General features: G+C 36.8%; 2 protein-coding genes and 1 pseudogene across 4 annotated transcripts; 2 read left to right on the forward strand and 1 right to left on the reverse strand.

Moving 5' to 3' along the window:
- The first annotated feature begins 11,244 nt into the window (after nt 1-11,244).
- On the forward strand, nt 11,245-13,459 carry LOC109049693 (glutathione S-transferase theta-1-like). The gene is made up of 5 exons (XM_042752749.1): nt 11,245-11,380; nt 11,604-11,691; nt 11,778-11,928; nt 12,063-12,236; nt 12,404-13,459. Exons 1-5 carry the CDS (start codon nt 11,257-11,259, stop codon nt 12,575-12,577), a joined length of 711 nt encoding a protein of 236 aa, XP_042608683.1. The 5' UTR covers nt 11,245-11,256; the 3' UTR covers nt 12,578-13,459.
- A 4,164-nt stretch (nt 13,460-17,623) lies between these two features.
- Nucleotides 17,624-28,412, reverse strand: LOC109050186 (serine/threonine-protein kinase Chk2-like). Of its 3 annotated transcripts, none has more exons than XM_042752761.1 (15): nt 28,277-28,412; nt 26,751-27,028; nt 25,543-25,667; nt 25,229-25,361; nt 24,964-25,054; nt 24,637-24,733; nt 23,697-23,750; nt 23,547-23,611; nt 23,143-23,242; nt 21,821-21,907; nt 21,457-21,620; nt 19,909-20,024; nt 19,446-19,531; nt 18,065-18,118; nt 17,624-17,847 (listed from the first exon to the last, which is right to left on the reverse strand). In XM_042752761.1, the coding sequence occupies exons 2-15, from the start codon at nt 27,001-27,003 to the stop codon at nt 17,776-17,778; spliced, it is 1,497 nt and encodes a 498-aa protein (XP_042608695.1). In that variant the 5' UTR covers nt 27,004-27,028; nt 28,277-28,412; the 3' UTR covers nt 17,624-17,775. The 3 variants fall into 3 exon arrangements, with proteins under 3 accessions (XP_042608695.1, XP_042608703.1, XP_042608708.1); XM_042752769.1 differs by having other exon boundaries at nt 26,751-27,015; nt 28,277-28,411; XM_042752774.1 differs by having other exon boundaries at nt 26,751-27,021; nt 28,277-28,389.
- A 721-nt stretch (nt 28,413-29,133) lies between these two features.
- LOC109049691 lies at nt 29,134-37,287 on the forward strand (annotated as a pseudogene).
- The last annotated feature ends 34,802 nt before the right edge of the window (nt 37,288-72,089 follow it).

The raw sequence follows: 72,089 nt of genomic DNA on the forward strand, positions 1-72,089 counted from the left end.
CGTGGGAGCAATCGGTTCCACAAGTATTTCACTGCGTTCACCCCTCATCACGCCACAGCTGTTTCCCCCAGAGAAAAATGAAGCACATATAAACATACTGTATAAAACGATGTTGCCATTTTCATTTGAATATATATATATATATATATATATATATATATACACATATATATATATATATATATATATATATATATATATATATGTATATACCCTCATTGGGGGCTGAGCCCCCCTAAAATGAAAAACCTGGAATCGCCCCTGCTCTTGACCATATGTAGACAGGTTTACAACCCATATTTTTTAGGCAGTAAACCATAAAAATAAAACTGTATTTAAAAAAAATAGAGCATAGTACAGCTTAATGTCCAGCAACTTTAAATGTAATAACCTTGAACATATTTAGAAGTAAACTGCAACATACACAGAAGTGCAGCAGTATTATTAATGTAAAACCATCCTGACAAATTCTTTTTTTAAAGACAATACTGCACATACCTTTAATTTTACTCTCAATACCTTAAGTATGCAAGATAATACTTTTACTTAAAGGATAGTTCAGCCAAAAATGAAAATCCTGTAATCATTTACTCACCCTTCAGTTGCTCCAGGTTTGTAATTTATATTTTTGGGTAAACTATCCCTTCAGCTAAGGTTTTAAATATTATGAGTAGTAGTTTTTCCCCAGTCTGGTATTAGTAGTTACTAAAAGTAGTTTACTAAAGTATGTCAATATTTCTTGTACTAATTACGTTGTCATAGCTCTAAACAATTTCTCTTTTCCTTCTTTCCCTAAATCAGACCAGACCCCTGTACTGCAGGATAAAGCTGAATGTGGCAGCGCTGGACAGGTGTTTAATGGTTTTTAATGGTTTTGGCCCTGACAGTGCTGCTGGATCTACTGGGAAGTGAACGGCAACAGTGATGGTGTGCCACGATCAAGACCCTGGTGTTTCTCTTCTGTCTGCCAGCGGTACATCATACAGAAGGTCTCCAGAGTGTTTGACATGTTCCTCGTTCCACTGTCACCACATTGTCCTCCGAGTCGGAGGTGCTGGCCATTCACCAAGAGATTGACCTCCCGAAGACCCCAGAACACACGGAGGCAGGGCCGGGCTCAAACTGATGTTGTTTTCTTTTTTTTTTTACCCCAATTTTTATTATACAGACAAAATGAAAAACAAACAATCATAAGAGAGAAAACATTGTCTGCACTTTTTTCCTTTTTACACAATTCTTTCCCACATATAACTAAATGAGGAAAGAGACAAGGAGAATAATAAAAATAAATAAATAGACATAGCCACCCCCCACCCTAAGAACCCCCTGTCACTCATTGTATACATTGTATTTGTATACAATTATACTTATAAGATGCGTATAATAAAAAAGAGGGAGAAAAAAGAAAAGGAAAAACAAGTATAATCAACTATACCAATAGTATATATGGATGGTAAAGTATTAATTGGAAATAGTATAAAGAAGCATACAAACATACACATATGCATCCAAAACAATACACACATATACCGGTTCAAAAATCGGTTCAATGTTTGCACACCCATGATTTATATAATATTAGTCGGAATCTAGAGAGGACATGGAGTCGTAAAGATTTAGAATCGGGTTTCCAAGTTTTATAAAATTTATCAGTTGAGCCCCGAGTAGCATATTTCAATTTTTCAAGTGAAAGGAATGACATCAGATCCTTTAACCAAGAGGTAGTTGGGGGAGGGGTTGGACACTTCCAATGCAACAAGATGCACCTTCTAGCTATAAGAGAAGCAAAGGCAATAACCTCTGCTTTCTGCCTTGTGATAGAAGACAGGAGAGACACACCGAAGATGGCAACTATAGGACATGGAGATAAAGAAACATGCAGAGCCCTAGACATGAAGTCAAAAAAAGAAGCCCAAAATGAGGCCAATTTTGGGCAGCTAAAGAACATATGAGTATGATCAGCGGGAGAGAAGGAGCATCTGGTACAGGAGTCTTCTGTTTGTGGGAACAATTTATGAAGTCTAGCTTTAGTCAAATGAATTCGATGCAAAACTTTTAGCTGAATGAGACTTAGCCGAGCACATACAGTGGTAGAGTTAACTCTAGCAAGGGCCTCAGACCATAGCTCTTGCGATAACTTGATTTGCAACTCATTCTCCCAGGTTATCTTCAAGCAGTTAAGAGAAGATGTACTAGATGAAAGTAACATGGCATGGATAGAGGATATACGACTACCACCTGTAGAAGCTGACAATAATTTCTCAAGCAGAGATTTTTTCTGGTAATAGAGGGAAAACTGGGGAAATTGGTTTTGGCAAAATTACGGAGTTGAAAAATACCTAAACAAACCTGTAGAGTGTAAGTTAAATTTGGAAATAAGATTGGTAAATGTAGCAAAAGAATTATCAATAAAAAGATCTGAAAAACAAACAATGCCCTTATCTCGCCATCTTTTAAAGGTGTGATCAATACCTGGTGGCAAAAACAAGTGATTATTGCAAATAGGACTTGAGACGGATAGTGACTCCAAACGAAAATGTTGTCTAAATTGTTTCCAAATTTTTAATGTCGATAACACAATGGGATTTTTAGTATAACTAGAGGGACGCAGAGACAAAGGAGCAAAGACTAGTGCTGGGAGGGAAGAAGAAAGGCAAGAAGTAGCTTCTAGAGTGCACCAGTTGACCTCCGGTGCATTACACCATAAGAAAATCTTAGAAATATTAGCGGACCAGTAATAAAAAATAAAATTTGGCAGGGCCAGACCTCCGTCACATTTGTTTCGTTGAAGGATAGATCTATTAACCTTAGGAATCTTACCTGCCCAAATGAATGAAGAAAGGATTTTATCTAAGCATTTGAAAAAAGATTTAGGTAGAAAAAGAGGGAGAGACTGAAAGAGAAATAAAAGTCGTGGCAAAACATTCATTTTAATGGTCTCCACACTTCCTACAAGAGAAAGGGGCAGGCTGTCCCACCGTTTTAAATCAAGCTTAATTTGATCAACCAAATTTGTGAAGTTATTCTTAAACAGAGAACTGAAAGGGTATGAAATGTTTACGCCTAAATATCGAAACCCTGCAGGGGAGAAATGAAAGGGTAGGGCGCTTTTAGAAATTTTCTTAGCCATATCATTTATAGGGAAACATTCGCTTTTTGTAAAGTTTAATTTGTAACCTGAAAAAGAGCCGAAGGTGTCAAGCAAGTGCATAATCTCATTCACACAGCCAACTGGATCTTGAACATACAACAACAAGTCATCAGCATACAGAGAAACCCGATGTTCCGTGCTACCCCTATGAATGTTTTTAAGGCGATAGAAAGAGGCTCGATGGCTAAAGCAAAGAGCAGAGGAGACAGAGGGCAACCCTGCCGTGTCCCACGGAAGAGGGGAAAGAATGATGAACTATCAGCATTAGTTTTAACACTTGCAGAGGGAGCAGTGTATAAGAGGCGAATCCATGAAATAATATTGTTCCCAAAGCCAAATTTTTTTAATGCAGTGAATAAATAATTCCATTCGACACGATCAAATGCTTTTTCAGCATCAAGGGAAATGATCATTTCAGACTTAGTAGAAAGAGATGGACTAAAAAGAATGTTTAGCAAACGCCGGATATTAGATGACATCTGACGTCCCCTAATAAACCCAGTCTGATCCTCAGATATAATATTAGGAAGACACACATCTATGCGCTTTGCCAGCACCTTTGCTAGAATTTTTACGTCAGCATTCAATAAAACTGATAGGTCTATAGCTACTGCATAAAGTTGGGTCTTTATTTTTTTTTTAATAGAAGGGAGATAGATGCTTGATTCAATGAGGTTGGGAGAAAAACCGTGCTCAAACGACTCCTTGTACATATCAAACAATAAGGGGGCTAACTGCACTGAGAATTTCTTATAAAAATCTAAGGGGAAGCCATCAGGCCCTGGAGCCTTGTTACACTGCATGAGACCAATGCAAGTGGTGATTTCATCTAATCTAAGAGGTTCATCCAATGTCTCCTGTATTGATGTATTAATAGTAGGTATATTTAAATTATGTAGGAAAGACTCCATTAAGGAAACATCAGAAGGAGGTTGAGAAGTATAGAGACTGGAATAAAAGGAGGAAAAGACAGAATTAATTTTTTGAGGATCAGTAACAAGCTTATTAGAATGGTTATCATAAATCTGTGTAATAAAGCGGGATGCGGACTGGTGTTTAAGCTGGGAGGCAAGAAGACGGCCTGCTCTGTCCCCATGTTCATAATAGGTGGCTTTAGTTCTTTTAAGTAAATATTCTGCTTTATTTGTTGAAAGCAAATCAAATTCAGTTTGCAACTTCAAACGTTTCACCTTAAGATCGGGTTTGGGATCGCGGGGGAATACTTGCTATCCACCTCTAAAATTGAATGGATAAGCTCTTGCTGACGAGATTTCCTGATCTTAGCTAAGTGAGCACTAAAAGAAAATTATTCTGCCACGAATAAACGCTTTAAATGTCTCCCATAAAAGAGAAGCAGATACTGATTCAGTTTTGTTAGTCTCAATGAAAAAGTCAATATTTTTGGATAAAAATTCACAGAAATCAGTTCTGGCAAGAAGTCTTACATCGAATTTCCACTGAGGTCGGCTCTTAAAAGGAGGTAAAAAATAAATATCTAACATATGTGGGGCATGATCGGAAATAACAATGGCTGAGTAATCTGAAGAAATAACTGAAGAAAGTAGGGCTTTGTCAAAGAAAGAAGTAATCGATCCGTGAGTAACATGGTGCACGCTAGAGAAAAATGAAAATACTTTTATCAGAAGGATGGAAAAAAAGCGCCAGGGGTCTACACAGCCTATTTGGTTTGTCAGTGAAATTAAAGACCTGGACATAGTGGAAGATGATGTAGATTTAGTCACAGATTTATCCAGATTATTATCGATAACACAGTTGAGGTCCCCTCCAAAAATAAGGTGATGGGTATCAAGATTTGGGATTTTCGAGAAAAGCATGGACATAAAAGTAGGGTTGTCCCAATTAGGGGCATATACATTTACTAAAACTACAGGGGTATTGGAAAAGAACACCACTGACAATTACAAAGCGTCCTTCAGGATCTGAGATTACTTGCTTTGCTAGGAACATGACTCTTTTATGTATCAAAATTGCAGTACCTCTGGGATTTGCTATTAAAACTAGAGTGATACACTTGACCAATCCATTGTTTACGCAACCTGATGTGATCACCCATCCGCAAATGCGTCTCCTGGAGAAACATAATATCAGAGGACAGTGTTTTTAGATGTGAAAAAAACTCTGGAACGTTTAATTTGGCCACCTAACCCACGTACATTCCATGTAATGATTCTAATATTGTGCCCAACCCCTCCCCCCTTTGAGTTAACAGGGGGCTTATTCATAAAACTGCAAAGGAGAACATAATGAACTAAATTGGCGGAAAAATAAAAAAAACAATGTTATTTTAACATCAAGCCGGTTAACATGTGTGAAAAACAAAATTAAAAACCAAATAAGACACAAGAATCCTCCATCAAACACAACCCCAGAACATGCCCAGAACATAGAGAACAAAAAACACAAATATTTTCAAAAAACAACAAAAGAAAGACCCTTCTGATACTCGTCCACTTAGACATGGCGAGTCGCCAGAAAAAAACTTTATCTCAACCGATTAAGTAGTGGAGTTGACTCCGACAAACTTAAAGAATTTAACACCAATAAGACAAGCTCTCCTGATAAAGAATAGACAGGATGCAGTTCAGCAAATGTGCAAAACGAGTACACAAGTTGAAGCAAGTAACTATAAGTCTGGCAAGAAAGAGGTGAGTCGAGCAAAAACCTGAACACTAAATTAGTCTGAGTGAATATTGAAAGACTATATGACTTTCAAGCACACACACACACACAAAAAAAAAAATAATTAATACTTAAAACAAATTACACACACAAAAAAAAAAAAAAAAAAATATTACACACAAAAAAAAAAAAAAAAAAAAAAAAAACATTGAAATTGAAATATATAAAAAAATTAAATTAGATATATATTAATCAATAAAAGGGAGAGAAAAAAATTAAGTGTTATACATTAACGAAAATTAAATGTGTATATATTAATCAGTAGAACGAAAGAGGAAAAAAAAAAAAAATTAAATGTACATCTGTACATTAAGTGTTCAGAGCATAAAGCATTTACTCACGGGTATATATAAAAGAAAAGAAAAAAAGAGGCAGGAGACTCTCCTTATCTTCAGCGCTGCCCATAAAGTTACTCAGTAAAGTTTTGATGGTAGAATTTTTCTGCAGCATCAGGAGAGTCGAAGTAGAAACTCCGAGCCGTTGTATGACACGCGAAGTCTAGCTGGGTAGAGCATGCCAAAACGAACACCGCGTTTGTACAACAGGCCCTTGACATTGTTGAACGAAGCTCTCCTATTAGCCACCGAAGCACAGAAGTCCTCGTAAAATTTTATCCTATGACCCTTGAATGTAATTTCTTTGGAGGATTTCGCCCATTTGAGCACGGCCCCCTCCTTCTCAATGTAACGGTGAAAATCTCACTATATCGGACGGGAATTTTGACCTTGGCGGGGTTTGGGTCTCAGGCTCCGATGGGCTCTGTCAAGCTCCGGAGGTGCGGGAAGGGCATCGCCGACAACCTCGGTGAATAAATCTGTCATAAACTGCCTGACATCCTTTCCCTCGATATCCTCCGGAAGACCAACCACCCGAATATTTTGCCGTTTGGACCGCGAGACGAGATCTTCCACGTTAGCTCTTAAAGCGACGTTCTCCTCCGTTGCCAACACCAACTTCGACTGAAGTGTAGAGACCTCCTGCTCGAGATGAGTAATCCTGTCGCTGTGATCGGATAAACTCAATGGCGCGGGAAGGGGGGTGCTGCGGGGGCTGCAGCCCCCCCCCCCGTCATAGCATCAGCCCCCCCTAGTGGGGGGCTGTGGACTAACCTAATATTGTACTTAAAAACTTGAAAAAAAAAAAAATAAAAAAAAATAAAAAACAGACATAACAATGTGTTTAATGTGGGATTAAGATATAGTGTATAAGATATAAACTAATGATTAATTATTTTAATATTCTGTGTCGCTGCAAAGACGATGCGGACTCGCCATGAACGCCAGATATGGATTAGGCCGACATATTCAGAGAGTAGCCTATTTCTTTTCGTTTTGAATATTTTCGTTTAAAAGTAGACATTTTTAAGCTTTCTATAATAGATAGCCTATATTTCTAAAACTGTCTGTTAGGCACAAGCTGAGTTTCTGCTCCCTCCAGTTCACGTGCAATACAAGTGATGTGCTGGCACCTTATTACATTGTCTGCTAATATATTTGCTTGTTTATTAAATACAGGCAATGGGTTGATAAAATATTGATCAAAATTAAAATACAATTAAAAGACAAACAGAGTCTTTCTACAAAACAAAACTCAATAAAGTGGTTAAAATCATGTCTTACCCACTCCATGTCTCATAGGCTATTGCGCATGATGTATCATATCTTTCTCATGCTGCATGCTCACTTTCATAATAAACATTGATTAAATAAATAAAAAAATTACATTAGCCTATAATATTTAAACAAATATGAAACCAAATATGTTTTCTTTAATGGCTACAACACGTAGCCTAAACAGTATTTTTTTTTTTTTTTTATTAAACATCAAAGTACAAGTACATCAAGTACAATTTTTGTGTATAAAACAGTAACAATCACGCCAGGGGAGAAGACTAGTAGAGAAATTTCATGTCGTCAGTCACAACATAATGACGTCACATATTTTCCAACCCAGCCTCAGCCCCCCCCGCATGAAACAGCTTCCAGCGCACCTGGATAAACTAGTTTCCATATCAGTGATGGTAGTCGCCTGAGTCGCCAAGGTAGACCCAATAGAGGCAATGGACGAGTGAATGGACTCAAGCGACGAATTCAGCAGCGCGGTAAGTTCGCCAGTCATGTTTCTCCTCAGTTTGTCAAGTTCGCTCACCAGCGTGTCAGTTGTTAGCGGGTTTGTAGCGTCGTCCGACATCTTGCCGCTTTCTTGCCCAGGATGAGGCACTTTGCTTTGAGGGTTGTTTTTACCGCCAGCTCGTGTACCTTTACTCATTAGGAACAAGTAACCAAGACCAAAAATAGCGCGAAGAAAACGAACCAGCCCCCAATATAGTGTTATGAAAAATAATTGTGAATTTTAAGTCGGAGCTCTTACACTACGCGTCTCTCCACTACATGGCAAAACCGGAAGTCTCCTGATGTTGTTTTCTGATGTTAAACCTAAGCTATGTTGTAAATGGTTGTAAAAAGTACTTTCTATTATGTATAGAACAATTTGTTTTAATGTGTAAAAAAGTATTTACAGGACAAACAAATAAACATATAAAAGAATGTTTTGCCTGTTAACAACAAAAACACATGCTCACTTTCTCCAGAATAGTATTAAAACAAAAGAAAATGAAAACATTTATGAAAAAAGACAGGTTTGCAATCTTAACATTAGAAAATATGACACAGCAGTACATGCATACAAAATACTGAAGTGCTAAAGTTTGGTTAAAACATTTGTAGACATATCTTGAATGACAGCACTTCAAAAACACAACAAAGGGAAAGACCATTGCCTTATATAATGGCTGTCTTATTGTTTGTGGGCTTTATGTTTAAAAAACCTGGCTTTAAACACTTTCGCTAGGTATTTGAGTAAATGAAAACACAATACTTACATTTTAATGTGAAGTCCTCCACAGAACTCTCACCTGCCTCTGAATATAAACACCTTCGTCCTATGCACGCAAGTGATTCTGGGATATGGTAGGGTGCGAAGTGTCCATAAGATGTACACTCCATTTCCATGGGAAATGAAGGGCGCATTTGAAGTCGCTTTCGAAATTCGTTAGCCTTTCGTCGCGCCGCGGTGATGCATTCGCACTTCAAATGCGGTCTTCGAAGTGCGCATTCTGACTTTGGGACAGCTTACGTCGTGACGCTGTGACGCAATCACACTTCACATCCGCACTTTGGAGTCCACACACTTAAGTTTGGGACACTCTTCGTCGCGCCACTGTGACGCATTCGCACTTCAAATGCGCACTTCGGAGTCCACGCACTTAAGTTTGGGACACAGCTTTAGAGCTTCAAAACCGCTATTGAGGAGTCTATGGGTGACGCAACGAACAACACTTCAAAAATCACCCTACAATAAAAGACCAAAAACACAATGGATTGTGGGAAACATTAGCCATTAAAGTGTGCACGGATCCACACTTCAAAAATCACCCTGAAATAGCAGACCATACGGGGACTTTTGGCATACCTACTCTTTTCAACATACTATGCTTTGAGGCACACTAATTTTAATCTCACATACTATTTAGGATGGACAGTATGAACAATGGGTCTTATGGTAGATCACCGATTTTGGCACAAAATTGATCTGGGCCACACTCCTCCCACCAACAATCAGCCCTCATATTGTTTGCCGTAATCCACACTGTGCCATCATTGCCTCACAGGGCCCAGCTCTGGCTGAAAGAATACATGCCATTGCCGACAGGACGGCAGCAGTGCCAGCTTGAGGCCGCAATTCAAGCCAAGATCGTTTGCTATGTAAGCAGTTTAAAACAGTTTTGGAAGAAGAATAGTCACTGCTTAAAAAGTCATGTCAACTAGCCACATGTCAAACCCTACCTTATGCAAGAAGACGGAGGAAATGTGTGCGTGTGTGTGTGTGTTGGTGTGATTCCAGGCTGTGTACTCATCAACTCGGGTTCTCTTCTCTGGCAGTTTGGGGTACCAGTGATCAGGGACATTATAGGCTGTCGCCAGATACTTTAATATGGCATCACTGTGACACAACATCAGAGCTTAGAAGAATATCACACTCCAAAATAATGTTTGATTTGTTTTTTTCTACAGATTTGGATTCAAATCATTCTGGACTTTACAAATGAATTCAAAACAGCTCTCTTACAGATTTGGATTCAAATCCACTGAACAAATGAATTCAAAACAGCTCACTCCAAACAACACACTCACAAAAGACAATGTTGCTTACCTTTTCGTATGACAATGTTTTAAACCTTATTTGGTATTTTGTTGTCTTTGAGGAATATTAGTACAGCCCTGTAGAATATTAGCATAACACACTGCCAGAATGTTAGCTAAAGTTGTGATAATGCTCCTGTTCCTTGTCATCATTATGCAACTTTAGATGCAAAAGATCTTGTTTCATTTAATTGTGGAACTGGAACAGGTTCTGTAGGGTATTGAGTGGTTAAAAGACTCTTCATTACCCTAAAAACATAATATATCTCCCTCTTTACCCCTGAAGATTAGGGAAGAGTGCAATCACATAAAAGCGACGATGGGAGTGGAAAGTTATGCGGTTGATCTACTGACAGTGTGCACATTAATGAGCACAGATGCAGCCAGATCATTTCCATAATGACCAACACAATCTACCAAGAGCAGTGCAAATACCAGTTAACTGACTACTGCATACCTTAGTAAACCATGGTGTGTGATTCCTTTAAATACTCTCCTCTCATAAATTTTGCGTATGAAAGTGAATATCCTTCAAATGTATATGCAATAAGGTCAGATGCAAAAATGACTGTCTAAACCTTTTCAGCACTAATTTTTCATAGCGCGTGAGTAAATCCTGACAGTATTTTTTTAATGCCAAAAGAGGGTTTGCACTGGCAAGCTGATAGTAAATCTGGCCCATAGCCTCACATTCATTTCTTTCTCTCACACACATGGCATGCATGCCAACCGTCCTGTACTAGTTGGGACATCATGTAATTTGTTGGAATTTTAGACATGCATGAAACACTGTGGTCCTGTATCAAACCCTAAGTCTCCCCCACAACTTAAATCATTTCACACAGTAAACATACATTTTTCCATGTCGATGTTTCTGTTATCGGATCTGTCTGCACGGTGGATCAGTGGGTCACTCTATCTTGAGCCAGGAGGTTTTTCCTGTGAGTTTGTTAATTTTCCATGACGTTCTCATGGGTTTCTTCCAGGTATTCCATGATTTGGAGACATCTAGGTCATCCTGTAATTGGGTCAAATTTAGCATGTGCCAAATAGGACACCCTGATCTTCTATCAAACAAGTCACGTTGCAACCACACATCCACTTCCCCCCTGGCCCATCCCCTATTAAAGGGGTGAATTGACTGAGGGGTCCCAAGCTGAAATACTTCTCGTATCTACAGAAGGACTCACACTTCAGTTGACTATGGCTGGCAGACAGGCTGTGAAAGCATACTTAGATCTCGTGTCTCAGGCCTGCAGGGCTATACTAATATTCCTTAAACACAACAAAATACCACATACAGTGGAAAACATTGCCATACGAAAAGGTGAGCAACATTGTTGTGAGTGTGTTGTTCAGTGGAGACTGTGAGAGCTGTTTTGAATGCATTTGTAAAGTCCAGATGATTTGAAACCAAACCTCTACAAAAGTTATACTGAATATAATGTGTTAATATTTATTGTCAGAACTCTTTATGAATTCAAACTTAATATCATTTGTTGAAAAAAATCCTTTTTTTGTTTTTAATGCTCTTGAACTTGACTCTCTAGGGCAGCACAAAACACCTGCGTTCACCAAACTCAACCCTATGCAAAAACTGCCCGTGTTGGAGGACAATGGATTTGTTCTCACTGAGAGGTAAAAGGAGAGCATGTACACAGAAAAACAGATCAAACCTTATTTTGGAGTGTGATATTCTTCTAAGCTCTGATGTTGTGTCACAGTGATGCCATATTAAAGTATCTGGCGACAGCCTATAATGTCCCTGATCACTGGTACCCAAAACTGCCAGAGAAGAGAGCCCGAGTGGATGAGTACACGGCCTGGAATCACACCAACACACATATAAACACTTCCTCCATCTTTTTGCATGAGGTAGGGCTTGACATGTGGCTAGTTGACATGACATTTCAAGCAGCGACTTTATTCTTCTTCCAAAACTGTTTTAAACTGTGTTTACCGGTTTCATTTTGGCAGATTTCAGTTTTTTTTTTTTTATCCCTGTACAGGTTTTACTGCCATGCATGGGACAGCCTACAAATCCAGAGAACTTTGAAAAGGTGCTAGCAGACCTGGATGGCACACTAGACAAGCTGGAAAACATGTTTCTGAAGAACCAGCCCTTCCTGTGTGGTGACGACATCTCATTGGCTGACCTGTTAGCAGTTTGTGAGCTCATGCAGGTAAGAACTCAGAGCCGCTAAACATACTGTGAATGTTTACACAGACCAGTTACAAAGAAGAAAATATAAAGTCCTACCTGTCTTAGTTCACACGGTCTTGAGATGTTTGGCGACGTCTAAGCTACAGAGCTAAAGAGCTTTAAAATACTTTATCTTGTCTCTTTCAGCCCCTGTGTAGTGGGAGGGACATTCTGAAGGACAGACCCAAACTGCTGAGCTGGAGGAGTCGAGTCCAGTCAGCTCTCTCGGACTCTTTTGATGAAGCTCACTCTGTTGTCTATCAAATAAGGGAGAAGTTCACAGCTAAACTGCCTCCATGTTCAAAACAAGCCACTCTGTAAAAATATGTTCACAGCTGTTCACAATTAACTTGGCAAAGTGTTTCTGCAGTTTACCTTTTGGGATCAATGATGTATCTGTCTGACATATGCAGTTTGCTCAGTTTACTCAAAATATTGTATTACCATGTCGATTTACAACCAAATGTGTGTGCAACACAAACTTTTTTGCCTTTTGAAACATGTACATAATGAGCTACTGCTCACCCCACCCTTCTCTTCCGTGGGGCGAGACAAGACACGTGAATTGCATTGGACTGAGTATATGGCTTGGAGGTGGTCTTATTTAAATAGCTAAATAAGTAGAAGTGGCTGCAAATTAAAACCGCTTACTGGATGACAGTTTCAGACTCAGACAGCCCATAACAAACTGGCTGTGTGTATTCTTTATAGCTTTTCTGAGCTTTCAGACATGCCAGAAACCCAATTAAATGCAAAAAAAAACCCTTTAAGACTGATAATAAAAGACCACATTCTGTATAAACCTTATTAATAAAACATAGTACCAACAGGCAAACAGATGACCCCAGAATATGAACACTATGCGAATGTTAAGCGTTTCTCCCATAGAAAACCATTATGAAGAAAACACTTAACGTAGTGTAACGCATTAAGACAGTGATGTCTCGCGCAGACCCCTAGTTTGTGTTTTGAAATCTGCATAACACATTCTTAAAATCAAATGTGTATAAACCATAAAAACATTAATTATTTTTGACGCAAGAAATGGTAGAAATACATATTTACCAGAGCAGTACAGTGTTAGACCTTCAGGATGAATTGGTCACAAGAAAAAGCTTTTAAATGGACACCACGAAACAAATAAAAATCTGCGAAAGTCAAGGCCCAGGTTTCCTCTTGGATGGTGGTTCACCCTCTCCCTTTTGTGCCTTACATTTCTGTGATGAAAATGAAAACCATATTTAATTTTTGATGACAAATGTATTAGTATGCATCTAGTCAATGCTGTAATACATTTTGAAAGAAAATATATGAATTCATAGACTTTAGCTCTGTAATAGAAAACAATTACAATTTCCAATTTTCTTCTGTTTACATTTTAAATAATAAAGATCCATACAGATTAAAGTTTGTGCTTTTTGTTGTTGTATCTCGGATGTTTCATGATGCATCAATTGGTTCGCAGTGTTACACACTGCATATGTCAGACAGATACATCACTGATCCCAAAAGGTAAACTGCAGAAACACTTTGCCAAATTAATTGTGAATAGTTGTGAAACATATCTTTACAGAATGGCTCTTTTTTTAACAGGGAGACAGTTTAGCTGTGAACTTCTCCCTTATTTGATAGACAACAGAGTGAGCTTCATCAAAAGGTTTGGGTCTGTCCTTCAGAATGTCCCTCCCACCACACAGGGGCTGAAAGAGACAAAGGAAATTATTTTAAAACACTTCAGCCCTGTAGCTTAGACGTTGCCAAACATCTCAAGACCATGTGAACTAAGACAGGTAGGACTTTACTTATAGTTTCTGATATATAACTGGTCTGTTTAAACATTCACAGTATGTTTAGCGACTCTGAGTTATTACCTGCATGAGCTCACAAACTACTAACAGGTCAGCCAATGAGATGTCCTCACTGCACAGGAAGGGCTAGTTCCAAAACACATTTTCCAGCTTGTCTAGTGTGCCATCCAGGTCTGCCAGCACCTTTTCAAGCTTCTCTGGATTTGTCGGCTGTCCCGTGCATGGAAGAAAAACCAGTACAGCAGTGGTTGGCAACAGGTGGCCCGCAGGCCAAAATTGGCCCGCCAGCAAAAATATATGTCCCGCGCTCGCAGCCAGATTATTTTTATAGCGGCTGGTTCTGAAATAGGTCTGTCTTGACAGCAACAGTTACTCACAATCAGAGTATGTGAGCGGAGGGGTGTGATTATGACTGGAACGAGGAGTGGATGTTTTAAAGGTCCGAGCGTTGTGGGTTTCACTCGCTCCAAGAGCACTCCACCACAAGTACAATTCATGCCAACAGCCCGTAATATAACTCCATATTTAGCAAGAATTCACATGTTAAACATATTTAGCTAGCTTGATAGAGAAGGATCACTAAAATCAGAAATAATTTAAAGGCTATGATGACAGCAATGGACATAAGCAGGAAGTCATAGTTCTCAAGGAATTTGTTTCTTCCTTCTAGATGTAACAGGTATAGAAAGTATTATCTTCATACATAGAACTACACAAAAAGTGTTCAAATGTGTACCTGATATGCCTGTCTGTGTGTGTGCACCTTCGCCTTTAAATTTCTGACTGCAATGTTGACCCTAATTTCCTGTCTTTGGACCTCCTCTTCCCTTTCTGCACTGTCTCTGCATGTGAGAGGTGTGTTTCTAATGAGCTCCGATTAATCCAATTACATCTTTTTCTTTTAAATTATTTTTGTTCTTAAATTTGTCATTTATATCATATGTGAGATTATTTTTCTTGTATAATTATCCCTGCTCTAGAAGCTTGCGTTCTGCAAGTGAACGTCGCTTGATTGTGCCATCCCAAAGAAGCACAAAGTCACTTTTAAAGACTTTTAAATTAAATGTTCCTTCCTGGTGGAATGACCTGCCCAACTCAATCCTAGCAGCTGAGGCCTTAGCCATCTTCAAGAATCGGCTTAAAACACATCTCTTCCATCTTTATTTGACCCTCTAACTTTAGCACTCACTATTCTAATTCCATTCTTAAAAAAAAAAAAAATCTAACTAGCTGTCTAATCTTTTTGTATTCTATCTGTTGTCTTTTCATTTATTATACAATTAACAAAAGCAAAAAAAGACCTCTAACACTAGCTTGCTCTATTAATAATAATAATAAAAAAAAACTTTCTAATTTATTATATTATATTATTTAAAAGCCCTTGCTACGTGTACTGCGTTTAAGCTAACTGAGACTTGTTATAGCACTTGTATATCATTGCTCTTTTGTTGATTTTGATTGCTTCCATTATCCTCATTTGTAAGTCGCTTTGGATAAAAGCGTCTGCTAAATGACTAAATGTAAATGTAATGTAATGTAAATGTATAATTGTATTTTTTCTTGTATAATTATTTTCAAGTTTGATCACTTTTCTGTCTGATGTAAACTCTAAGCACGTGCTAATTGCATTGCACTCTACATTCACCTTGCAGAATTTAAAAAGGGCGAATTGACAGTCTATAAACACTTTTTATGTCTTATCAGGTATGCTGATTTCAATTTCATTTCACGGTTTTCAATTTCATTTCATTGTTTGAATGTTTTCTTTCTCTCTGCCCTGTCTATGCATGGGAGAGAAACGAAAAAGGGTGAATTGACAGTCTATAAATGCTGTTTATGTCTTATCAGATTAAAGAAGAGTCGAACCGTCATCTGATGTCCAACTGATTATTGTATTAAAAAAAACAACGCAGACTACACCGTCTACATAGATACTGAATATTTTCAGCTGAAAGCATGATTTAAACAAGTAGTCTACTACAACACTAATTCACACCCAATCGCTCTCTCTCTCCAAAAAAAAAAAAAAAAAAAAAAAAACACCAAATATTGGGATAAATGGTTGGAACCCCTCTTGTTCGCTGTGCGTGAGGTCCCGCAAGCCTCCATGAGGTTTTCCCCCTTTGAGCCTCTTTATGGACGTCAGCCCAGAGGGGTTTTAGTCATCCTGAGAGAAACTTGGCAGGACAGATCTTCTCAGAGTAAAAATGAAATTCATTATGTAATGGACCTGAAAACAAAACTCCACACTTTGGGTGGCTATCTATGTAAATTTGTTAAAGGCTCAGGACAAACAAAGCCAGTTGTACAACAGGGGAACCAGCTTATGAAAATTTGCACCGGGAGATAAAGTTCCATATTGAGACTGAGCCAGGTGTAGTAGTCTCATGTATCATATCGTTTACCTGAACACAAGAAAAAAGTGGTTCAGACTGAATTAGAAGCAATGCTTGAAATGGGGGTAATAGAAGAATCCAGCAGATTGGATGAGCCCGATAGTTTTAGTTCCTTAAACGGTCTGCTCTGTTCGATTCTGTGTGGATTACAGCAAAGTAAATGCTGTGTCGAAATTCAATGCGTATCAAATGCCGAGAGTTGATGAATTGCTTGATCAGCTGGGCAAAGCTAGTTTTTATTCAACACTGGATTTAACATTTGTTTGGGGCACCGGCCACTTTTCAGTGACTCATGGACCGTATTTTCCGGCACCATGCTGCATATGTCACTGCCTATCTAGATGACATCATAATCTTTAGCAATGACTGGCAACATCATATGGAGCATTTGAAGGCTGTACTGAGAGTGGCCGGACTCAAGGACAACCCGAAGAAGTGTCCGGTTGGGCGTGTGAAGCTTAGGTATCTGGACTTCCACTTGGTTCACAGACAAGTGCGTCCACAAATTAATTAGACAGCAGCAGTTGCAACTTGTCCGAGACCTAAGACCAAAAATCACACAAAAAATCACCCACACACACCCACATACAAACACACACTCACACATACACACACGGACCTTATCCAGCCCTCTGACTGATCTCATTAAAAAGGAAGCACCAGATCCGGTCCAGTGGACGAAGCTGTGTCAGCAGGCTTTTACCCAAGTAAAGGCTACTCTGTGTGGCGGACCGCTATTACATACTCTTGACTTTTCTCTCCCCTTCATGTTGCAGATCGACGCATCAGACAGAGGGCTGGGTGCAGTCCTGTCCCAGGAGATAGAGGGAGAGGAGCTCTCGTAGAGAGAGAGACGAAGTACAGCACCATAGAGAAAGTGTGTTTGGCCATCAGGTGGGCTGTCACTCTCTGTTCGGACCACACCTCTCTGCAGTGGCTCCACTGCATGAAGGATACCAACGCACAAATCACTCGTTGGTATCTGGCTTGGCAGCCTTTTAAATTCCAGGTGGTTCACTGACCGGGTGTTGCTTCCATTGTCCTCATTTGTAAGTGGCTTTGGATAAAAGTGTCTGCTAAACGTAAATGTAAGACAATGATGTCTCACGCAGACCTCTAGTTTGTGTTTTGAAATCTGCATAAAACATTCTTAAAATCAGATGTGTAGAAACTGTTAAAACATTTTATTTTTGACACAGGAAATGGTAGAAATACATATTTACAAGAGCAGTACAGTGTTAGACGTTCAGGATGAATTGATCACAAGAAAAAGCATTTAAATGGACACCAGGAAACAAATAAAAGTCTGCGAAAGTCAAGGCCCAGGTTTCCTCTTGGATGGCGGTTCACCCTCACCCTCTCCCTCTCCCTCTCGTGCCTTACGTTTCTGTAATGAAAATTAAAACCATATTTAGTTTTTAATGACAAATGAATTAATATTCATCTAGTCAATGTTGAAATCCATTTTGAAAGCAAATATATGAATTTATAGACTTGAGCTCTGTAATAGAAAAAATTACGACTTCCAAATGTTTTTTTTTTTTAACATTTTATCCAGAATAAAAATCCACACAGATTCAAGCTGTGTTTTTTTGTTGTTGTACCTTGGATGTTTCACGATGCATCAATTGATTTGCAGTGTTTCTCATCTCATCATCCTGTTACACAGACATAAGAACGATATATTAAATTTGCGAAATGCTGTTTTTTATTTTAATTAAATTGGTCATATGGTGCGATGTCAAGTTTTCCTTTGTCTTTGGAGTGTTACAAGCTGTTCGTGAATAGATAAGATCCCTAAAGTTGCAAAGACTAAAGTCTTTTATTAAAGTTTAGACTCGTCCATGCCCTCCTAAAACGGCTTGTTTAAACATGCCCCCACATGTCTACTTCATGATGTGGGAAGATTTGCATAACGCCGCCCAAATGTTCACGCAAAGAAAGAAGGCATAACTTTGATTCTCGCTGTTGCCAACAGTGCCATGTTGTGGAGACGCTGTTTCGTTGTGAAAACGAAAATACTTTGTTTGGCATTCTAACAGAGGACACAACTAGAAATCAGTGGTTAAGTTGTATTTACAACACTGTTCCAGAACAGTTTAACCAAAACATACAGACCTTTTTAAACCATACTGACCATGTGAAAACATTTTACAGTATAGTTAAACTGTTTAGTTAATTTTTGCTATTTAGGTTTTCTTAATGCTATTTAAAGAGAAAAAACGAAAAGAAAGAAAGAAAAAAAAAACCTCCAGTACACTTCTATATAAGGCTGGGCGATATGAGCAAAAATTCTTATCTCTGTTTTTTTTGGCTGATTTGCAGTGTATGGTAGCCTATATATCTCGGTATTTTGTATTTGGTTTAAACAAAGTGAATGTAAGCATGTAGGCATATATTATGTGCAAAAAATTGTTAAAATCACATTACATTCTAACGGTGTAACATTGCAATCTAAAAACAAAATAAATCCTTTTAAAGTAGAAGTTACTAAACGAAAAATTAAAATAATAAAAAGGACACACCAATTGAGTAAAAAGGCTATTTTGATTATGTGCACGGTGACGCTCGTTCTAAAAGTCTGTGGAGTCTAGCGGAGAATTGCAAAGCAAAAGCTCATGCACTTCTGACAGCAAAATGGAAATATTTCCATGGCTTTTTTTTTTTTTTTTTTTTTACATTTACAGATGGAGAATATACCTGTGAAATGCAAGTCATGCATGAAGGAAAACAGCACATCTCAAACACATTAAACAGCGCGTCTCTGTCAGCCTCACACACAGACTTTCTGTCAGAGCATCTGATCTGGCGAGTGCGAGCCGCTTTGAACTGAAACTATAAACTACTGATAGTCTTTTTAGCAACATCATATGACCCCTTTAAAGCAATCACATTTCAAATGCTATTTAAAGGTTGATAACTTTAAATACTAGTTTAATAATGCTGAACAACATTCGTCTATTTAGTGGGTTTTTCAGCACTTACATTCAACCACGAATGTGCTAGCGCCTCTTCAACACTCAGACGCTTTTCAGGATCCACAACCAGAAGCTTCTTGATCAAATCTTTGGCTGAAAGACAAAGTGAATGTATAACTTACACTGTATGCTTTTAAGTTCAAATACTTCTGACAATATAAACTGATCTAATGTACATGCTATTTAAGGGGGCCACTGGATGCCTGATTTTCCACAAGTTGGTATGATTCTTTAGGGTCTTCATGAAATGGGGCCTGAAGAGTATGATGTCATACTTCTCAGAAAATCAAAACAGCTTGTTAATTGAGACTGTTTAGGTTTTTAGGGGATTAAAAAAAAAAGCATGAATGGATTTTTATCATTGTAGGGTGGTTGTGTTCACACACATAGACAAATACCAGGTAAAAGAGAATTTTGCATCCAATGTCCCCTTTAACTATCCAATTGTAATTGGAGAGCAAAGACATTACCTTCATTTGAAACCTTCTTCCACTGAGATGGGATGAAGCGGTAGTGGCCGTTAATGATCTGCTCACGCACCGACATGGTAGAGCACTCGGGGTTGAATGGAGGATAACCACCCAAACTACGACAATACATATAAACACAGCTTTCATATATTCACACAAGCTCAGTCTGCATGAGTTTAGATTTTGGGCATACAATATACACATTATCTTTCAGAGTTCTGACCAATGAACTGACTTTTCTTTTGAACTTTTTTTGAAAAAATTTAACATTAGCTCTTGACACATTCATGTAAGGATCATTCTTTTGAGTCAGATTTTTACAGTAAATCAGTTGATCCATTACACAAAACTGATCGGAATGGTTTGTTCAAGTCAGACTGATCTGGTTCTCAATAACTCATCACTGGAGATGAAGATTATTAGTGAAGAGCAAAATTTCAGTCTATTCCTTTTACAAAAACAGAATAATGACACTATTGCCTTCTGTAGAGCTGCTGAATTAAGCTTGTTTCATAATTTACCAAACTTGGCATTATTATTGAACTAAACCAACTTGAGATGAATAATGACAACACTGAATGAAATTGCATTTGTTTAAAAATTGTAGAACTTTGCGACATAACACTGTTATTTTCTGGTTAAAGAGATAGTTCACCCAAAAATGAAAATTCTGTCATTAATTACTCACCCTCATGTCGCTCCAAACCCACAAGACCTTTGTTCATCTTCGGAACACAATTTAAAATATTTTTGTTGAAATCTGAGAGCTTTCAGACCCTCCCATAGACAACAAGGGTCCTTATGTGATCAAGACACAGAAAAGTAGTCCATGTGATATCAGTGGTGCACATTTGCGGCGAAGCCGTGAACACGCGTCCACAAGAGTAGAGACGAAAATGTGGAATAAACCCTTGTAAACCCCACCTCTGCAAAAAATATAACCTGCAACTGTTACTTTAAAGAGCCATTTCTACCTGATTAACCCATATAAAGGTAGTTTTGGTGATATAAATGAATGTATTTTGGTTGATTTAGTGATATTAAATATATTTTTTGACTTGAATAAAACTAATGTTCAGTGTGAAATTGCTTTAAAACAATCTGTATATAAATAAATCTCAATGTGACAAAAGTTCTGGAATGTAGTGTAGCAGTCATAATGGAAACATTTATGATACTTTGCATCTTTTTTGAAGCTTGACAGCACCAGTCCTCATTCACTTTCATTATATTCAATAGAGTGGGCAGAATATCCTTTACATATACTATAATTCACTATTAGTGTTGAAGAACAAAGTCAAATGGGATTGTTAACACATTTCCAAACCTTTTTCACTGTGTAAATGTTCCAAAATCACAGGTTTCACATGTGTTCTACATATTTCTCATGTGATTTTAACATTTGATAGCATGTGAGAAGTTCATGTGGATTTTCTGTAAGGGAAGACTTCATATCATTTTTAGGTGAACTACTCCTTTAAGAACCTTTAATCTAATGCTGGATCCAACTGCTTCAAATATACTCATTCAACATTAATCTCCACTAACCAGATGAACAGCAGGACCCCCAGGCTCCAATAATCGACTGCTTTTGTATATCCTACAGTTGCAGCGTGTGTGAACACCTCCGGGGCGAGATATGTGGGCGTCCCGCAGAGCGTCTTCATCAGGGAGGATTCTTCCAAAATCTTGGACTGATTAAAATCTGTAATCTACAAAGCACTGAGAATTCGCATGTGTTTGGAAAGCAGGTTTTCTCAGGTTCAGAATTATTTCTGTGCATCCTGTTTTAACTACAAAGACAAAGGCTTGGTTGGATCTCTGAACATTGGAACTGCTATAATTAAAGGAGAACAATGTCAGGAACTGTGGCAAAAGTAACTCCAGTTTCTAAGCTCTCAGGTAAACACACCTTAATCAAACAGATGTCGTCATGTGAAGTCAGCAGCACATTCTCGGGCTTGAGATCTCGATGTATGATCCCGTTATTGTGGAGATACTGGAGAGAATATAACAGAACATTTCTGAAAAATTATTTTGTATTTCACCTCTGCTATTGCTTGTCTCCTAGTCTAGCTTTCTAATAAACCTGGCATTACACGACGTATGAATATTGTTAGCTCTGTGACAAATAGCTTTTGCACCTCAATTGTAAGTAGTTTTTGATGGAAGCATCTGCTAAATGAATTCTATCTCAAAGAGCGAGATCCTGCACATTAATAATGTGCTAATTTTGTTTTTTGAAAAAAGTACATCAACCTTCTTTAATATATTTTTGAAATGAGATGTTTTTTGTAGTAGATTTGAAAATTATTAATCGTTATCATATTGTGACATTCCCTTATAGCACATAACTACATGTTTAGTTTTTAAGTGTTTCTTTTTTATGTATAGAATAGTTATAATATAGTATAGAAAATAGTATAGTTTTATAATAATGACATGTATAGGTTATCAGCCACAACATAAAAAAAAAAAAAAAATGTGTGTATATATATAAACCAGAAAACCTAATTTCTAGTAACCTTTTGGGGTCAGTAAGATTTATTTACTTTTTAAAATAAATGAATATATATATATATATATATATATATTATTCAGATATATATATATATATATATCAGCAATAGGATGTATTAAATTGATCAGAAGTCACAGTAAATGTATTTATTAAATCAAAATAGTTTTTATTTTAAATAAACACCTTTCTTTTAAAGTTTCTATTCATCAAAGAATCCTGAAATAAAATGCTTCACAGGTTCCACAAAAATATGAAGCAGCACAACACTTTTTTCAACTCTGATAATAATAAGAACCATTTCCTGAGCAGCAAATCAGCATATTAGAATGATTTCTGAAAGATCATGTGACACTGAAGACTGGAGGAATGATGCTGAAAATTCAGCTTTGATCACAGGAATAAATTACATTTTAAAATATATTCAAACAGAAAACTGTTTTTTTTTTTATAATATTTGACAATATTATAATTTTTATTGTATTTATTCAAATAAATGCAGAATACTAGACTTCTTTTAAAAACAACATTTTTGAACTTAAATTTTGAAAGGTATTGTAGCTGCCAGTTGAACATGGTACTACAAAGTTGTCTTTCCCCATTCTAAATGGTCAGTTGACTATCTATGGGTAAGCAGTGCAGGCTCATGCTTGTGTATATTTAAAAAACACTTCTAGAGGAAGATGCTGTTTGAAGCATCTCCCATAAAGACGTACCTCCACAGCCCTGAGCATCTGATAGAAGTAGAGTTTGGCGATTTCTTCTTCCAGCTGTTTCTTGGCCTTGATTCTGCCAAACAGCTCTCCTCCTTCAACACTATTCACAGCACAGTGACAATGATTCATTCATTAAAAAGCATGTTCAAAAAAATGTGTTAAAAAAAGATTGAAAATCTGCTATGTTTGAGAATATAACACTCAATAGATCATGAGAAAACAGAAAGAGGAAACAAATGCTTCTGTAATTGAGCTAAATGTTTTGGCTAAAGGTCCTTTTTTAATAGGTAAGAATATGCAGTGCTTTGAAAAAATATACAGGTAGAATTGATTTGTACTGAAGTAAATTCTGCCTGCAAGTTCATGTTTCTAACTATTCCCATTAAAACACCACAGGGACTTACTACTCCAAAACAATGTAGTAGGAATCTTCCGTCTGGTAGAAATCTTCTGTCTTGATCAGGCACGGCTGCAGGGCAGAGAAAAACAATGAGATGTGAATGAGATATTTTATCTATAGCTCTGTGGCGTGTAAAGATTCATTAATGACTTACATGATCAATTTTCTTCAAAATTTCAATTTCCCGCTCAGCATTGCGTGTGGCCGTCTGTTGGAACGCAAATAGAACATTTTAATATTAATCAGGTATGAGTAATTTTAAACGTTAGTGTGTGCGAACAAAATCCTAAACCATCACACGTCTTTCTTAATGGATACACATCATCTAATAGTAGTTCTCACTGAAATAGGTTTCTCACAACAAAATTAAATTGATGACAGTACAAACTACTATGGACAGTATAAAGCAACACTATACTAAAAAAAAATTATCTCAAATATAAATGTATAAAATGTTCTTTTTTTTTAAAAGAAATTTGCAAAAAAAAAAAAAAAAAAAAAAAAAAAAAAAAAAAGTGTTTCCACAAAAGTATTCAGCAGAAAAAAAACATATGTTTTCAACATTACTTGAGCAGCATATTAGAATGATTTCTGAAGGATCATGTGACACTTAAGACTGGAGTAATGACTGATGAAAATTCAAAAATAAATAAAACAAATTGTAATAATATTTCACAATTTTACTGTTTATACTATACTTTTGATCAAATAAATTCAGGCTTGGTGAGTTCCACTGTTTCATCTACTTTTAGATATTTTATGATCCAATAAATTCAAAGGCTTGGTGAGTCCGTTAGATAGAGACTTAAAAAACAAACACTTAAAATTCCGCTTTTGACATTTATAAAATATCACCAAAGTTTTGCGCAACTCTGTAAAATCACAATACTTTTTTTTTATCGACATTTATAAAATATCACCAAAGTTTTGCGCAAATCTGTAATGGAAATGCGCTTGTTGTTAATAACTTATTGCACTGCTCAATGTGGACTATAAGGCATTAAAGTAATATAAATATTTACAGTATGAAAATGTGCATTGTGATAAGCACTGTACATATTATATAATAATACGTACATACACCCAGTTCTTACCCCTATTGATGGGAAGTCGTGTTTGTTTATAGTTTTCAGAGCAACTTTTTTACAGGTTTCCTTTTCAATGGCGAGCTTGACTTCACCGCAGACACCGCTGTCAGAAAACACAATCAAAGGTTTTCGGGCTAAATACAATAAACTGCAAAAACAAATGTAATACAATTATCAAATAAAACAGTATTGTGATGGTAGTTAACATCCTTGTAAAGAAACCACCTTCTATAACAAACTACACAATGCTAGGCCCATCTAAACAATCTAATAAAGCACATAACAACACAGAAAATGATATTTTGAAGGTTTCTGAAAATCAAGATTACTTACGTTCCAATCTTTCGTGCTATGTGATATTTTTTGCTGAACTCTAAAGGAAGGTTTGGTTGATCGTCCCCCATCTTATCTATGAACATAAAAACTGTGGAAATAAAGAACCAATAAGAGCTCAGAGCCAGAGCTGTCCTTTTCAGACCTTGAAAGCCACTGGATACTATACTGTTTGTATAAAATATAGCCTCAATATGATCATTTTCAGGTGATTTATTGTATGAGCTTAAGTTTATATTTCATAAAACTCACCTAAATGACTAACCTTGATGTTTTTGTTCTGCCAGGGCAATTACAGAGTTATTGCTAAGAAGACTTTGCTTCCCGTTTCCTATTTTCTCATCGTCCACCCACGTGCCGTTACCGCTGAGGTCCTTGACGTAGACGAGATTCTCATCCTGAAACAGACGTAAAAATAAAACAGGCCATATTATTTTAAACGGGGCTCCTGATGAGTGAGACCTGATGCCATTGTAGAAATGCGCTTTTCACAGTCAGACATATTTTTTTTAAATGATAAAATGAAGTTTTATTTGAAGAAAATAAATTTACTAAATAGCTTCTCAATGTTGGTCTTACCCTAAAAATCTTAAAGTGCTTCTTGCTGTATGTCCTGAAATGTGTCGACTGTCTTACAATGGCGTTGTTAAAAGTGTAATCACATGCTTTATCCCTTCCAAAGATATACTGGTTTTCTGTGCAATCTGGAAAATATAAAAAAGAAGCCATATTGAGTATTGTTATTGTTAAATAAAACTGTTAAAAATCATTTTTGTTAGCTGAAAAGAAAAAAAAAAGTTAGATGAAAACCTAAACTTACAAAACATAAATAAAACTGAGAAATGTTGAAATAAAGTAAGTTTAAACTGAAGAACTTTATTCATGCTAAATAAATATGAAATACACAAGCACATAATAATATTATTATTAAGACTTTAACTAAAATTAAAATGGAAATGAAAATGCAAAAATAAAAGCTTATTCAAATTATTAATAAATACTCTAATAGTAAATAATACTATTAAACAAACTGGCCCTATTCCTGTTATACCATAATATCTCAACAATCTCAGAAATGTTAAAGGAATGATCTATATTTTATGCAAGCTCTATTGACAGCATTTGTGGCATTGTCAATTGCCACAGTAAATTATTTCAACTTGTTCCTAAATAAAAACAAACAAACAAACAAAAAAAAAAAAACTAAAATTTAACAACAAACAAATAAATAAACAAAATGACCATTAGAGTAATGCATATACATTGTGACCAGTGTAAAGGTGTTTATAATCAGAAATGGGAGGCTACTAAAGGTTATTTTAAAGCACTTAAGCACTTTTAATGGTGGGAATGCTTTGCTAAAAGGATAAACTTCTGGTTTTGAATTACTGATAGTGTAGTTTGCACCAGGTAAAGAGTATTTTATGAAAAGTTATGCCATAGCCTTATTGGGAGTCCTTGCACATACTGTGTCAGTTACTAGTTTTACGTGTTCAAAACACTGAAACTATCTTGGTATGAAAATTACATTATAAATGTTGTCAACAGCACTTAACTTTAGCTGAACCCAGAACAGTCCATTAATAATATCTATTTGACTCTTACTATACATAGTGGTCAGAAGAGGTCTTAAATGCAATCTATTTGGTCTGTTATTGATACCACTCCTGTTCAAAAACCCTTGGGAAACTAAATATAACACTTCATATGCAGGAATGGCAGGCAGAAGTCAACTAAAATTCTCACATTACTCATTTTCTTCAATCAAGGTAGACGACACACTTAACTGAGCACACTCAATCCATGCACCAAGGGGATGACCCGGCCCCACACCTGAGGCTGGACTTCCTCCTCGTCTTCAGGAATAGACTGTAGTTCCTGGACCGGTACTGTATCTACAGAACTCAGAGTGCCTGAGCCTGAGGACGAGCCCTGGCTTGATGATGTTGGGGCGGATGAGGAGCTGGATCCAGGCTGTGATTGTGTTTGGGACTGGGTCTGGGATTGTGGCTGACCACTGGGTCCAGGTTCCTCAGACATGATGTTTTTACTCTGGAAGTACACACTGAAAAATTAACAAAATGTCAACAACCTCCATAACTCTTATGAAGAGCATGATCAAAGTCCAAACTTTTTTGAAATGGAATACCAGCTTAAAACTCACATAATTCTGCATAGTATACACTATAATGATAAAGGTAATGGTAAAAGTAGTATGCATGTTACATTGTTGCCTTCAACATGTTCCATGAGATTTCTAGTCAGTTATTTGTATAATTTCTGCCAATGCAATATTTTATTTTTAAACCTGCTCACTACAGAAACGTTCATGATTTTTCAGGCCTAGAACTACCCTTTTAAAATACTCCTGATATTTCCAGGTTTTCCATGACAGATAAGCGCACGGCACACAGTACAGTCACGGCCAAAAGTTTTGGCAGTGATTTAAATTTTGTGTTTAGGATCTGCTTATGGGATCTCCATCTCATAGAGAACATGTGGTCAGTCCTCAAAAGGCAAGTGGACAAGCAGAAGGCAAGAATGGATCGCCATCAGCCCAGAAGCTAATATCCAGCATGCCAGAGCGAATTGCAGAAGTTATGAAGAATAAGGGTCAACACTGTAAATACTGACTCATTACATATTGCCAATAAAAGCCTTTAAAACTTATGATATGCTTATCAATGTTTTTCAGTATACCATAGAAACATGTGGAAAAATAATCTACAAATACTGAAGCAACATACTTTGCAAAAACACAAAATTTATGTCACTACCAAAACTTCTGGCCATGACTGTACATACTATCACTACTATGTATGCCATTTCAAACACTATTCCAGATCATTTTGCAGTACTTCATGGCTAAAAAATGTTTTATTGTTTCATATTTGGATTTTATCAAGGTGAAACGACACGTTATTAACGTGCATAAATCATGTTATTTGGAAGAAAATTAATTGCTTTTACATCCAGTGACCTTTTCAAGTTCAGTTTCTGAGGGCATGTAGGTCGGACTTATTTCATTCACCAACGACACAAATGCAATCAAATGAAACTTTAAGAAAACAATCTGAAGAACCAAGTATGTTAAATAAGGCTAGTCTATTTTCTGCAGATTGGTCATATTTGGTTACTTCAGCTGGTTCGAACGTGCGTTACTTTGTGAGAGCGCGTGCACACAGCTGCACTTTTAGCGACCGAGGAGGAAACGGGCTGTTGCTTATTTTATCAGAAATATGCATTGATAGAAAATCCACATGTCCGCTAAAATCATCTAAAGGTTTTTTCAATCTCCTATCCTAATGCATACCTTAATCAAGTCCTGTTTTTAAAAGCAGCAAACTTGGAGAAGCGGGTTATCAGGCCGCGTGAACCGCCAACAAATCTGCCGGGAAAAGCCACTCATTTCTATCCATGAACTTCCCATAACATCATTCAGCCAATCAGAAGCCAGAATAGAGGCTCACGGGAAATGTAGTTTATAAAACAGTCCGCGTTAATTTATTACAATTATTTTATACATCGTTTTTTTTTTTTTTTTTTTTGTATTGTATTATTATTATTATTATCATTATTATGTAACTTAATACATAATACATAATTCTCAATATGTCTAGCACAGTGTCCCAAAATATAAAATAATGAGCACATACAAGTGTGGTAAATAGGAAAAAAAAAAGGTAAATGAAATAAAATATAACAAATAAATAAGCACAATGACTTCCGTTGTTAAACAAACATAAAAGGGGTTAAAAAGGTATGAAAATGATTACCAATTTCTCAAAAAAAAAATAAAAAAAATGTCAGTGCAAATTATGTATTTTATTTTGACTTACTACACAGTGTGGAATGGAATTAAATGAACTATGTAGGAAAACTGTAGCTTTGATATAATATTGTTTTACTTATTTAAAACACACACACACACACACACACACACACACACACACACACACACACACACACACACACACACACACACACACACACACACACACACACGTTAATAAATCAATAACAGACCGTGTTCTTTTCTAGTAATTACAGTCAATACTCACGGATAACCACAAACCAATAATACAATAAATTCAAACAAGTACGTTGAAGTGTTTTAAAAATGCTTTTTTAAAAAAACTTTTATTTTGACAAAATTGCATTGACCGGAAGTAGTGCGCTAACATACCATAAAGTCGCTTTCGTTCTGTGAGTAACCATGATAACGCTATACAGACTCCGGTTTTTGTTAACATCTCACGGATTTAAATATGCGTCCAAATTTATATCAAATGGACAACTTCTTAACCTCGTCTTACTTCCGTGTTTCGCTTCAGGAAAAGCTGTCAGCTCTTAGGAAGGACATTCATGGAGTTTCTCACCGTAAAGCAGTTAAAGTGCACTTGACTCTGAACTCTTTCAGCACTGTCACAGTCAACAGACTCTGCTGGAAATGTGGATCTTCAGCGGAATTATTTTTCTGTCCGTCCTGTAATATGATCCAGCCTCCTGATGACAAGACGAATTATTTTGACATCTTGAAGTGGTGAGTTAACTGGTGGTGTCGTTGTAGTAATGAATGCATTCACGGGTGTTATTATGTGCTTCCTTGGTGCTGAGCTTAGAAAAAGTTGCTTACTTTACTTACTTTTATTTCTCGAAAGCTATAATATTATTGTCATGTATAATGTATATGATATAGCCTAGAATATGCTGTTACATGATCTAAGATAACCACACAGATAAAGGTTCACAACTATACATATCTTGGTTTCAGAAAGAATTTATTTTAGAACTCATGTTTTCAGTAGATTTCAAATGTCATTGTATTTCAGCTTAAATGGGTCATATGATGCTACATGCACTTTTACAAGCTGTTTAAACTGAAATGTGTGTTGGCAGTGTGTGTACACCACCACCCTATAATGATAAAAATCCACCCAGTGTTTTTTTTTAACCTCGTTAAATTATTTTCCCTTTCTCAAATGAGTCGATTTCAGATGCCTGTCTTTGTGACGTCACACAGACAGGCCCCTCCCACGATAGTTTGATTGACAGTAGCGTTTCAGCACAGACTTGACTGGTGTCTTACCTTAGACCCTCCCTGAGTGAGCTGTCATCAGTCCGTCATTGTTTCACTGCTGGAGCAGATGTAGACAGGAATGTCTCCTAAGTGACTGAGGTGTTCTGTTGTTGGATGTAATAATGAACATAGCAGTCGTCATTTACTCCCGACATCTGAGCCGCTGAAGACGCAGTGGATTACATTTGTTTTTGAAGGGAATGCCCCCGATCTACATAAATGTAGGGCCCTATGATTTCTGTGCTGTGGAAAACGCGGACGGAATCGCGGAATCCAGTCATAAAAACGGAATTTACTGTTTAACGCGGAATGTCACTGAATTTGTCAAATTTTGAATGAATTAATCAAAAGTTGGTCATTACACTTAAATCACGAAATCGGACTAATATCTCTAAATACTAAGCCGGAAAAGTTGATTTAAATATGAATCCTGCATGTTCTGCGTGTCTCTGTTAATGAATGGCACAGAAGCACGGCTTAATTTATTACAAACATATGGAAGCGCGCGTGACGCTCGCAGTGATTTCAGCGTCTGCTGTCTCACTAAATGAGGACATAAACACATGAACAACATCTCCAGAACTGCTCTGAGAGTCACTTCATGAGCATTTGACCGTTTGATTTGAGTAAAACTAGCCTCATATCTCGAGCGGCAACCTCCCGCTCTCTCTCGTGAAGCCAATAAGGAAGTGACTAAAACTGCAATTCATCGACTGGCCGCTTGAGGCTGGCTGCAAAAGGGAGTCAGTCCCATAGACTCCCCATGTTAAAATGCCCAACTTTACAGCAGAAAAAAACATGTTTACAGCCTGGTGCAAAAAATGATTTTGGTCTATATAGCTAATTTTGCCCTTCATGACAACTGTGAGGGGGGTGAATTTTTTTTACAACACATCCGTTTAAATTATATTAAGCCTTAAAGTTCTGCATAATTAAGGGCGTGGCCACGTGAGTGACAGGTGGATTGCCGCTGCTGACAATGCCGTCGCACTAAGTGGGCGTGGCTTCAGCAACCAGCTCCCGCCTTTTTGCCCATTTTCGATTATGCCTTCATTTGATAACCAGAAAAATGTAAATACACAACGGAATGTCTGAGGGGGAAAAAATAAAACGTTTCAGGCTATTTTAAGAAGAAAATTAATAAATTAAGTTGTTTTTATGCATTTAAATAATTAGACATGCTAAAACATATGGTGAAGAAAAAATAAAAACATTTCATAGGGCCCTAAACATGTAATTTTTGTTAAACTTTAATTAATTAGACATGCTTTTTTATTAATACAATTTAATTTAACCATTAAAAAGGGGACGAGAAAAATTTAAAATGAAAAAAACGGAATTTGGAAAAAAATAAAACGGAATTTGGGAAAAAATAAAACGGATTTCATAGGGCCCTATAAATGCGTCTATGTTCGCACAAATGATTTGTGATCCAGCTTCACCAACAGAAGAAGTGAGTGTAAGTTTTTTTGGCTTTCCTAATAGTGTGCTAATAAGCATGTTTCACGATGAATGTGGCTAAAGTAAACAGTCCCTCAGAGAGCAGCTCAGAAGAGAGGGGCGGGGTCAGCATAGCTAATTTGCTTTTAAAGGAAAATGCTACAAAACTGCGTGCTCTGAAAAGAGCTGTTTTTGACAGGGTAAAAAGGGTATTGTTTTACACTACCATTGAGAAATTTGAACCAAACTATGTTACAGACTTTTCATTAAGACCCTAAAGAATCATATCAACTTGTGAAAAATGGGCATCCGATGACCCCTTTAAAGCCAACTGAATATGTTTGTCTTTCCTCAGTGAACAGACATTTTCTTTGGACACCCAGGAACTTCAGAAAAGATATGTGGAGCTGCAAAGAGCTGTCCATCCTGATAACTTCAGCCAGAAGTCACTGGTAACGGACTATATTAAACAAAATTTGTTATATTCCATACAGCCGTACCGCACTGCACTATGAATATTAAAAGTGAATATGAGCATTTATTGCTTAGAGAATTGCTTAGGGATATATATATATATATAACTATATATTTATATATATTTTAAATAAGAGAGAGAGAGCGGGGAGAGAGAGAGAGACAGAGAGAGAGAGGAGAGAGGAGAGAAGATATGTATAACAAAGCAGGTAACGTTTCCGGAAAAAAGAGACATACAGAGCGAGAGTTTTAAGCTCTGGCCAATGTTATATTGATGATGCTGCATGCACACAGGTAGGTGTCAGTACCAAAATCAGTTGTTGTGACATGACTTTGTGTTTCATATTCTTGGCTCTCGTTATGACCCAAAACTTTGTCGATTTTAAGGGAATGTAACATTTATAAAGAATCCTTTAACCAAATTAGCATTATAGCCTAGTGCAAGTTAGACGATGGGCAAATAGAGTAGAGCAGAACACCAAGTTCAAACAGAGAAGACATTTATTTGCTTTTACTACCAACACGCCCTACCTTGACTACAATAACTAAACAAACTAGGCCTGCACGATTAATCGAAATTAAATTGCAAAGTCGATAAATCGTGATTAGGCAGAAGCTGCGTATCTTTCAGTGAAGCACGGTTCTGTAATCAGCAGTAAATCTCCATCCGAAGGCCAGAGGGCGCTCTCGCACTGAAACCCAGGAAATCGTGGTTACTGAATAAACAAAAGATTTAACTGCTTTCCTTAATTCATTGTTACTAATAAACACACAACTACGACAATATATGGTTTATCTGAGTCCTTATTATTATTATTATAATTTTTATTATAATTATTGATGTAACGATTCACTCAACTCATGATTCGATTTGATTCACCATTTTTTTTTACAAAATGAGATTTAAGACAAATAATAAATTAAAATGTGTCCTTTTATTATGGCTTGGACAAAATGCTGCACGTTTCTTTGTGAAATTGAAATATAACACTATAATAATATACTAACATAGCAATTGCATATTATTGCTCTTTTGTTGGTTTTAAAGGGGTCATATGATGCAATTTAAATTTTTCCTTTCTCTTTGGAGTGTTACAAGCTCTTGGTGCATAAAGAAGATCTGTGAAGTTGCAAAGACTAAAGTCTCAAATCCAAAGAGATATTCTTTATAAAAGTTAAGGGTCAACCACACCCCCCTAAAACGGCTCATTCTAACACGCCCCCACATCTCTACGTCACTATGTTGGAAGATTTGCACAACACTGCCCAAAAGTTCACTCAAAGAAAGAAGGCGTAACTTTTATTCTCTCTGTTGATGCAGCTGCCATGTTGTGGAGTCGCTGTGTGTTTCATTGAAGTGAAACTTTGTTTGGCATTCCAAAACTGGACATGACTAGAAATCAGTGGTTAAGTTGTATTTTAACACTGTTCCAGAACAGTTCAACCCAAATATTCAGATGTGTGCTGTGCATTTTATGGAGAATGAGGACTGTTTTCTGAACCAGTAGCCTGCAATGCATCTGTGGCACAACGGCTGTTTCTATAAAGTTGGGCAGTTCAAACTTTGCAAGCACAGTCTGGCATTTCTGACTCACATATGTCCCCACTGGATGCAACAAATGCCTCGTTTGTAATGGGTTTTATTTGTTTTGTCTCATCTAGCGATGTCCGGGTCATAAACTAATCTTTCTATTTAACCGGACCACATCATCTCACAGGAGGATTTATTTCAAACTCTCGACTGACTTTTTGAAGCGAGTTTGGAGTAAAAACATGTTATTAAATGTGGTATTTTCACTTGCTTTCAGATGGAGCAGCATTTACTAACAGAGCCGTAGTTCACTGACAAGCTACGCAAACAGCTTTTATAATCGCAGAACGATTTCTTCGATTTCATAATCGAGCAGTTAAATCGTCTGCGATTATGAATGCGATTTTGCGTAGCTTGTCAGTGAACTATGACTCTATGTAGAAAATGCTGCTCCATCTGAAAGCACATGCTGGAGATTTACTACTAATCACAGAACCGGCCTTACTGACAAGATGCGCATGACAATCACGTTCGATTAATCGTGCAGCCCCTAAAACAAATTAAAACTTACATTTGGTGGCAACACTACTAAACTGGTGAACTAATACATAAAAAAAAAAACAACTATGTGGAGTGTGATGTATGTCACGTGATATCTAAACTCTCTCTTATCAGAACTAAGTCTTACCAGAACAGTTGAATAAAGAGCACGGACACATACACCACGCTCAACTCAGATCACCAAAACTAAACATGAGGGGCAAGGTTACGATTAAAGGCGGCTAACAGCATAAGTTACTGATGAAACAATCCATAATATTGTAACGAAATCTCAAGAGGAACATACAAACACACAACACACTTATACAAATGACGCCTTTTATACTTCGGCGGGGAGGCATCAACGGAGACAGCAACGGATCCTCGAAGAGTGATGGAGAGAATAGAGAGAAAAGAATCTGGTGGAATATAACAACAATAAATATCCAAACATACCAGATTGTAACACTGTGTTTTGAAAGTCACCTTCTAACCCTTTTGCTTTGCATTATATGTTAAACTTTGGACAAGCACACTCTCAGTATCCCTTGTCCATATCTATTTAGATGCTCAGGTAAAAGGTATGCAGCACATCATCATTCCTATAAGGCAGCAGACAGTTCTTTGGTGATTGGTTCATGCTTTGCGAGTCCAATTGGGTTTCTAGTCAGCAACACCAAGCCGGATGTTGATTCTGTAGGCTTTGGCAACTCTGACAGCTGAAAATGTTTCTCCTCTGCAAGTCATTTCTTTGGTTTCTCACCTCTTATTCCACCTGACGCCTCCCATCACAGCTCAGACCCTCTGCGTCCACCCACACAGCCAGATCCTTCAGGGAAAAAAACCCTGCACAATTATCAGCATTGCTGGGGTTTCGTTTTTTGACAGTTCCCCTCATTCCCAGGAGGAAATCCTAACCACAAACAAAGGACATGTCATGATATCTTAAAATAAATGTGGCGACAGTACATAATTATATAACGCTTGGAAAAGTTAGAAAACTTGGGCAGAGTATGACTCTTTTTGTATAATACTTCCTTTGTTACTTCATAAAAATCACAATCACAGTATTCTTCAGGTTGCTTTATACTTTGGAGCTTTGTGTATTTGTGCCTTTAGGGGCTGTTGAAATTGTTTTTGAAGCCCGTTAGAAGAATGACTTTAATTTGGAATGAATTTATGGTCTGATCCTATTTACAGAAAGAGCAGGAATATTCAGAAGAACAATCAGCATTGGTGAACAAAGCCTACAGAACGCTGCAGAAACCTCTGAGTCGGGCCGTCTACATGGTAATTATTTGTTTAGTAAATATTTGTTGTGTATATAGCAGATGTAGGTTATGTACAGTGACCCCAAAAAACTTTTGGATGCATAAGCCAAACTAAAATTGATTGCGGAGTATGTGCATTATATATAAAACAGAATATCAAATGAAGTACCGTGTAAAGAAAGCATTCAAGCAAGAGATTTTACAAAAAGATGTGTCCGGAAAAAAAAAAAAAAAAAACAACAGTAAAACATTTTTTTTTTTTTACAGAAAAACAAAACATAAAAATAAGTAAAAAGCTTAACTTGCCTTAGACAGTCAAAATTTGTTAAAAGCTTAACATACTGTAAATTGTGTAATACTGTGAAATAGTCAAATTTATGGATTTAGCAAGTAAAATCTGATAATCACCATATACTCTACAGTAAAAAACACTAAAAAGACATTCCCCAAAGTAGTACATTTCTTTGAAATAGAAATGTTTAGTAACATTATAAATGTGTTTAGTGTCACTTTTGATCAATTTAATACAAACATCTCCTAAAAAAAACACAAACACCTATTTATTTATTTATTTATTTTTTTAAATCTTACTTACACTGCCATTCAAAAGTTTGGGATATCACGGTTTCCACAAAAACATTCAACCTCGATAATAATAGGAAATGATAAAAATAAGGACCAAATCAGCATACAGTATAAGAATGATTTCTGAAGGATCACGTGAAACTGAAATCTGGCGTAATGATGCTGAAAATTTGAGCACTCTGATGTAAATATGCCCAACATTCATGGACAGCAGAGCGGAACGAGTAAAGTATAAGCTTTATCCCCTATTCTAGTCAACCAATCAACGTTCTGCAGTGGGTTTAGCTCCACCCCTTTGGTACCCTTTGCTGTGCTAAGTACCCCAACGGAAGGGAACGGTACGGTTCGTTATTTTGGTACCATTCACAACTTCTGACAATGGAAACGGACAGAATTGCGTACCGTAGTGTACTGAACCCTACCACTCGGTGGAAATGAGCCATTATTATATCAACTGTTTAAATTTTCTGCATTTTTACACTTTGACATTTTCTATACATTTCTTACAGAAAAATAGGTTTAGTTTATCTGTGGGTGCTAACTGAAAAACAGGCACTTTATCTGATTTATGACTACTGAATGTTGTCTGTTATAACAGCTGCCAAAAGGCCATAGTTCTGTTTCAGTAGCACTTTACCCTGCGTAACCTGCATGTTCTGTTGTAGCTGAAGCTGCGAGGGGTTTTGCTGGAGGAAGGTACGGACGCCACCGCAGACCCTGCGTTTCTCCTAGAGATCATGGAGATCAACGAAAGCCTTGCAGAGACGTGCAGCCAAGACGAGGTCAGCGCTATTGGGCGGTCTGTGCGAGGTGTGTAGGCCAGAAAGTAAAGCTCCAAACGGAAGTGATTGTTGAAATATTGCTCTGCGCCCACTCATGTCACTCGCAGCTTATTTATGTGACCGTTTGTGGCCCTAGATCCATTCCATCAGAAAGTTCAGGGTCCTGTGGTTTTATATTTTCACTGCTAAGTAACTCTGGTGCTGTTTATATACTGTATTTTACTTCCTTTCAACAGAGAAACTAAAAGACTTGACTGAACGGATGAATTCATCCCTGAACAAAGGTATTTTTCTCTCTTTCCCCTCCTCACGACCTCCCAAATTTGACAGAAATTCAGCACCAAGGCCAGTTGCATGCACATTTCCATGGCTTGCGAGTGGAAAATAGCTGTTTTTGTGTTTGCCTCACGAGTCTCTTTTCACAGGGGATCTGCTGACCGCCAAAGAGCTCCTGGCCCAAATGAAGTACTTCACAAATATAGAGGAGAAGGTAAAAGACAGAATTGCTGAGGAGAAATTGTAAACAAGTTGCAATTGTAATCCAGCTCAGCAAAAGATTTCACGCTTGTGCTCACAAGTTTTTATAATAGTATTTATCTAAATAAAGTACATTTATTTTAATCTTTTGTCAAAAGCAATGCTTTTTTTTTTACTAGTGCATCTTGCCTGTGCAAACTCACCTCTGTGATGCTACAGTTTTGTCATCGCAACCCATGGCATTGCTAGGGTGTTTTGGGTTGTTTCTTACTAATTCAAAAGAGCCCACAGTAATATGATGTTTTAACATGTTGAAGGCAAAAAGTGAGCTCTTAGATGAAAAGCAGTGCACCTTCTCACCAAGATGCATGATTTACGGTATCATTTATGTCTGTAGCAGTGCTACTTTAGTAGTATTTAAACAGTATACTAAAGGGATAGTTCACCCAAAAATGAAAATTTGATGTTTATCTGCTTACCCCGAAGGCATCCAAGATGTAGGTGACTTTGTTTCTTCAGTAGAACACAAACTGAGACTTTTAACTCAAACCATTGCAGTCTGTCAGTCCTAAAATATCAGCGGATGGGAATCACGGTTTTGAGAGTCATAAAACATGCACAAACAAAACCAAATTAAATCCTGCGGCTCATTATGATACACTGATGTGTAAAGACACAACACGATCGGTCTGTGCAAGAAACCGAACAGTGTTTATATCGTTTTTTTACCTCTGATCTTCACCGCAATGCCTGAACTGTCCTGAGTGTGTTCACATCTTCTTCGGCCTCGTTTACACTGCAGGTCTTGATGCCCAATTCTGATTTCCGATTTTTTTTTTTGGCTGTCCGTTTACATGTTCTTTCAATTGTGACCCATATCCGATTCATGCATTTACACTTGCCATTCTATCTGAAACATCGCGCATGGGTTGTTGTCATTTACTGCCTCCACATGTGCTACCTCATGAGAATAAAATGACACATATTTACAAAAAAAGAGTCACAATGAGCAATTAAAAAAAAAAATGGGGGAATAATGAAATTCTCCATTAAACAACCTTCAAAATGATTTATGATTTGTTGGAATCGGACAAAAAATGACTGAGTCACACCCATTTGAAGTCGATTTCTTATTATTAATTACTATATTAATAATCACAATACAGCAGTTTTTTTTATTTTATCTTTGCTATTTTAAATAAGTACAGATGCAAAAAAAAAACAAACAAAACAAAACAAAAAACAAATAGCCTAGAAAGAAACAAATAATGTATTACCTTTATCATTTTATATCTAAACTAAAGCATTAATGTACGAAAGACAATCAAATGTATAAAAATAACTTGTGTGTTCATTACAAATAAATTGATTATTAAAACTACAAAAGCAGTTCAATGAAGTGCAGCGAGTGATGCCCTCTTTTCTTTTATTGTTAGATTAACATTATGATAATGATACAGACGTACTATAATGTAAATGCATGGATCTAATATAATGTTACACATGCATGCATGCGTTTTTTTCCCGTTTGCACTGTCATAGAACAGATCCGATCTGTGTCACATATGAGCAAAAAAATCGGAATTGGGTCACATTTAACTGGCAGTGTAAACGAGGCCTTCTTCAGCCTGCATGGGAGGCATCTTCTTCTTCTTCTTGCTTCACGGCGGATCACAGACTTATAAGTGCATCTCTCAAATGGACCATTGAAACTCTATCTACAATCTCATTTGGGAGTGTCAATATTTAAATTTTTTATTTACTTATTTTCTTTTTTTTTTCAGTTTTAGTTTATTTATTTCCAGTTAGTAATTTTGATGATTCAACTTAAACTTATTTCAGTTGCAGCAAGTTGCACTTTTTAAACAATTTTATTTAATTGTTTTACTAGAACATTGATATTTTATTCCAGCTTTATTTCAATTAACAAAACTCTGTAAAGTTAAAATACTGTGAAATTCTGTTTTGTGCAATTTTGTCATGTATTATTTATATTTCATTATTTAATTACTGTATGCATTTAATTTATTTTTATTCCAGTTTTAGTTTTTTTCAGTCTTAATTTATTTCCAGTTAGTAATTTTAATTATGCAACTTACATCAAACTTATTTCAGTTACTAAGTTAAAACTAGTACAGTTGTTAAGTTCTGTTTTGTTAATTTTTTATTGTATAATATTGATATTTTATTTCATTTCAGCCTTATTTCAATTAACAAAATGTTTTAATACTGTAAAGTTTTGTTTAGGTTAACTATTTGCATCTAATAGGTTTTATTTTATTTCAGTTATCTTTTTTAAATATATTTTTTGGTTAATGATAAACCTAGGCTGTTGCACAAATGGTGCTATTATGCACTAAATTGTAATACTTTAATTTGAATAGTTAATAAATTATTGGGTTAGAAGTTAGTTCAAATCACAACCCTATTTTGAGCAATAATAATTGTGGGATGCTTGCATTAATGCTGCTAATAACACATGCATCTCTGGCCTATTGAGAGAACAGAGAAAACAGGAAACCCACAAAATGATGAAACTCTTATAAAACAAAACTGTCCAAGACAACAAGATTCATTTATCCTGATCCCCATTTGAATCTTTAATGCTACTGCTCGACTCACAATCTCTGTGGTGCGCTTTGTGATAAATGCGTCTTATTTCAATCTAATGTGGGCTGATTCATTAAATTGTAATTGGAACTGGATTTGTTCTAGATGACGGCATTACTCTGGACACACCGTTTGACATCAGTCTCTTATTAGATAATGCTTTGAACAAATTTCTTTATTGCGTACAGTTGCTTATGGTGTGGTATGAATTAAATTACATCATAACACACTTATCAATCCCGGGTTTGTGTGTAAGGCAAAGTCAGGGTGGGAGAATCAAGGTGTGTGCATGCAGGAGCTAAAAATGCATTCGTTGAGCTGTAGGGGGAAGCATGTCACCTCACTATGGAGGCTGTAGCTGGGCAGAAAACCCCTCAATGGCTGTAAGTCATGTTTATGAAATGCTTGTTCTCAAGTATGCATATTCCTTTTGCAATGAAGAACATCATTTGAGTATATTTTTAAATTACTGTGTTATGACACTTTGATTTAAATCTGCATAGAAATGCATGCTTTTTAGTTCTCTTATAATGGTAAATCAGTTACAGATCTTCAATTTTGTGCTTTTTCTTTCACTTCACAATCAGTGATTGCACACAGATCATTAGTTTTGTTCACCAGGGCATGTATCACTGTTGTTCACTCTTACGATTTTGTGGTATGTACATGACTGATACCTCAAATTGTTGAGGCTTGTTAAGAAGTAATTTTCTAATTGATTGTACTGTTTAACTTCACTTGCCAGATAACAAAATGGGTGAAAAATAAATCCCACAGATGTAAAGTTAAGATGGGCCCAACCCTAAAAAAATAATTGTAATTTTTATATAAAAATACTGTAAAGGTGCAAATAAATCTCCTTGTCATACTGTATACAGTAAAAACTGTAAATGGTTTAACATTGCATTACATGTAATTTTATGGTAAAATACTGTTGAATTAGTTTATTTTTCTTTCTAATAATTTACGGTATAAAAACAGTAAAAGGACATTCACAGAAGTCCTATATGAATCAGCAGATATTATTATATTTCACATACGAAAAAGATTATAAAAATGCAAAGTTACCCTACCATATAGTGAAAAACTGTAAATAGTTTAAAATCATATTATATGAAATTTTACAGTAAAATGTCAATTGTTTTGCAAGTAAAAACTATGAATTACTATAATTCCATATAATACCATATCATTTCCATATGTCCCATGTGACATTTTTTTATTTCAATTAACATTTTTTTTTTTTTTGATACTATACAGCTTTGTTAGGCTTAATTCTGTCATCTAATATTTATATTTTATTTTCATATTTATCTCAATTAACAAAAATGTTTTTAATAGTTTTAGTTTAATTAACAAAAATAAATATGCATGAGCTGTTGCACAAATGGTACTATTGTGCTCAAAATTTTAATAGTTTCAAATTTAAATAATATAAGTCAAGTTAATAAAGTCAAGAGTTCAAATTTCAAAATAAACAGGTTTCCATCCTGTAATGCTGGATCCATTGTCACCAGGTTTAATTTTTATATATTTATTACAATGAATTTCTGCTTTATACTGTATGCTTTATACTGTAAATGTAACAGTGTAACAGTCATCAGGGAGTAGCTTTTAATATGCGGGGCATTGGAGTTTCTTTTGAATGCGCAATTGCTTTTTATAAGATTAGATGTTTGTCAGTGGTGCTCAGGATCTGTAAATCATTTGCCATCATCCTGTCAGTCATCTGTCCTTACTATTTTATGTAATGTAACAGGCTACTGAAGCGGCTAACCATGTCTCTTTAGTGGCTCCGTAGAATGCGTTATTTGTTTTCTATGCCCTTCCGAATATGGATTCACTATTCGGGCACATCTCTTAAACAGGTCATATGACGTTGCTAAAAAATAACATTATTTTGTGTATTTGGTTTAATGCAGTGTGTTTATGCAGTTTAAGGTTAAAAAAACACATTATTTTCCACATACTGTACATTATTGTTTCTCCTCTATGCCCCGCCTTTCTGAAACACGTCGATTTTTACAAAGCTCATCATTCTGAAAAGCGAGGTGTGCTCTGATTGGCCAGCTCAATGATTGGCCGGATACCTCAAGCGTGTCCTCAGCGTCTTGATGACATGGCGGCGGCAGCAACAATACTACAGTAAGAATCAAAGTTACGCCTTCTTTCTTTGTGTAAACATTTGGGCGGTGTTATGCAAATCGTCCCACACAGTGACTTAGACATATGGGGGCATGTTTAAATGATGTGTTTTAGGAGGGCGTGGACAAGTCTTAACTATTAAAGTTCACATATTTTACACCTTTCTGGAGTTTCATTTTAGGTTTTGATGTCCTTAAGAATATATATTTGCAGTACCAAGTACCAAAAACCATCTCAATATATTTTTACAGCTCCTCTCTCAGGAGCTCTGCTAAGAATAGGTAGATTTGGGCCTGTCTAATTAATATTCATGAGCCTCTCTTCTGATTGGCCTGTTGTTTTCTGAGTGACGCACGGCCAGGCCAACCACAGGTAACTAGGGTCATGTATGCTGTAGCCTGCTGTGGGTTGGTGATACTCACAAGTAAGGTAAATAGAAACAATGATGGTCACTGCTGAGGGAAATGTTGTCCGGCTTTACATGTTTGAGCCGAACTCAAAAAATCGGCGACGACAGGAGACAACCAACCACCTCCTCAAATGCGCTTACAACAAGATGTTTCAGAATGGTAATTAAAGTTTTTTTTTTTTTTTTTTAAAAAAAACACCGAATGCACTAAGCTACGTAACTATTACTTTCCTACTCAAACAGTAAGTTGACGTTAGCACCACATTTTTACAGAAGTCACTAAGGCTCGTGAAAGGCACAGCTACTTTATGCAGGCTGTGTGCATTTGACTGTGGATTGACTGTTTTGAAACTTATATGGTAGTTACATAGCCCCTAGACCTCAGTTATCATGAAAAATCTAGGAAATTTCAGTTTTGACAATATGGGACCTTTAAATAGAATATCTCTTTGTTTAGTCTTTGCAACTTTAGGGATCTTACTATTCACGAACAGCTTGTAACACTCCAAAGAGAAAGGCAAACTTGAAATTGCATCATATGACCCCTTTAAAGTGAAGCTTCAGCTGCATCATCTTAATGCAAAGGCAAAGAAACAAAGACAGAAAATTCATTGGAGGTTAGAAAAACAGCTTAGACATGCCAGTTTGCATTTAATCTGCAGTTTAAATCCATGTAACACCACTGGAGAATTGCTCTGTGGACGTCCCGCTGAAAATAGGACCTCACTTGATTGTTTATTAAGTCAAATAGGACAGCGTCACATTTCTAAATCTTCCTCGCAGGAGATGCTATTTCCTTAATACATGTGAATTAAACCACAGACGAGAGACAGAGAGTGAGGGAGGGGAAATCTGATTATTAATCATCCTGTAAACAGAAGGGATCTCCAGCACTGCCAAATTAATGGGAAAACATGATCGACCAGTTCTGAAGCCACTGCTGTCTCCACATATACTCTTTGAAATTGAGTTTGGAAAAAAAAAGTGTGAAAAATAGAGGGTGGTCTGGAAAGAGGAAAATAAGATAAACCTTCAGTGGTGTGGGGAAATTAGGTTTGATAAGGAAAACAGGTAAGAGTTCAAAAGGTTTAAAGGTGAAGTGTTTTTGCTCAACTACATTTTTTAAAACAAAGGTTTCAGAAGGGGGATTTCATATACTCTCAGAAATAAAGGTACAAAAGCTGTCACTGGGGCGGTACCTTTTCAAAAGGTACACTTTTGTTTCTATTAGGTTCTTATATGTACACTTTAAGTACTAATATGTACTTTTAAGGTACCAAATGGACCCTTTAGGAACAAGCATATACCTTTTGAAAAGGTACCACCCCAGTGACAGCTTTTGTACCTTTATTTCCGAGTGATCTTCAAGTGAACAGTTCTTTAAAGAACCAATTTTTGTGAAGTGTGAAGAACATTTCAATAACCTAAAGAACCTTTTTTTCATTATAAAAAATCTTTTGCACAATGGAAAGTTTCCATGGATGTCAAAGGTTCTTAAAAAGTATAAAGTATTCACAGATGCATTCATGTTTCTGATCTGAGAGTACTACTCTTAGGAGCGTTTAACACATTTTACCACATCTAAATCCATTCCCCAGGTTTTCTGCCTCGATCAGTGCAGAAAATGTGGAATATTGTGTGGATTCCCTCTGGACCTGCTCATATATCAATGTTAACCTGCAGTGTCACTTTTGATCAAGTTCTTTTTTTATGATTGAGCTGCATGTGGCTCCATCGTCACTGTCACTAAAGTGCATAACCCAAATATACCAGTATTCAGACAAACAGATATGAGTTTAGATCATAACGCATGATCAGCATGGATTGTTTGTGTGCAGTATTCAAATAGAGTATATCACTGCTGCATGATTACTCGTCTATGAAGGATCCTCATTGTGTAACCTTACAAATGCTAATGAGATATTAACCATCTGCAGTGTTTATATCATACTGTTTGATGCTCTTCATTAAGTCATTAATACTGCATGCAGATCTGCTATTTTAATCCTTCTCAGAACTGTTTGACTCAAGATGGCTGTATAAAAAACAACAACATTCTGCTTTGCATATTAGGGTAAATCCTACAAAACCTGTTGAAAACATGTCCAGGTCACACTGTGCTCCTGAAATTACACTTTGTCTTAAGAAATTAAGCCTACTTTTAATAAAACATTTACCGTTTTAATGCATATCAATTATGCATATTTTGTGGAATATGCATTGAAATGTGAAAAAAAGGTAAAGTGGTTATATTTGTTGTATTGCCTTTGTTGATTTAAAGTGAGAAATAAAAATAAAAAATGTAAAAATAAAACAGTTTTACATTATAAAATACTGTATTATAGTAAAATGAGAATCTAATGACAATCCCAATTTAAAAAATATGAAAATTGCAAATAAATATAATTAATATGAAATAAAAAAATGAAAATGTTTCACATCAAGAATACTGTGAAACACACAAATTGATGGGGGCGAGCCGGGCGCTGTTGATGTTTGGCAGTGTAAATTACCTAAATAAATAGATTATATATATTATTTCTGTTTTTTTTATTTATTAAATATAAAATAAAATAAATAAAAATTTGATCACAAAATAATAATAATAATAATAATACTGTGAAACAGTAATGAGGATCTAATGACAATCCCTATCTCTTAAGACCCTAGAAAAAAAGTTTTAGGAATTTTTTTTTGTTTAGAGCATTAAAAATAATGTAAAAAAAAAAAAAGTATTTTTTTTTTTTTTTAAGATATGTCATCGTTTTACAATGGTGTTCGGTAGAGGACATCGGGAAACATAATGAACAATAAAAAAAAAAAAGTTTTAGTTTTCAAGATTTTTTCTTTTTTTTTTTTTTTTTACCAAACTTTGTATAAAGATGATTCTCAACTATGTTATAACAGAATGATTCAATATTCCATTTTTCTTTCTGCAAAATGTGTGTAAAATGACCATAAACGGGTTTTCTTATATACATATACAGTTATATACAATGTATCTATAAACTAAATCTAATTTGCATATTAATGTGTTTTTGGGGCAACATGTAATAAAAATAAGAGGTGTAATAATGGGAGTAATAATTGATAAGATTTTCATAATAATATATAATATTTCATAGAATATTGAAATATAATTACTTTCCCTATTCATTTTTTATATCACCAAAAATGCGTAATAAACATGCTTTTAGTCCCGGTGTCCTCATATGAGCTTATGTATGAAATCAACGTCCTGTTTCATAACAGAAAGTCATATATTGATTTGAAACCCCATAACATATTCCCCTGAGATGCTGATTTATGACATACAATTTAAAAATTAGACATTTAAATTATAATTATAAAATATTATCATATTTCCATACGAGTGTCACTAAATGAATTTCAGACGTTTTTGATGAGCAAGGAGAGGGAGTGGTCATGGTGAAACATCCAATCATATCTCATAAAAGAAAAGAATTTAATCTGCACAGTACATCAAAACCAGACATGTACATTCACAGTATAAGAGAAATTCACAAAAAAATTATGTCCTCATACCACACCGCATTAACATAATAAAATAAAAAAATTACAAAAGAACAATAATAAAAAAAAAGTAAAAAAAAAATACTGTATTACATTAGTGAGAATTTAATCCAATCCCTTAATCCAATCCCTGAAAAATAAAAAAATGTTTTAAAATTTAAAAAACATTTAAAAATCAAAATGGTTTTCCCTACTGAAAAAAATATGAACCACATACAAAAAAGAATTACATTGACAAAAAACTCTGTGACAACAATCTCTAATGAAAAAAAAAAAAAAAAAAAAATATGGATATTGCAAAAAAAAAAAAAAAGGGAAAAAAAATCAAAATAAATTTGTTTTACTTTAAAAATACTATCTTATGAGAATCCTATGGATATTTAAAAATATAGGGAAAATGCATTGAATTTATTTTAATTTATTGAATAACTAATCAATTTTCTTTAATTACAAGGTGATTTTTTCTTTACAATTTTGGGATGAAATGTGCTTTTGTGAAATTTTTTGTGAGATTTACACAAAAACTTGAGTTGAAACATGAAGTCAGGGATTTAAAGGTCAAAGGTTAGAATATGACAATTAGACCATGTATGTTTGGTCTAATTATGTATGTTAATAAAATAGAGTAGAATAGAATATAATAGAATACTAATGCAGTTTTAAATAACCTGAATACTGTTGCACTCATTAACTTCAAAAGACTGTAACCCCATGTTTAGAGTCATCTCCTGAGAAGAGATTTCTTTCTTTCTTTTTTTTTTTGTCTTTAAAATTGAAATATGATCACACCCAGAATTGCTCAAGCTGAGAACTAGGAAGCTCGGAGCTGCTCAATCTTTGTGAATAATATTCCTTCTGCTCCCTCACGTCACTGCGGCATATCTCTGAGCTTTTGATATGAGAATCGCAGGGAGGATTTCAGGGGAAATGTGGCTTAACCAACGTCTGTTGAGGGTTAGAGAGCTGGTGGGTGGGTAGGTTAGTTCTTATAGACGGTGTGACTCAAGAAGCATCTTTTCCTATTTGACATTCCAGTTCAGTTCTCCAACAGTCTGTAATCTCTTCAAGAACATGCGTCATTAAGAAGTCTGCAATTACCTAGACGCAACATGTCTCATTTGTAAACACTTAATCATAGCGGATTACTGCTTGCTTATGGAGCGCCACCAGGAATTAGAAAAACAATAAACGCAAGACTTGCTTACTTATGACTGAGCCCATCTACCAGATTTCATGCTTCACAATCTCCACAATAAAAAGATATATAGATCCTTTCATTTTACAGAGGCGTCTTATTGGCTGCGCTGACATAGTGAGGGTTTGGGATTGACAGCAGTATCAGCGTCTTCATTTACTCACTCTCATGTCGTTCCAAAACTGCATGATCAAAGAATTAGACATTTTAATGTTATATTATAAAGGCATTCCCATATTGTGACAAATTATGACCGCAATTATGATCATGATTTAAGGCATTCATTTTTGTTATATGGTTCTGACTCTCTTTCTGAATGCTGTATGAACAGAAACTTATTTACTGAAGTTCTTCAAACAGGACTGACATTTATCTTTCGCTGCTGTGTGAATGTAAAGTGATAGGAAAAAGTTGTCAAGTTACCAGTAATGAAATGAAATCACCAGTAATTTAATTAATCCAACATTGTTTATGAAAATATTGGCAATCACAATATATATAGCCTATGTATGCAATACATATAATATGTGTGTGTCAGGGTTCTGACGCTTTGGTCTGGTTTATTTTTGGTTATGTGACAGAGCCCTGACACTCGTGTTTCTTATAGTCTTTGTGTGAGCGTGCGGTTCGAGTTCACTCAGGCTGTTTGCTCTTTTGTATGTGCTGTCAGTGTTGTGAACTCATGTGTTGAGTGTTCATTTTCTCACCATGCGTTCTTGTCTCGTATCTTCATTGCTTCTTGTGTTGTAGTGTTTGGTGAAGCACATGGCTTGTGAGTTTTCATTGGCTGTGTGCTGTTTGTTATGTGTGAACACACGGATCATGTGTTCTCTTTGGCTGAATGTCTTGTTTTGTTTTGTGTGAGCACATGGCTTTTTTTTGTTTGTTGCTATGTGCCATGTGCTCCCATGTCACTTGTCTAACCCCGCCCATCTTGTTACCTGATTATTGCTCCTCCTGTCCAACCCATAGCTCCTCCCTTGTTACCCTCTTTGTTTGCTTCCCTATTTATTAGCCCAGTGTTATCTGTCCTGTGCTAGTTCGTTGTCATATGTTCCCTTGCGTTTGCCCTGCAGTTAAGTTTTCCCCAATGGGTTTGTTTTGTTTGTTTTTGTTTTCATTTATTATTTAATAAAACCTTTGAGTCCTTGCCTCATCCTTACCTCCAAACATGACATATATGCGCTTAATGCATCGTGTTGCCTTCTTGAGCATCAGTAAATGTTTTTTTTTTTTTCAGGAAAGTACTAAATAATAATAATAAAAAACTATTTTCATAATCCATCTTATTTTGTTAAAATTAACATTTAGCATATTCTGCAAGGGGTATGTAAACTTATGAGCACAACTGTGAGTGTGTGTATACCGTAAAGATATGCCCATTTGTATGCCAAGTTTATTTCTAAAATCCTATATATATATATATATATATATATATATATAGGATTTTAGAAATAAACTTGGCATAAAAATGGGCATCCTTTCCAACACACGGTCATGTGTACTCATGTGGTGTTTTACTAGTGACTAAGCAATGGCTTTTCAATAAGTTTTTAACTTTACAAATGCCATCATACTCATTTTTATTTTATATAATAGCCATTAAAATACAAAATTGGTAGTAATATAAGATGGGTTAAGTGGAATGTGTATGTTTAAAAATATTTATCTACTAATTTTAGTAAGTATTTTTCTTAAAATATGTTTTAATCTGCTTTAAAAAAACAAACAAACAAACAAACAAAAAAAAAAATTAAATGATTCCAGATAATTTTTATTTATTTCTTTATATTATGCTTTTTATATCACAGACAACTATGTTTCTTGGGTAAGCCTATTTTAGGATGAAAGACAGATGCTGATTACACAAATCTATGTAAAATTTTAATCATGAGTCCCTTGGCGTTTTCTTGTAACTGATGCCTCGAGACAGAGCCATTTCAAATCAACGTGTTTGCTTGTCCACCAAATCAATCTCCAAAAGAGGTTTACGTTATCTGTAATATTTCAGGCGAAGTATCAGATAGCTGGAAGTGCGACAGAAAAGCTCTTCCTCTCAGCGGGGACCGTGGCCCGAGGGGACGCTGCTCTAGATTTTAATTAAAGGTTGGCAGGGCATCAAACCTCAAGGAGAATCGGATGGATCAGAGAGAATAGAGATGATTAGTTATTCTTTTGAAAATATAGGAGATATTGTACCCTGATCTCAGAGTGCAGGTTTTGAGGGGAAATCTTTGAAGGCCAGCAGTCAGGTTTCGGAGAAAAAAAGCACAGAATATGATTCCCTCGAGTCTCTGATGTTATCAAGCAGTGATGGGCGACTCATTGATAAGGCATATTCACAGTACGTTTGCTGAGTAAATTAAGTCCTCTAATTCGATTTAGTCAGTGTAATAGATTAAATATATTTTATGGCGATCTCATTTAGCATTCTGCTCAGACCGTGAGATCAGGCTTTGAGGAAATCCACCCGTAAACTCTGAGCAGCGCTGAGTATATTGCCTTGTGATGTTCTTACCAGTACACTAGAGTTTTCAAGCTTTTCAAAAATTTGAGTAACTCGATAGCTTGCAATAACAAAGTATTATGGCCCTGAAAAGGAAAGTTTTAATTTTTGTGTGTATTACACCAAGCTTCAGTGGTTTAAGAGCATGGTACATGCACTCATTTTGAGGTCAGAGTCAGCAGTAGCTGCTTTTTAAAAAATTGACATTTAAAAATTTAATTGACTATTTTTAACACATTGACTATGGTACTGTGACTTCTATGCATTGAAACGATAATAATCTGAATAAGTGCAGCAAAGTTGATTATATAATGGCAAGCTAGTAATATTAATTTACCTTGTAACAAAGTGAAAGTGAAAGTGACGTGACATTCAGCCAAGTATGGTGACCCATACTCAGAATTAGTGCTCTGCATTTAACCCATCCGAAGTGCACACACACAGAGCAGTGAACACACACACACACACCCTGTGAACACACACCCGGAGCAGTGGGCAGCCATTTTATGCTGCGGCGCCCGGGGAGCAGTTGGGGTTTCGATGCCTTGCTCAAGGGCACCTAAGTCATGGTATTGAAGGTGGAGAGAGAACTGTACATGCACTCCCCCCCCACCCACAATTCCTGCCGGCCCGAAACAAGAACTGTAACATAGTTTTGGATAATTCCAACACAAAAACCATTAAGACTAAACAAACAAATAACAAGTTTGTCTTTTATCAAGAGTTGTACCATAGTTTTGGATAATTTCAGTAGAATTGTGTTTAACACTATCTAAACACACAGATCCTCCATAGACTTGCATTCGATAAAAACAAAAGCTTGAGAAAATGGCAGATGGAAACAGTTGCTATGAGGCCTGCATGATTAATCGAAATATGTGCCAACCATCTTCTCATACTTGCAATGACATGCACTTATCATCAAAAGAGGGGCTTCTTGCGTTTTTTTTTTCCCCCATCAAAATTAAAGTTTGATGGTAAAAATTAAAAAAATTAATAAATTATATACATCAAAAACTATAATATACAAAATATAATTATAAAATAGTGAATTTTTTTTATATCTTCTTTCTAATCTTATTTTGATTTTATTTTTTAATAGTAGTAAAGGTAATAATAATAATTATTATTAAATACTTGATTTTGTAAAGTAATATATTACAACAGTAACCTTTCTAATTTTGATTTTACTTTGATTTATTTAGTAATAATAATAATATTAATAATTATTAGTAGTAGTATTTTATTGATATTTTGAGATATAATCACACTATTTTGGCCAGATCGTATAGCCTTACAAACAAGCACAGGAAACCTGTTATTTTATTTAATTCTTTTTTATCTTATTTTAAATCTCAACAGCAGTTTTTATATCAAAATATTCACAATTAGATTATTTCCCCAATTTGTGTAGCCCTAGCTGCTAAGATTGTTCAGAAATGTTTTAAGGTGGGTTTAGAGAGGAATCAACTGCAAAGGTTTCCAAACAGGCTGCTAACAAAATTTGCTTTTACATTTATTCATTTAGCAGACAAGATTATCCAAAGTGACTTACAAATGAGGAATACAAGAAGATTTATAACAGAATTTGGATTTTGAATTTTGAAATTAGAATAGTGGTTAATTAATTGATATGAAATGTTAATTTGTACCGCACGCTGTAGCACAAGTCTGGCACATCTAGAGATTCTTAGTGTGCCACTGCACATGTAATGACATCCAGATGCTCGTGCTAAACTACCTGTACCCCGGCCACCCACCACATCTCATCTCCTAGCATCTCTTCAAATCCTGAAATCAGCCAAATGACTCTGGGGGGTCCAGACTTCAACTGTGAGCATTAGCCTTTGAATAAACAATTACCGAAGCGCGGCCTCCACAGTCTTTCTGAACAATGATGGCGCGATAATGACGCCCCTAGCTTTCGTGCCATTTCCTTCAGCAGAACCGCAACCTCTCCAGCAATCTCTGTTTCCATGCCAACCGCATCCTCCATCCGCCTTCCTGCAACTCCACAGAACAATAAAAATAAAAAAGGCTGATTATGGATTTCATAGTCATCACACCTGTATTGATCCTGTTTGTCTTTTTGAATTGATGGAAGGTGATAATGTACAGCGAATCTGGCAGCGTATCGTCCGCCTGAGTCTGTGTGACGGTGATGGAGGTGTCCTATTGAAGCTTTGATACAAGATCCTGACAGCTGTAGTGACCGGCGCATTGATCGAGTCATTAACAGGAGGTAATACATTTGCTTTCCTTTGTGAAGCCCTCTCTCTTTATGTCTCCACTCTCTCGATTTTCCTTGTTCATCTACACAAGCACACACACAGACCTAGAGAATATGATCATATCAGACCTGCCTATTGTGTCAGGGCCTCTGGTTAGTATTGAGCGGAAGCATTTTCACGGTTGAGAGGAGAAAAAAATAAATAAAACCTTCGGCTTTCCTTCAGCCTTATTGCAGTTATTGCGTCTGACAGGACAGCGACCACATAACTCACTCTTGTCAACACTCAAATTAAAGGCCCTGAAGGAGTATGTGTTGCTATTGACCTGTGTTCTCCGTGGCTTCTGACTTATGAAATGGTACAAGTCCAACCCGAAGGCACGGATTGCATGCTTCAGAAGTTTTTCTTCTTTGGCGTGCGATCGAATCCGTAGACGGATGCAGACCTTTATGCAATACAATCTTGGGTTTTATGGAGTCTCGCTAATCGTTACTGATGTGTAAATTTGATCGCTCATTATGTGCTTGTCAGAAAAGGCCTATCCATCTTTAATTGTCTGCATCTGTGATGCGGCGAGAGAGATGCTTTTGATTAGTTTGATGCCTGAGACCATTGAATGAGAGGAAATATCTGACCTGCACAGATTGAAATGGCCTCTAATCATCAGTTTTAAAGGTATAGTTCACCTAAAACTGAAAGTTTAGTCATTTATGCACCTCTGTTTTGTTTCCTTTTAAATGTTCTTTCTTCCATGCAGCTCAAGTGAAGATCTGGAAAGTGGATGATGATTTATTTTGTCAAGCTCTAAAATTTACATAAAACACCATAAAGGTATTGAATAAATAGTAAATGACTTGTGCACTATATTTCAAAATGTCTATTGAGATCCAAGGATCGTTGGTGAATGTAAAGACAAGGCTGAAGCCTGGCACAGACTTAAGGGTTGCAGAAGAGCTCATATTCTCTTTATTGTAGTATTACCTAAATATTATTGTAGTTTTTATTAATATTCTGAGCTTCATTTTTTCCCAGTATTTTAGTAACATCGTTACGTGGTTTTGTCTTTTTATTTTATTTTTATTTCAGTTTTAGCATTTCTTTTTTAGTTTTAGTAATTATTTTAGTATTTCTGTTTAGCTTTAATTTGTTATTTTAGTTTATATATATATATATATTTGTATATATATATATATATATATATACAGGTATATATATACAGTATATATATACAGGTATATATATATATATATATATATATATATATATATATATATATATATATATATATATATATATATATATATACAGGTATATATATATGTACAATATATACAGTACATACTATATATTGTATATATACTATATACATACTAATCAAATTTAAATTTAAATTAATCATTTAACTATCATTTTATTTATATATAATTTTATTTTATATATATTTTTATATTTATATTTATTATTCAAATTAACTCAAATTTTGATTGTTAAATTGTCAATGCATCACTGAATTGAAGTTCTTTTTTTTCCCATTAAAACCACTTTTTGTCCAGTTTTCAAATACTTTTTTGCCTCATATCAAAGTTTGTAATGTTTTGGTTTGTAACTCTTAAACAAAGATTTTAAAAATCTGAAAAAATGAATTGGAAAAATACTTCACTGAAAAAGTGGATGGGCACTGTTGCAATCTATATTGTTTTAACAGCTTTTTAGTTTCAGTTTACTAACTCTTTATTTTAATTTTAGGGCCGCCAAAGTTAATCTGTTGTCAAGCATCATTTAAAAATGTTCAGCAGCATTATATTTCTCAGCTCAGTCTGTTGTTGTTGCTATCCAGGCATTTTCATGTTTTACGGAGGCACAATCTTTATTTTATTTCAGATAATGAAAAGGTTTTTATTTAGCCTAAACGGTAATAACACTGCTTGTAAGTACGAATCATCATCCAGTTTTGTTGTTGAAAATAGCTGCTCCCTAACAATTCATTTTGTGTTTCACAGAGGAGAGAAAACACTTTGTCAGTAAATGCTGACAAAATGTTCATTTTCCAGTGAACTATTCCTTTATCGCTTTTAACGTTGCAATAATTGGATTGCTAGGAGGAATTACCTCAAACATTGTTTGCCAAACGCAGTGCTAAAGGGATTTAAGAGTTTTTCAAACCAGGCTTCATATGTTGCTTCAACATGCTGTCAGAACACCTGGCAACCGCAGCTGCTAGACTAAATAGATGTGGCCCAGTAACCCCTCAGAGAGAGAGAGAGAGAGAGAGCTGCTTCACAGAACACTGTGTCCCTGCTGAACACCTTTCTTTCTGCGCTTCTGTAACAAACTCTTGAGAATGAAATTAGCCTTCGGGGACAAAGGCTTTCCCAGATTAGTATTTTCAACTTCTTTGATGATGTTTACCACGACGGATCAGAGCAACCCTGTCAAGAAGAGCTTCTTTCTTCACATCTCTATTCAGTGATGAAGGGTCAGGTACGACAGGTTCAGTGAATTGTAGGACCACAATCCCATTTATTACTTTCACTTTTAGTCATGTATACGAATAATTGTACTTTGTTAATTAGTAACTACTGTGATTTAATGCGTCTGGCTGGCTTACTCAACACAGCTTGACATACTAAGATCTCATATACTAAGTATTAAAGTTGTTTTGCATCAAACATGCTAAATGAATACATTTAAGTGTACATTTGCTTGTCCAATCTACTGTGGCAACATTGAAACAGATTGATCAAAAGTGACAGTAAAAGTATTTATAATGTAACAAAATTCTAATTAATGAATGCTGTTCTTCTGAACTTTCTATTCATCAAATCCTGAATATAATCGGCACATTAGAATGATTTCTGAAGGATAGGAAGACGAGTAATGATGTTGAAAATTCAACTTTGCATCACATGAATAAACTTCATTTTAAAATATATTAAAATTGAAAAGAGCTACAGTATTTTTATTTTTATTAAAATAATTGCAGGCCTGGTGAGCAGAAGTGACTTCTTTCAAAGAGGTTTTTGTCTTTCATTGGTCAGAGAAAGAGAAAGTCCCACTCCAAACATACTACGTCATTGGCTGTGCTTAACTGCACCCTTATAATGTGATTATGGCAGTACTATAATGTACTATAATTAAGATGGAACTTATGAATACAGAATACTGTGATTATGTTAATGTGATTATGCTCACAGTTATAGTAAACATAATCACAGAACAATGTGAAGTACTGCTATAGGCATGTAAACACTTGTTGTCTGTCTCTTGAGTTAACAGTTTTATTGATGGTCAGAAACTCCAGAACGGTGACATTTTAGGTGCAAAATGAGGGAGGATGATTAATCTAGAACTGGCGAACATTTTGCATTCGTCATATGGGTTTGGAACGACATGTGGGTGAGTAAACGATTAGATCAAGTAACTGGCACTCCTCATATAATGCCGTATCACATTAAAGTGTGTCAGTAATCCAGCAGTATGGGTTACATATTCTCAGTACTGCTAAATTACTCAAAAAATTGTAGTCTGTTACATATTACAAGTTACATGATGGAAATTATAATTTGTAACATAATCAATTGGATTACACATATTAGCTAATGTATTCTAACTCCTTTTTGATTACTTTTAGATTACTTTTGATTTTCTTCAAGAAAAAAAAAGACAATTCTTTGATATCAAGATCATGAAGTGTATTAAACATTATATAATGCCAGGGTTTTCCAAACTGGGGTTCATGAATGAAATACAGGGGGTTTGTGAGTTGAGACTTTCCAAATGTATAAAAGAGAAAAAAATTAAAGAAAGAAGAAAAAAAGAGAAACATTGGGGTGAATCAAAGTATGAATAATTTACTACCATTGTGTGAATAATATGTAATCTATAAAAAATAACTCTAATCTGTGTAGCAAATTAGCTCAAAAGGGAAATGTATATAACTAATTACAATGAATTATAATTAGTTACAATTATTTACCTCAGCTGCCAGTAGTGTGTAGCAGAATTAATATAACAATCAACTAAACTGTTCGTCCAGTGACCATTCAGTATAATTTCATATCAACTCTATGAAAGTATATTCTCGTGGCCACAGAAAATAACTTTCTTACAGTAACACATTAGAGCATGTAGCTATAGATCGGTTCGTAAAAGGGACACTATACAAGCGAGAGCCAGAAACTCATGTAATTTGTGCACAAAAGTTTTATTAACTAAACTAATCTAGGCAAACAAACAAACATACAAATCACTCATTCATGGGGAGCTTGAAAGTAGATGACTGAAAGCGTTAGAGAAACCAGAGAATGCAGCTATGGAAAATGAGTCAGTTAACCACCTGAGTGAAACCATCAGCGCCGTTTTATAACGGGTCTACAGTTTATCCTAAACCTCTGTTTTGATTAGTTAAATGTACGATACTTGCATTGCCTTGGCCTTGAACGAGCGTCTGGATGCAGTCTCGGCTGTAAGTCTCGATGGTTTGGAGGTTCGGTGGTGTAAGAGTCGTGATCACATTCTTCAGGGTTTAAAGAGTGATGAACTCCAAAAGATGTTATTCTGACTCTGTGGTGGTTGGGAGAGTTTACTCGCAGATGGAAAGTGAAGAAGAGCTAAGAGAGACATCAGTTGAGATCCAAGGATTGTTGGTGAATGTAAAGACAAGGCTGAAGCCTGGTGCAGAATTAAGGGTTGCAGAAGTCTTCTCATATCCTCATCTTCTCAGAATCTAACAGAACCATAGACCCGAAGGTGGGTCACTGATGTGAGGCCTTTATCTTCTACACCTCTGAGGATTTAAGTGAGCCAATAAGGAACAGTACCTTTGGAGGGAAATTTTACGACTCTTTGCATATAAAACTCGATTGGGTGTTCAAGAGAAGAATCTTCAAGATTCTTATAATACTTATGTGTTGCATAGGTATCAACATATAATGTACACTCTCATTTAGATCATGAAAATACGAACTTATAGAAACCAAACATGGTATAGGTGAGGTTATATTAACTAGTGATCTATCTTAAGCATGCATAAAACATATACAATACACACAACCATATACAAGAAGGTTGTAATCATACACAATGACGTGGATTTGCATGGTAGAAAAATTTGTCTATGAATTAATGTAAGAAGTCATTTCATATAGCAGTATGTGTCTGTTTGAGATAATTAAGTAGGAGGGAAGATTCTTACTTTTAGGTTGTAAAGTTTATCTGATCTTGCCACGGTAACCAGGGGCCTGGACATCATTCACAGATTTATAGGCACCAAGTCTGGTGTTTGGTGAGGGGGTTTGTAATTGTTTGTTAATCTAATCATGAATAATTGATTCGTTAAATATAATGAACAATTGTGTGTCTGATTGGTCCAAATGCTACATCTGACTATGAGCATTTTAAAATGTAATATAATCTCAGTACAAGTACTTAATTCTTGGAATCTGATTACGTAATCCAGAAAACATGATACATAATGCAAATCTGATTAAAACCTCTCTTGTAATATAACGATTTCTAAAAAAAAGCTTATAAATGGCTTTTCACAAATGAAATAGTTAACCGTGTGTCATTCTAGACTCAGGGTAAACTGAATCCTGATTATCGTCACATTTCACAGTGTACATTTCTTAAACCCCAGGTTAACGTTTTGCATATATGCGGTGTAAGTATCACTGATTGGACAAATGCAGCACACGACCTGTTTTCATAATGGCTCTTGCATCGTGCATGCTGTATTATATTGCTGACTGTACTAACAAGTTTTTTTTCTGAATGGACATTTAGGTGGACTATAAAGGTAAGAATAAAAAAATCTCTTCTTCACTACAGTTCTGTGTTTTCCATAATTATTTGGCATTGTGTTTCCCTAACTGGCCAAAAAAATGTGAATATAATGCACATGATTGATTGCATTTTGCTAAGCATGTAGCTGTAACTAGTGCTGGGTAAATTACTCTACAAAAATAAATAATTACAAGCTGCTAATTACATCTTTAGTGTAATTAGATTACTATACTAATTACTCTCTCTAAAAAGTGTTGCATTACTTATTATTGTTTACTTTCTAAATCCAATATCAACTGCGACCAGGGGTGGTTTTAGTGAATTGGGGGCACCAGGCAAAATATAGGAATGGGGCCCTATTCATTTGCACACATTTACCTGGATCAACCTTGAGGTTCTTTTTTTTTTGTTGTGATGCTTGCTGCCGCACAATGGTGCCACATTGTTGTGTCCAAGGTTTCTAGTTTTCATGTAGGCTACATGTTAGAATGGCTTTCTTTTGTGTTGTAGACAATGAAATAGCAATTGATTTACAATTTAGATACAGGTTTTCACAAAAACAAAATAAATTATAAAATGATAAACCGCACAATTGAGCCTTTAAAAAGGGATGAGTCGGAAGTAAAAATTATCATGTAATGTCACTTAACTTATGTGGGTGGATTTTCCCATTCGTCTGAACAAAAACTGCAGACTGGATAATTGAAAATGCACATCAATTCTCTGCCAGTAGGAGAATGAATATATATAAAATATAGTGGTTTCCCCGGTGACGGTTGTAAATAAAGCAGAGCTGTGCTCATAAACAGCATCTTTATCAGATAAATTAAAAATGCAATCGAAACTTTTCTGAAGACAGTTGCTTCCTTTCAGACAATCATTCATATAAAAACTTGAATTAGTGAGAATGAGAAAAGTGTGAAAAAATATTACCTACAGTATACTGACGAGGAAATCCACTGATGAGTTACAAGCATAAGCTTATGTGCTTGCACTCAGACCAACTGCCTACACTCTCCAAAGGCTGACTAATTCTAAACTTTAAAACACATTTAATTTGAGTTATTTTAACTACAAATTTAAATGAAAAATAATGAAAAGAAAATTAAACATTTACTCACCTAAGGATTATATCAACCAGAAAAGTAACTGTGTATGCAAAAGCATTTTAGGGGGCCCTTGGCTTTTGGGAGCCCAAAGTGGTCGCCGACCTTTGCCTAATGGGTAAGTCTGTCCCTGACTGACCAGTTGAACAGTACAAGGATAGACATGAAACTGCTCTTTTAATTCTTTCAAATAAATAATATAAAATTGCATAAATTATTCTAGGACTGACTAAAGGGAGAATGTGACATTAAAAGCATACGTTTCAACATTAGATATTAAATTCACTATTGTTTTATAATTGTTCTATAGTCTATACAGTACGTAATGCAATTGCATCAGAAGTAACTGTAATTAAATTACAGAAAAATCAAGTGTAATCCCTTACTTTTTTACCCAACACTGGCTGTATTTTAACACCGCATTGTTTCAGTGGCACTAACCCTTCTCCGGAGCAGGCTTTCATAACCCTGGGTAAAATATGGCGCTAACCCTGCTACTAAATTACAAGTGTGAAATATATCTTTACCTGGGGTTAAAAGTGGGGTTAAGCACAGTGTGAATCTGTTTACCTTTTATTATGCACTTGGCAAGTATAAGCTATATACATACATTACAATAGACCACCAAACACAGACAAGATGTGTAATTTTGCTCATTTGTGATGCAGTCCTCCATTGCCCATATGAGTACACTTTTTAAGCAAGTTTTTGCACACTTTTAAAAACATCAGACCATTACAAAACCAATGCCTAAGTTCACAGGCTCACAGCATAAGTTATATTGATGTTATATTTGAGTTTGCGCAGAGGATACGCTGTCCTGGTGAGACTTTAAAGCTGATGATTTCTCAGCAGCACAGCGGGAGACTTCCTTTAAGCCTAAGGGGCTAAATGTGTCAAACCTCCATCTTTTATTTTTTTTGCAAAAGAGTGAGAACAAAACAACCTGTCTTGAGGTGTAATTTTGCACCATCAACAAGAAACTAGTTTTGAGGGTAATACCACATCCAAATGCTCTCAGTGCTTAAGTTTCCTTTGCTTAGTGTTATTGTAATGTAAATCAATGTTCAGCGGGTTTCACAGTGAATATCAGTTGTTGAGAAAGATATGATTTCAGACATTTCAGAGGAAAAGCTTTTGATATAAATACATATTAACCCTGTAAAGACTGGTGTATGAAATAATAATAGTTTTTTTTCTTCACGAAAAAGTTTATTGAAACTTTAGACAAAATCTAAAAAGAAATAAACAAAAAGTGTACATTGTATTTTTTCTTGAGTATTATATGTACTACAGGCTTTTATGGCTCATATAATATTAATAGAATAGAATATGGAGCTCACACTCAAAAATAAAATACACTCAAACTGAGGAAGAATATGGGATTTAGTGCAGTTGCTGATATTTGTATGGCCAAAAAGTAACATGAAATTCATGAAAACATTGTAATGTAAATCAATAAGGTCTTTATAACAGTATAACAGACCACTTCCATAAAATGTATATAAAAAACATATAATACAATACAACAAAAAATATAATACAAAAAAGATGATATATAAATGATTAGTTTTATAATCAAAGCTCTGTAGTTTTTGTTGTGGGGCAAAACATATAATTCAATACAATGATGACTGGGAGATTAATAAATAGATATTCCTCAAAAGCCTGATGGATCATATTGGATAGGCGGACTCACATTTTAACATAATTTTTCTAAAAAATGATGTATGGATATTCAAGTAAATCTAAGTTGATTCAGTCCAGTAAGTGTTGATCTTGAAATGTTATTAACAATATAAAAGTTATACTTATGTTTACTTTATATCAGTAAATATTTCACAGCAAAAAGACACGTGAACCACGAGCTGAAGGTGGATATTTTTACAAAACTAAAATACCTTTTACTTGCTAAAAGTATAAACTATCAATCAGGCGACAGAACGCATGTAGGAAATTTGCATATCAAATATGATACAATAGATTTAGGGTTAATGACATCAATGTGCCTTTGCCACCATCATCAGCACAAACGCTATCAGCTCTGTTGTTTTCAGTGAGTTGATCTCAAGAAATTGATTGGCACCAACCTCTGGTGTTAAACTGGCTTTATTAGTTATGTGTTGGCCATATGAAAAGTCGGCCCCTCCAAACAAATGAATGGGAATCGTACACTTAGCTCTCAGGAGTGAATTGGTCTGTGAGGTTTGTCCTGTGAGACTATGTGAGCAGAATCTCAAGGAAGAGGTGTTCTGGGAATGTAATTTTCTCCACCAGATGGTCCAGTTTGCTGCGAGAGGAGCCTGTGTTGTTTACTCCCATTAGTCTTTCTGGAGTCACGTCAATCCGAGAAACAGCTTCATTGTATTTTTTTTTTTTTTTTTTTTTTTTACAAACAGATGATTGCACAAGTGTACGTATCTATTGCAAGCAGATGACACATGCAGTGATCAAAATCTGGATGTAGGCCATGATTTCTAAGATACTAGTACAGCTTAGTATAGATTTTCAAGTATTGATGTTTTTCCCAAAAGCCTATGAAGGTATTAAATTATTATTTTTTTCAGGTTCAATACAAATGCAGCTCTATCAGCAGCAGTCATTTACCATAAAAAAAAAAAAAATAATAAATAAGTATATGGGGCGAAAATATGAGCTTTGCATGTCTGCTTTTAAACTTTTGGAAAATCCTTTTGCCATAGATTTCCATAAGTGTGTGAATTATACAGTGATTTTCAGGGCTAGTATTTTAATGGATTTTCTGTCATTTTTAGGATGCAGTCTGTAGATCACAAAAATGATTCTAATTCGTCCATCAGTTTGTAAAAACTTGCAAAGTTTGCACTTCAAAATCGAAGTCTATTGGGTAAGACATCACACTGTTAAATACACAGTTTCAAATGTACACAATGCACAAGACTTAAACATGATTCATGTTAATATGATGCTAGTGTGACGAATTGGTTACTACATCTTTCTATGTGAAGTCAAATCCAGGATTTACTTCTATAATGAGCATTTAAAGTCAGTAAACTTGATAAATGGGCAAAAGAAGAGAAGGTCTGTTTATGAAGTGAAGTGAAGTGAAAGTGACGTGACATACAGCCAAGTATAGCCCGGAGCAGAAAAAGTAGTAGAAAAGTCTATGCATAACCAAAGATTCATTCATCTAGAAAGTGTACAGCTAAAATAACACATTTTTGTACTAAAGAATCAAAATAAGCACTTTAACAAACATGAGCTTTGAATGTCTACTTTTAAAACTCTTAGAAATCCTTATCCCGTACACTTCCATCAGTGTGTGAATTATACAGTGATTTACAGGGCTGGTCTACTTTCTGAATTTATTTTCATGCAATTTAAATCGTCTTTTGGCACCATTAGCACAATTAGCTTAACATCAGCTCACTTAAATACTTAGTCAACATATAATCAAAACAGACCACGAAAATGATTCCAACTCATCCATCAGTTTGTAAAAACATGCACATTTGTGCACATACAATGGAAGTGTAGTAAGACGTCAAACTGGGATAAATGTTAAAATACACACTGTTTTGGATTCCTGTTGATGATGTAACATGATATTCAATTCAATTCAATTCACATTTATATCATTTTTCACAGTACATATCATTTCAAAGCAGCTTTACAGGAGATGCACATTTCTTCATTACAATAGTGACTGTCAAAAGTAATGTCCATATGGCAATGATGTACATTTCTTGGGTAATAGAAATCATGCAGTTACTCAAAGACATTTGCAAACAGAAACAATGTACATGATTAAGGCAGGGATTACAAATTGTTTGCTATAATTTTCTGTGTAAAGTTAAATCCAGTATTTACTTCTGTCATGATTGTATAAAGCCAGTAAACCCAATGATTTTCACATGATGAGCACAAGAAGGTAATGAAAGGTTTGTTTAAAATTGAGAAAACTAAGCTAAAACAACACATCTGTCACGGTGTCTGTTCTGTGTCTCCCTTGGTGGCCACTAGAGGTCTCACTTCCCCTTATTGTCACCTTCGTCAGAACTTCATTTCCCACTAGCCTGAGCTGCTCATCACTGTTCATTGTATTCAGCTGTCACCACTTACCTTGTTTGCACCTGTCTTTAAATACCCTGGTTGTTTCTCTGTCATTGTTACGGAGTCCTTGTTGAATGTCACCCTGTGGTTTCCTGGTTCCCTGGTTTTCTCGTGTTTCTCGTGTTTCTGGATGTTGTTTATGTTTTCGTGTTTTGGACGGATTACCTGGATTTTGACCTTTTGCCTGGATGTTTTTCTGATTTTGGATTGCCCCAATAAACATACTGCACTTGGATCTACCTGTCTGTGTGCGTGTCGTGACAGAAGGACTCCGTCCTGCCTATTCCAGCGGTGTGGGATTTCGATTCTGTTCCCCAGCCACCATGGAGGAACGGAGGGGGAGATTCCGGAACTTAACCACCCTTCGTCAAAGGGGGAGTGAGGTGGTTGGCCTGGCGCAAGTGTTTTTGGACCATGGCAGTCGGGCTAGGTTATAATGATGCAGCACTGAAAGACTTATTTAACAATTGCCTAGATATCCTTTGCCTCAATGGGAGATGATGGGGCTGGAGATCCTGGACTTTTGGGGTTTTACTAATTACCTGCACCATCGTGCTCGGTGGGATACATCGGCTGATCCAGCGCCACAGCACAAGATGGCCGCCAGCCCAGCGCCACAGCACAAGATGGCCGCCAGCCCAGCGCCACAGCACAAGATGGCCGCCAGCCCAGCGCCACAGCACAAGATGGCCGCCAGCCCAGCGCCACAGCACAAGATTGCCCGCCAGCCCAGCGCCACAGCACAAGATGGCCGCCAGCCCAGCGTCACAGCCCAAGATGGCCGCGGAGACAGTATTAAGTTATTTTTCCAGATGTTGCCAGATCCCAGAGTTTCCCGGGAGTGTTCACATCACAGCCGCTGAGCCAGCGCCAATGGCCAAGATGGCCACCAGTGCAGCACCACAGCACAAGATGGCCGCCCCCAGCCCAGCGCCACAGCACAAGATGCCAACCGCCCGCTCAGCCCCGCACCACAGCACAGGATGGTCGAATCTACACCTGTGTTGGCAGCCAGATGGTTGACTCAACGCCTGAGTCTTCCGTCAAGGAGCCACCGGCACGCCATCATAGAGGCCGCAGGAGGAGGAGACAGGCGTCAGCCGTTCCTCAAAGCCCGGAGGACGTTCCCGAGCGGGCCGCTTGGCCGTCCAGGAGGACGTTCCCGAGCGGGCCGCTGCCGTCCAGGAGGACGTTCCCGAGCGGGCCGCTGCCGTCCAGGAGGACGTTCCCGAGCGGGCCGCTGCCGTCCAGGAGGACGTTCCCGAGCGGGCCGCTGCCGTCCAGGAGGACGTTCCCGAGCAGCCGCTGTCGTCCAGGTGGACGTGCCCGAGGTTCCCGAGGCGGGGCTCGAGGTGGTTCCGGAGGCCGAGGCGGTGCCCGAGGCTGTGCCCGATGCCGAGGCGGTGCCCGATGTCTGTGCCCGATGCCGAGACGGTGCCCGAGGCTGTGCCCGATGCCGAGACGGTGCCCGATGCCGAGGCGGTGCCCGAGGCGGTGCCTGATGTGGTGGCCGAGGCGGTTCCCGATGCAATGTCTGATGCCGAGGCGGTGCCCGTTGCCGAGGCGGTGCCCGTTGCCGAGGCGGTGCCCGTTGCCGAGGCGGCGGTGCCCGTTGCCGAGGCGGTGCCCGATGCCGAGGCGGTGCCCCGAGGCGGTGCCTGATGCGGTGGCCGAGGCGGTTCCCGATGCAATGTCCGATGCCGAGGCGGTGCCCGATGCCGAGGCGGTTCCTGATGCGTGTGGCCGAGGTTTTCCCGATGCAAGTCCGATGCCGAGGCGGTGCCCGATGCCGAGGCGGTGCCCGAGGCGGTGCCTGATGCGGTGGCCGAGGTGGTTCTCGATGCATGTCCGTTTGCCGAGGCGGTGCCCGTTGCCGAGGCGGTGCCCGTTGCCGAGGCGGTGCCCGTTGCCGAGGCGGTGCCCGATGCCGAGGCGGTGCCCAATGCCGAAGCGGTGCCTGATGCGGTGGCCGAGGTGGTTTCCCGATGCAATGCCCGATGCCGAGGCGGTGCCCGATGCCGAGGCGGTGCCTGATGCGGTGGCCGAGGCGGTTCCCGATGCAGAGGCGGTGCCCGATGCAATGACCGAGGCGGGTGCCCAATGCCGAGGCGGTGCCCGATTGCCGAGGCGGTGCCCGATGCGGTGCCAGAGACGGTGCCAGAGACGGTTCCCGATGTAATGCCCGAGACTGAGGCTGTTCCGGAGGTCGAGGCGATGGCCGATGCCGAGACGGTTGCCCGATGCCGAGACAGTGCCCGATGCCGAGGCGGTTGCCTGATGCGGTGCCAGAGACGGTGCCAGAGACGGTTCCCGATGTAATAATGCCCCGGGACTGATGCTGTTTCTGGAGGTCAGGGCGGTGCCCCTGATGCCGTTCCGCAGGTCGAGGCGGTGCCCGATGTTGTTCCAGAGACCGAAGCGGTGCCCGAGTTGGTTCCGGAGGCCGAGGTCGTGCCCGAGGCGGTGCCCGATGCGCAGGCCGAGGTCGTTCCCGAGGCGGTGGCCGATGCGCAGGCCGAGGTCGTTCCTGAGGTGGTGCCCGATGCAGAGGTCGTTCCCGAGGCGGTGCCCGATGCCGTTCCGGAGGCCGATGCGGTGCCCGAGATGGTTCTGGAGGCGATACCCGTGTCCAAGGCCGTTCCCCGAGGCGGTGCCCCCTTGTCTGAGGCCGTTCCCCGATGCCGTTCCCAATGCCGTGACCTGGCCATCGCCACAGCCTGCTCCTTACTGGCTCCCCGATTGGCAGGTTCCGTTCGGGCCACTCAAATGGCGAATTCCTCCCTGGCCGTCTGCACAACGAGAATGGACTGATCCACCGTGGCCACCCGAACTGCCTGGTCCCTCGTGGTCCCCTGAACTTTCGGTTCCACCGTGGCCCCCTGATCTGACCAAGCCACCTGGGCTACCAGCGGAGCCATCGCTGCCGGTCCCAGTTCCCCTACACGGGCCTGGCCCGCCATCCCTCCCCCTGTTCTGCCTCCACCAGTCCACCTCCCTCCTGGTCTCTTTGTTTTGTGTTTATTGTGTTCTGAGGAGCATCTGGAGCTGCTCCTTAGAGGGGGGGGTAGTGTCAGTTGTCACGGGGTCTGTTTCTGTGTCTCCCTTGGTGGCCACTAGAGGTCTCACTTCCCCTTATTGTCACCTTCGTCAGAACTTCATTTCCCACTAGCCTGAGCTGCTCATCACTGTTCATTGTATTCAGCTGTCACCACTTACCTTGTTTGCACCTGTCTTTAAATACCCTGGTTGTTTCTGTCATTTTTTACGGAGTCCTTGTTGAATGTCACCCTGTGTTTTCCTGGTTCCCTGGTTTCTCGTGTTTCTGGATGTTGTTTATGTTTCTTGTTTTGGACGGATTACCTGGATTTTGACCTTTGCCTGGATGTTTTCTGATTTTGGATTGCCCCAATAAACACAATAAACTAAAAATTACCCATTCCAAACCGTGACAGAAACAACATCTCTGTAGGAAAGAATTCAGATCCAGGTCTTATTGTGCTTTTTGCTTTTTCTTTTACACATGACATCACCAACTTCTCTATTCATTTCCATTCTGGTGTTAAACACAAAAATGTTATGTTTCACTAATCCAATTAACTCCCATTGAATTAAAATTAAATCATTTTTCTCTTTGAATATCCATTGCACCCAGGAATATGTAAGATTGCAGAACTTAACAGTACTTGTTGTTTCTTTGACTTCTGTTTGTGGCCATCTTTTTAAAATGCTTTATCTATTTGTTCTATTGAGGTTGCTAAAATGTCAATTGAAAACATTGTTGAAATGTTATTTATTATTTAATGTTTCTTATTCCTGATATTCCTTATGTACAGTAGAATTAAGTAGTTTATATACTAAACACTTTATTATGATGTACTTTTGGGGGTTTTAAGCCTCTCAAACTGAGGAACAAGTCATTTATTTCATCAGGAATGGTCTTCAGGGATTTATAACTTACTAGTTTGCACTGGAAACATGTGGAATTATGGTGAAAGAAATCCGGGAACTCATTGGATTGAAAAAGTGGCATGTCTGAAACAGAACATTTTGTGCTGTGAAAGGACCAGTTGAACACAATATGGAACAACAGCATGTCTGTGTTGCTTGGAGCCCAAAAAAAGGGTAATGTTGTGGAAAATGTCCCCTGGTTTCTCTTTTACATTTGGAGGATTAAAAAAAAAAAAAAAACATCCGTACCTTTTTTTCTTGTTTGTCAGCGTAATTCTGAACACCTCCTTCCATCAATATCTGCCAGTATAGCAGAGTGTTGCTGGAGTTGAGCTCTACCTGCGGGCAGTTGTCGGAATAATTAGAACATGTCCTCTCCTCTTCGTTTCTCCCTCCTCTTCCTGTGTGAGCCAGGGATTTGCAAACTGCTAGCAGAAGCAGCTGTGGCGCACAGAGGCTGATAACATGGCAGTCTGATAGAGGTGGAATCATTTTACTTGGTTAACTGGAGGCTTGAAGTTGTCAAGGGCCTCATTAGAGGATGGCTATGGCTTCTTGGCCAAGCACATTTTCTGCACGCTGCACGGGAGCGGAAATATACGAGGTTGAAGATGCAGCTGGTTTTGCTCTGATTTTGCTGTGAGCGTGACCAGGAGTCTGAATTTTGGTTTACTAGGGCTTCATGCTTGGATGAGACCATGTTACATGTGTTATGTAGATAGTAGTGTGACAAATAAGCTCAGAAGAGTGTATTTTAATATATATTTACACTGAAAAAAAAATATATATTTTTTTGAAGTAAAATAACAATCAATATAATCTTTAAAGATTATTGAAGTATGATTTACAAGAAAATACCATTTATGTAGTCTTTCTACTTCAATGTGTTACTTGGATTTTTTTATTGTAATTGTTTGTGAAATTCACAAGCAATTTCTGAGTGAAAATTGTTTCAAAGTAATTTCTACACAACGTTTTTTTTTCAGTCAATGAAAAATGTTAATTGATCTACAAATTACTGTAGGAAATAAAATAGCATATATCAGTATTTGCTGAGAAAAGCAAGAGATTACATTATTGTGGCAGTGTTATTATTGTTGCTAAAACTAATACTGAAACTAAATAAAAGTCAAATAAAAATATTCAATTAAAAATCTTAAAAAACCTTAAAAGTTAAACAAACTAAGAAATGTTGCCTTGGCAACAAACTGAAATAAAATACATTTAAGTTGAAGTCCTGAAAGATATAAAAAGGAATTCAATCTATATAGAAATATTAAAAAACAAAAAATAATAAAAATGACAAAAGCACATTAATTACTAAAATTGAAACTAAGATGGAAACTGAAATGAACAATATTATTAATAAAAAAAAAGGATATAAATAATACTAAAATAAAACTGCAGATGAAAACATTGACTATTTTTAAATTATGATTCTTCTTCTTCTTCTTATTATTATTATTATTATTATTATTATTATTATTATTGATCTGTGTACAAATGCAGACTGATGTTTTTGGCTGCTGCTCCATTAGGTAGCATTACAAATTTTTATTTTTTATATGAATTAATGTACTAAAGCTTGTTTTTCTTTAATGTAAAACATCACTCTCTAAATGTATAGTGGTGCAGTTATTTTAGAGGAGAAGAAAGATCCTTACTGAAACAACTTTGAGATTTGATGGAAGGATCTGAAAGCACATTCCTTCAGTAAGTGACATTTTATGAATGTATAGTTTGTCATATATGTCAGTCTAGACTATGAAATAACATGATATGTGGTAATGCAGACCTCAGTTTTGTACAGAAAGTGTTTCTGTTACAAACTTTCTTTAGATTTAGAAGAATTTCTATGTGTATCTTTTAGACCTCAGCTCACAATGACAAACTGAATTATTTCATCAGCTTGAAATTGCCTAGTGAAATATTCATCAAGGTGAATCTTGAATCACTTGTTTCTGAAGGAGGGAGAACAATGGCTTGGCAAGATGTTCTTGATCCCGGTAGGTTAAAAATCATTTGGATTTATATAGTTATTAAGGAATTAAAATTCTGAGATCATTTACTTACACTTGATGTCATTCCAAACTTGTATGACTTTGTATTTCACAGAAGTTCATGTGACTTTAAATGACTTGGAATGCAGCACTTTTTTTTTTCATTTCATTTAGTAATTTTCTATAATTAATAGCAAAATTCATAATTTTCCTTTTCAGGTGAATTAATCCTTTAAATATTCACTACTGAGGTACAATAAGGACATGTAATTAGTTTTAGAATGCACTAATAAGCAATAGTTTATGCACAATACACTAATTATTTTTGAATAATTATGAAATAACCTTCAAAAATGCAAAGTTAACAAGTAGTTTATTTATTAATGCTTTAACTTTTGATTTTTTTGAAGTTTTCAAGAGATGCTGAATTAAATTTTCATTCCATTCCATTTTTTTTTTTTTTTTTTTCAAATCACAATTATCACCAGTGGGATAAAAATGCAGCCTTTCTCCAATCTTGCAAAGATTTTGAATTGTGTTGAAACTTTTGTGCACTTTTGTATCAGACAAGTTTGTTAGAGAAAATATCACTTGAAATGGTTAGAATTGAGCAATCTGTGAAACTAGGGACTGTAAAAACTGTAAAAATAGAGGGAAAATTTATTACTGTATTACTTACTATTGGAGAAAGTGTAATGTTCAACTTGGATCATGTGTGCCTTAATAACCAATCACATTAATGCCTTGACGTCATTGAATTTCAGTCAGTTGTGCAACACTAAATCGCTGATTCATTAAATGATAAGCTGTTTCCTCTAAAAAGCTGTTTGTTCAGCGTAGTGCAGCCTCTCTTCCATTGACATCCATCTCTTCCATAAAAAATGGCCTCTGGTCTCCTTTCCTACATACTGTACATGTGCATTTGTTCCTGCCGTAAAGAAATCTTTTTGCAGCATTTCAAACCCGGTCGACAACTTACATTCTCCCAAAACAGACGTCTGGAGGGAAGCGTGGGAAAGAAACAGAAGCCAGAGGTATGACAGAGGTATGTTCTGATTGGCCAGCTATCCAGTGCTTTGTGATTGGCTGAATGCCTCAAGCATGTGACGGAAATTTTACGCCCTGTGTCATACTGTGATGCGTGTCACTGTCGCGACAAGACAAAAATAATAAAACCCATTACAACGAGCCATTTGTTGCATCCAGTGGGGACATAATTAAGGATTATAATGACTTATACTGTGTTTTTACATGTTGCGTTGCGTTGCATCGTGCAGCATAAACATAAAACCATGTCTGCATTTGTGTTTGGAGAAACGACAAACAACAAGCTCTACTCTGCACTGCTCAAAACTCGTGTTTGAATCATCAGTGAAAAATCCTTTATATATGTAAACTTTCTTACAGACTGTGATTTAGAAGTTTAGGCATTGTAGTCTTCTCTCCCAGGATCAGGAAACAGTGCACACATCTGAATATTTGGGTTGAACTGTTCTGGAACAGTGTTTTAAATACAACTTAACCACTGATTTCTAGTTTTGTCCTCTTGAAGGCCAAACAAAGTATTTTCGCTTTCACAATTAAACAGTGTCTCCACAACATGGCGCCGGCAGCAACAGCAAGAATCAAAGTTATACCTTCTTTCTTTGTGTGAACATTTGTGAAGCTTTATGCAAATCTTCCCACATTGTGGCGTAGAGATGTGTGGGCATGTTTAAACAAGGCGTTTTAGGGGGGCATGGACGAGTCTTAACTTTTATAAAGAATATCTCTTTGCGGAAAATGGTTTAGAGACTTTAAGTTTTTGCAACTTTAGGGATCTTGATCTATTCACAAACAGCTTGTAACACTCCAAAGAGAATAGAAAACTTTGAAATCCTCATCATCATCTTAGACCCCTTTAACTGCAGCAAATGAAAAGAGAAAATGCACAGACAACCCATCTGTCTCTGAATACATCTTCTGCACTGTTCACATAAATCTTATGTTCTATCAGTCACAAAGAGACGAGGCGTCGAGGAAAAAGTAAAAAAAAACAGTAGGGTGATGAAAGGAGCGTGTCGTGCCCTCTTGACCTTGCATGTTGTTAGACAAATTAACTGCAACACGCCTCTGTGCCTTCTTTACAGCGTGTCGTGCCCTCTTGACCTTGCATGTTGTTAGACAAATTAACTGCAACACGCCTCTGTGCCTTCTTTACTCATCATCTTCATCCAAACTGAATTAACAGCAGCCACTGCTCGCCACTCTCCCAGCCTGTTCTATGGTAGCATAATAATGATTTACATGAGTGAGTTATGCAGGATATGAGGATTAAAAGACACATAGAGAGTTTTATTGGCAAGGAGATAAAATCAATGAGGATAATGTAGTTCGAACGAGAAATGTGCCAGAATTAGCCATATAAAATTAGCTACATTTAATTTACAATTAAAAGAACTGATATCTGTTGAAGTACAGTATATTTTAAAAATGTAATTTATTCCTGTGATGCAAATATGAATTTTTAGCAGTCATTACTCCAGTCATTACACAATCCTTCAGAAATCATTCTATGCACATTCGGTGCAAAACATTTTATTTAATGCAGAGTTATGTACTGTACTGTCTCATGTTTATATGTTTATGTGCATTGGTTATGTCTTGTGGCTATACTTTTAAAAGTGTGTATTTTATTTAAACATGATCTCCCATTTGTAAGGACCAGAATGTCACAGAGACTCATTTGACTTGGGCCAGTAAGCAACTACCGACCAACGCAGCTGCATAGCGAAGTGCTAAAAATAAACATTAGCAATATGCTAACATAATTTTATTCAGACAAGCACCCCTTACATTTTGTATATCAAAAATCAAAAACATACTTCAAACATCAAACAACAAAAAAAAAAAAAAAACATATACTTTCTTCCTACTTTCCACTAGACCATAAAAAGCATAACATATTTCTTGTTTTCTCAGCCAATGTTTTTTTTTAGTGGGATAGTGGGCGCATAGTATGTAGCGTTTTACAGACTGCTTCATTTCACTTAATATTTCAATGTCACAGACATCTAGTTTTACCAGCAGAAGCCCTAATGGCTCATGTAGCGTTTTACAGCAGGCTGTAACAGTACAGCATTCGAAACGCTAAGCGGCCTTTAACGCTCTGAACTCTCTTAAAACATTCACGCGCTTGTACAGTTGAACACATGAGAGGTTCTTTTTGAACTGGGAGTGTTGAAACCATTATACGCTCTTCTGTTTCTCTGTGCTTTCTCGTTTATGTTTTTATGGCTCTTCTTACTTCTACTCACAGAGCTGCTGATTTATTCATATCTATACTCACAAAGAACTTTGTTGAAACCCTTGGCCTGATCCACTGGGCGGCAAATGGTACAAACAAA

This window comes from Cyprinus carpio, chromosome A5 (genome assembly GCF_018340385.1).
Source record: "Cyprinus carpio isolate SPL01 chromosome A5, ASM1834038v1, whole genome shotgun sequence".
Lineage (NCBI taxonomy): Eukaryota > Metazoa > Chordata > Actinopteri > Cypriniformes > Cyprinidae > Cyprinus > Cyprinus carpio.

Bases quoted from the DNA above. Each gene is read 5' to 3' on its own strand.
- LOC109049693 (XM_042752749.1), top strand. From the start codon at position 11,257: ATGGCTGGCAGACAGGCTGTGAAAGCATACTTAGATCTCGTGTCTCAG. The intron at 11,381-11,603 runs GTGAGCAACATT...TTGACTCTCTAG, and splicing joins AAACATTGCCATACGAAAAG to GGCAGCACAAAACACCTGCG. The intron at 11,692-11,777 runs GTAAAAGGAGAG...GTTGTGTCACAG, and splicing joins GGATTTGTTCTCACTGAGAG to TGATGCCATATTAAAGTATC.
- LOC109050186 (XM_042752761.1), bottom strand. From the start codon at position 27,003: ATGTCTGAGGAACCTGGACCCAGTGGTCAGCCACAATCCCAGACCCAG. The intron at 20,025-21,456 runs GTTAGTGGAGAT...GTATTGTCGTAG, and splicing joins GGGGTCCTGCTGTTCATCTG to TTTGGGTGGTTATCCTCCAT. The intron at 19,532-19,908 runs GTAATGTCTTTG...TTTGTCTTTCAG, and splicing joins GAAGAAGGTTTCAAATGAAG to CCAAAGATTTGATCAAGAAG.